This window comes from Podarcis liolepis (assembly GCF_965112155.1).
Source record: "Podarcis liolepis genome assembly, chromosome: 3".
In the NCBI taxonomy this organism is placed as follows: domain Eukaryota; kingdom Metazoa; phylum Chordata; class Lepidosauria; order Squamata; family Lacertidae; genus Podarcis; species Podarcis liolepis.
Genome location: NC_139557.1, coordinates 91,700,171 through 91,764,745, shown reverse-complemented (window position 1 = coordinate 91,764,745; position 64,575 = coordinate 91,700,171). Strand labels below are relative to the sequence as shown.

At 44.7% G+C, this 64,575-nt stretch overlaps 1 protein-coding gene across 1 annotated transcript; it reads left to right on the top strand.

Moving 5' to 3' along the window:
• The first annotated feature begins 6,398 nt into the window (after positions 1-6,398).
• Positions 6,399-61,197, top strand: LOC310703640 (calpain-14-like). The gene is made up of 22 exons (XM_083496083.1): positions 6,399-6,591; positions 20,424-20,776; positions 21,344-21,413; positions 22,217-22,338; positions 22,893-23,029; positions 23,991-24,198; positions 26,353-26,418; positions 28,588-28,673; positions 29,898-29,972; positions 38,289-38,452; positions 38,564-38,727; positions 39,703-39,714; positions 43,617-43,819; positions 45,173-45,209; positions 45,906-45,962; positions 46,474-46,531; positions 50,660-50,724; positions 52,982-53,050; positions 54,549-54,627; positions 57,771-57,887; positions 58,325-58,380; positions 59,340-61,197. Exons 2-22 carry the CDS (start codon positions 20,531-20,533, stop codon positions 59,364-59,366), a joined length of 2,118 nt encoding a protein of 705 aa, XP_083352209.1. The 5' UTR covers positions 6,399-6,591; positions 20,424-20,530; the 3' UTR covers positions 59,367-61,197.
• The last annotated feature ends 3,378 nt before the right edge of the window (positions 61,198-64,575 follow it).

Genomic DNA, 64,575 nt, shown 5'->3' with positions numbered 1-64,575 from the left:
TTGTTCCAACAGGCTTTGGGGAACTGTCTGCTTTTAATGAAAAGGCTAGTGCCTGGCTGTTCTTCTTGCAATTATCTGTTATGTTTTTTTATACATTATAGATAGATAAAATCCTATCAATCTTTAACTGTTTTAATGATTGTTTTCCTGTATGTTTTGGCTGTTTTTATGTTTTTATTTGTAAGTTGCCTTGAGTCCCTGTCAGGGAAAAAGGTGAGGCATAAGTAAATATATAAATTCAGGGTTTATTTGTTTTTTAAACCAGAACTTGCTGGAACTCAGTTCTGGCACCTCTCAGGTGGGCGCCATTGCCATTCTAAGTGAACGAGGGAGGCGTTCATGGTGAATTCCGCCACCTCTTTTTCTAGAAAAATAGCACTGTATATAATTATTATTATTCAGCTGGAGGCAGTAATATCAGTTCCTGGAAACCACAGAGTGTTCAGGGACTGCTTTGCATATCTGGAGTTCTCTGCCATGGATTCGGCGATTTTTTGGGGGAACAGTCTGCTGTATAAAATGTTGAATTGTTTTCTAGCATTTAAAACTATTTTCTGTAATGTTTCCAGAATGCTTTCTATACTTAATTTCTTAGTGGCATTCTGCATTTCATTGACGTGTGTTGTACATGTGGCTGGGATCACTGTCGTGAGTAATGCAGTTTTAGTCCTTGCTTTGTTTTTGTGACATACGTGGGAGAATGGATTGTGCAAGGACAAGGTGAGCAAAGTGTTTGCCCCAGACTGTTACTAATTTTCGTTGTGCCTTGGTCCAAATGCATAGGCTCTGACCCCTTTGCAGCTCTACGCACAAAACTTTATCCGTTGGCCCTGCTGGGCCTCACTCCAGGTCAGGGAAGAAACTTCGCATTTAAAGGCAAAGTTACCTTTTCTGAATTCTGCAATGCGCTTCTCCTGCCAAGTAGTGTATATAAAAAAATACGCATATGCCAGGAGGAAGTGTGCAAATTAATGCATATATGATTGAAAATAACATTCAAAAACACATTTCTTTAAGGAAAATTGCTTTGGAAAAAAGGTGTATATTAGAACAAATTCCATACAAAAATATATTAGGAAAAAATTATTCTGCTAGCACAAGGACTTTTAGCTGCACAACGGAACTTCCTTGCTCTCTTTTCTTCCTGCATGTCCCATAATGCCCCAGAGCATTAGAGGAAATCCTGGAACAGATTTAGGGTTCATGGGGAGGCACGCAAGGAAAGAAAAGGGTGGAGTAGTTCTATGGTGCAGCTGAATGGCTTTGTGATAGGGTTGCCATAATTCACAAAGTTGTTTTTCCTAATCTGGACACAAAAGTCCTGTGCGTTTGGACCAAGGCACAATGAACTATTTTTGGAGCAAAGTTGTTGCACTTTTTTTAGATTTGCCCAAATTTGTTGAGCTTTCTGGACAAAATCACAAAAAAAGAAATCTTTGAAAATCGCCAAAAATGACAGTGCCAACAATATGTCTGGATTTTCCTGGACGTTTTGTTTTTTTTAAGCAATTTCTGCCTGGACACTGTTTCTGGACATATATATGGCAAGCCTACTTGTGATAGCCATACTTAATGGAAAAAAATAAAATGCTGAGAAACCGAAATGGAGGGATTCACCCACCCCTCCTGCTGGGTGCGTAACTCTGCCTTATGACCCTCGCTGGGCTCTACCCCCAGAGCCACCCAAGTCCCTCAGTAGGTGGTAACTGAGTGATTCTTGCTATTTTTCTCCTTTCACAACATTCTGTCTCTATATTATTCACCTGTACGTGTTTTTCAGCATGTTTCGTACTGTACTGTGCTTATATTAATAGACAGCCTTTGGTATCTATTATTTATTGAAGGCATTTATATATTACTTTATTATTTGCATTTCCTAGCCATGCACATAAAACAGTCTACAGAAGATGGATGGGACAGTAAAACAATAAAAAATGATCATAAAACCAAGCACGACCTTGACAATGTCTGCTGGACTATGAGCCTGAAGTTCAAGGAAGGGACCTGTCTAACCCCAATTAGGGGGAAGTTCCACAGGTTTGGGCCCATGACACTGATTGCACAGCTTCCATTAGTTAGAAGTCATGTATCTGAACCATGGGGGGCTACCAACTAGTGTTAGAAACAGAAATGAAATATAGGAGCTAAATGGCACCTTAAACCTAGGTTATGGGTACAACAAAGGAATGTCTAGGCATGTTTTTTAATAACAAGAATACAAAGCTGAAAGTAAATGAACTTCAGCTAAAATATTACGTTCATTTTTCACAGGGTCTAGTCCTTCCGCGGCCCAACCCACTAATATTCTTAAGAGGGGCTCTTCTCCAGTCTTCAAAGAGTAGCTGGAAGCGGGGAGACAGAAAAAAGGTCCTCCTTTCCTTCCACTCTGCAGTCTTAATCTGAAATCTTAGGCACAGTACTACACCCAGAGCTCAGAAACTGCTCATGCTAATGAAATTCCCTGTCGCATAATGCACCTAGAACAATGGGAGTTTCGAACATTGCTACCAACAGAAAGTCCCCCACAAATCTCAGTAATTTGGCAGGAATATAAGAGATCGGGTGGTCCTTAAGATATCCTGGACCCATGTTGCTTGTTGTTTAGTCGTGTCCGACTCTTCGTGACCCCATGGACGAGAGCACACCAGGCACTCCTGTCTTCCACTGCCTCCCGCAGTTTGGTCAAACCCATGTTTGTAGCTTCGAGAACACTGTCCAACCATCTCATCCTCTCTCGTCCCCTTCTCCTTGTGCCCTCCATCTTTCCCAACATCAGGGTCTTTTCCAGGGAGTCTTCTCTTCTCATGAGGTGGCCAAAGTATTGGAGCCTCAGCTTCAGTATCTGTTCTTCCAGTGAGCACTCAGGGCTGATTTCCTTAAGAATGTTGCTTAGGGCTAGTAAATTAATACAAGAAGATTGAACATGGCCTAGTAACATATGGGCAGCCAGTGCCAACTTTTGAGTACCAGAGTTATGTGGGGGGTGGTTACGTACCGATCAATGCTCTAAATGCAGCCTTTTACAGGAGCTGGACTGAACCAGGTGCAAGGATAGCCTTCATAGAGTGTGTCGCAATAACCAAGTCTTGAGGTCACCACTGTATGACTCAGTGCAGCTAGGCTATCCCTGTCTTTGTTGCACTAGCCATAGCTGGTAAAATCCACCCCTAGCCACTGAGACTACCTGAGCCTCAAGTGACAAAGTGGACCCCAAAATTATACACCTGTTGTTTCAGAGGGAGATCAACTTCATCTAGGACAAGCAGAGGATCAATCTCCTGGACACTGGAGGAACCCACCCACGGCACCTCCATCTCCCCAGGGTTCAAGCTCAGCTTACTAGGTCTTATCCGTTCCACAACTGCATCCAGATGTCATTCCTGACCATGCTCAGCCTCACCTGACTCAGATATTATGGAGAAATAGAGCTGGACATCATCAGCGTATCTCCTCATAAACCACAATGTCTCCTAACACAGACAGTGAGGTTTATGCAGAAGTGTATTCCCTCCAAACCTGAGAGTGACTAGCTGCTTACTCATTATCTGCTTGAAGAAAGAGACTCGCTACCTTTACCAGTGCCTCAAAATTAGTCACCTAAGAGGAAGTAGATAAATTTTATAAAAATATTTTCTTGTGTTTGTAATAGTAAATTTGGTTTAATGTCTACAAACTTGGCATGTTAATAGGGTTGCCGTGTTTTGAAGAGCAGAAAAAAAGAACACGGCGACTCCATTCAAAGCAAATAAATGCAAATTGTCTCAAATTCTACCCCTGAAAAAGATGACGTGTGCTGGAAAAAGAGGACACATAGCAAAAAAATTAAATATTATTCCTACTACTACTGTATTTCTACATATCATTTTTGGGCAAGCTTTCACAAGGCCGCTTACGATACATATAAAAATTTAAAGCAATGTAGCAATGATTTTTTTAAAATACAGCATCCAATAAAACTGTATTTCAGGGATGGGAAAAGTAATTAAATCAACAAAAAGCCTGGCAGAATAAGGCAAGTGAGAGAACTATGCAAAGTTCTTGGGATGGTATATTGGACCCAGCACTGAAAGAGCCCTCTCCCTGGTACTATTACTACTACTACTACTACTACTACTACTACTACTACTACTAATTTATTATTTATACCCCGCCCATCTGCCTGAGTTTCCCCAGACACTCAGGGTGGCTCCCAATCAAAATAGTACAGCGTTACATATTAAAAACTTCCCTGAACAGGGCTGCCTTAAGATGTCTTCTGAATGTCAGGTAGTTGTTTATCTCTTTGACATCTGATGGGAGGGCGTTCCACAGGGCGGGCGCCACTACCAAGAAGGCCCTCTGCCTGGTTCCCTGTAGCCTCACTTCTCGCAATGAGGGAACCGCCAGAAGGCCCTCCGCGCTGGATACCAATCTGATTGCTCTTAATGGGAGCTAGAGCAGCCTTTCCCAACTTTGGGTCCTCAGATATTGTTGGACTACAGTTCCTATCACCCTGACCATTGGGTCATGCTTGATGGGGGCTGTAAATCAGCTGGTTAGAGTGTGGTGCTGATAACGCCAAGGTTGCAGGTTCAATTCCTGTATGGGACAGCTGCATATCCCTGCGTTGCAGGGGTTTGGACTAGATGATATTCGGGATCCCTTCCAACTCTGTGGTACTATGACCCATAGTTTGGGGAAGGATAGGACACCTGAAGCCAGTTGTAGGACCCATGTAGTTTTCCATGGGCTGTAGTCAGTGCAATGAAACCAATTAAATTTAACCAAATGAATTCAGCAAGAGAAGCTATTTGTTTTACTTGACCAACGATTTTTTGGAAATGCTGGAACCTCAGTTTTCCATTTGCAACTTATTCTTACCCGCTGCAAGATTTCTCTCTCCACACAGAGTAGTGTAAACCCCCTCCCCCAAAGTAATGCATATTAAACAAAATGTCTAAGAAGAATTAAAAGAGGATTAAAGAAGAACTTTATTTGGGAATCAGGGTTGTCAACTCCAAATACCCTAAATGCAAACAAATGAAAAGTGGATTCAGGACATTTCCATCAGAAAGTAGGCTGGTGAAGATTAAGGATGGCCATATGGAACAGAAAAAGGGTCTCCTGCCCCGTAAATAGTAGTGCAGAAGAAAGAATTCCAGGAGGTGTCATTTGCATTATAAATTACATATGCTGAAATTCCTTCTATACAGCTACTGAAGGTGCAAGAGACCTGCTGTCCTTTACATCTGGGCTATGGAGATTTCATTAAAAAAGAATAAGGAAAGGAGGAAATGTTCCAGCCAACAGCAGTTCCAGCATAGATGAGAAGCCTTACAAAGGCATATTTCTGTGTGATCTAAATAGATAGATCAAAGTAATTGGTAGCCATATTGCCCTCACAGAAGTAAGGAGCAACAGCAGCAGCACTGATTTTATTGCACTGATTAAACTGCAGAATGAGAATGCAGTAATCCCCTACACGGAAAGCATTTGGGGCTTTTTAGTTTAGAGAAAAAGCAAGCAGGAGGTGATACAAGTTTATAAAATTCTACATGGCATGGAGAGAGTAGAAAGAGAAAAGTCCCGTCCTCCCCAATTCGAGAACATCCACTGTAGCTGAATGTTGGAAGATTCAGGATAGATAAAGTACAGTGGTACCTCGGGTTAAGTACTTAATTCGTTCTGGAGGTCCGTTCTTAACCTGAAACTGTTCTTAACCTGAGACACCACTTTAGCTAATGGGGCCTCCTGCTGCTGCCGCGCCACCGGAGCATGATTTCTGTTCTCACCCTGAAGCAAAGTTCTTAACCTGAAGCACTATTTCTGGGTTAGCGGAGTCTGTAACCTGAAGCGTATGTAACCTGAAGCGTATGTAACCCCAGGTACCACTGCAATAACAATTTCTTTACACAGTGCAGGATGCTTCAAAGGAGAACTGGGCAGATTCACGGAGGATGATCCTATCAATGCCTAGCCATGATGGAGACTTTGCTTGGCCTCCATGGTTGGAAGTTGTATATTTCTGAATACCACGTTCGTATTTTTATGTGCAGGGTCTTGGCCTCAGCTGATGCGCAGATACGTGGCAACTGTCACAACCTAGCTGACTTCCTCGCATGAAAACCAAACTCTAGTTTTTTGTGTACTAGTCCCAAGTTAAATAAGCCCATCCATCATGCTGTGGCAGGAGGCGTTTCTGTCCACAGAGTCACCTGTTTACACTTTAAGGTTTGGAGAGAAAAACAAGCCATAAACAGAGAAGGAAGTGCTCTTTCTTTTGGGCAACAGCTGTGTCATTTTCTGTCAAGCTGCCAGGTCCTTCCAGGTAAGTCATGTGATTGACGTCGAAAATGCCTACTGTTGCAACACTTTCAGCAAACCCATTCTGTTAACATTTACCTTCCTTGAACTTTTGCTTGGTAGGTGGAGATTACCTGTTAGATTTGCATAACCAGGATGTATGTACACATAAATGTTTAGATGAGAGAAATCGTCGGAGCTTTACTGCCAGTTAGGCCGAAAGATAAGGTGCTACTTGAGACTGAGACTGCTACTCTGCTAGGATTTATTACTAATCTCTTGTGAACAGAAGAAAATACTTGGAATAAGGTAAGATGTTTCAATGTTCTTTTGTGCTACAGAAACCAGAAGTCTAGAAATTGGAGCTGCGTTGCTTTTGATAGTTTAGATTTAAAGATGCCTAGGGCCCAATCCACAGCCCAGTGGAACTGAAATGGTTAAATTTAAACAGATTACTGTCCAATTGAAGTTGCCCATCAGCTTAATCCAGAAACCTATTTGATCACCGGGTATACATTTCCATCCTATTATCATTATTGGCATCTTAAATGCCAATTATATTTTATTACATACAGTCTGGTGGCTGGCTTCCTGGGCTTTTATACTAAACAAAGTGATGGAAAAACTTGCTGGGATCCCCAATCTCTTTAAAATTTGGCAAATCAATGAGATGTGTGTTTCTGTTGAGAGATGGTCAGGACGAAACACTGGAGGAAGTGGATTTAACGCTTTCCCCTGCAGCTATTTGGAAAAACTATATATCCACGTAAGCTCCCCTAATGGAACAAATACCTTGCGGGAAAGTAAGTATTATGGGGGAAGGCTGGGCATGGATTTCCTTTGTCTCAAAATTTGGCCCCTAGCTTGGGTATGAAGGATGTAAGCAGCTTCCAACCTGTGTTTAGATCTCATTTGATTGACAGATCTTGTATATCCTTGTATATTTCCCTAATTTGTTTTAATGACAGATATGCTGCATACTTTCTTCATTTGATTATCTAGTTTAATTTGGTTTGCAGCGTTCTCCCTGGTATTCAGATCATAGCTGTCAACTTTTCCCTTTTCTTGCGAGGAAGCCTATTCGGAATAAGGGAATTTCCCTTAAAAAAAGGGAAACATTGACAGCTATGATTCTGGCCCTTCTTGATTTTGTAACTGTGCTGGATCATGTCATTTGTTTTTACATGTGACTGTTGTATATTTTACACCTGCCCTCCCCACCCCCCAAACCCACTACTCAACATAGTGTTTTTTTAACAGTGCAGTCTTAGTGAACAGAATAACAAAATGTTTGAAATGGCCGGATTAATGTTAGGGGGTTTCTTTCAGAAATTATTTTGTATGTAGAATATCCAAGAAATGAAACAAAATGACACTGACATGTAAAGCTTCTACTTTCAGTTCTTGCATTATTTCAGTAGCTGTTACATTTGTGTTTCACTGGCAGTTTCCTATTGGGGAGGGGTAGGTCTGAGTGTAAAGAAAAGTTGTTATAAGGACAAAGTAAGTGAAGTGAGTGGAAAAGAGAGGACATATTTACCACCTCAGAAATTAGATAGGAGAATGTCTTTAACTGCACAGTGTAGTGGTATCTTGAGTTAAAACTTAATTAATAATAATAATAATAATAATTTTTATTTATATCCCGCCCTCCCCAGCTGAGCCGGGCTCAGGGCGGCTAACAACAATCAAATAAACAGTCAAATAATCACACATTCTAAAAATATTTCATTATAAAAATTAATTAAAATCAAATTGATGGCAACCGATTAAGCAAAATTCTGTGCAGGTTGCCAGAGGAGGGAGTCAGGCTGCGCCCTGACCAAAGGCTTGGCGGAACAGCTCTGTCTTGCAGGCCCTGCGGAAAGATGTCAGGTCCCGCAGGGCCCTAGTCTCTTGTGACAGAGCGTTCCACCAGATTGGAGCCGCAGCCGAGAAGGCCCTGGCTCTAGTTGAGGCCAGCCTAACCTCTCTGTGGCCTGGGACCTTCAGGATGTTTTTATTTGCAGACCGTAGGTTTCTCTGTGGGGCATACCACATTCATTCTGGAGGTCCATTTTGAACCTGAAACTGTTCTTAACCTGAGGTACCACTTTAGCTAATGGGGCCTCCTGCTGCCACCACACCACCGCCTCACAATTTCTGTTATCATCCTCAGGTAAAATTCTTAACCTGAGGTACTATTTCTGCGTTAGCGGAGTCTGTAACCTGAAGCGTCTGTAACCCGAGGTACCACTGTAACTGCTTTAAAAATGTTTTTAATAGTAGCTACTTTTATATGTTTTTAATTGCAATTAGTTTTAGAATATTTTAACTGTTTTAGAATGCTTTTGATGTCTTTGTTTTTAAATTGTGCATCTGTTTGCTGCACTGGGCTCCTTGGGGAGGAAGGGTGTGGTATTAATAATAATAGTAATAATAATAATAATTAATCTGTTATAACATGGAATTCTAAGGCCTGGGGGCATTTACTTACTTACTTACTTAAGCAATTTATATACCTCTTAGCCACAATAGTCTCAAAGCAGTTTAGAAGGATACAATACAGATTGTTTTTGCTTTCTTTGTGTTTAAGTTGTGCATTTGTTTGCCACCCTGGGCTCCTTGTAGAGGAAAGGTGGGGTTTAAGTTCAATTATAAATAAATGAATAAATAACCTGTTACAATAGCCTATATGGGATCTGAAGGCCTGGAGACATTTGTTTGTTTACTTAAACAATTTACATTGCTATCTACAATAGTCTCCAAGCAGTTCAGAAGGACGCAACACAAAAACAGTTTTAGTATCATCATTTATTCAATTTATTTTAAGCTTCCTGCTGCAAACGGAATCTTACGTAAACAAACAGATCATGACAAAATATCAAACAGATACAAATACTCTAAGGGCTGACATTTAAGGCAGCATACTTTACAGAAATACAAGATATTATTTTCTTGAACATTATAAAAGAAAATATTTGTGAAAGATAGTTCTTGGAGCACCCCACAATTGCCTAACCTTGACTCCCATAGGTTCAGGTCAGGGGTCACAAGCAAGAGACTTCAGCCAGGTGATAACAGGCAAAACAGCGGCCTGTAGGCCTGATCTTTATTGCTGCAACAAGACTTTCCACTACCACAAAGACGAAGCAGCCAGAAGCCCTGATCAATCATTACATCAGGTTTTTAAAAGTTTCCCAAATCTTCCCATAATGCATTTCCAGAAGCATCTTCAAGATATCATAGATATGTCACAGAACAGGTGTGGTCTCAGGTAGAACCTGAGATCCAGGCATGCCCCTGTCAATCAAATACAGCAGGGGTCGGCAAGGTTTATTTTGCCTGGTCCGGTTCACTCCAGTGGAGATCCTTCCGTGGGCCGTATTGCGTGCACCTGCTCACACGCGCACCTGCGATTTCCGGCATCTGCACAGACACGATTTTTGGCATCTGTGCATGCACAAACGCAATTTCCGGCACCGTGGAAGAGAGTCCTCACGCTACACTGCGTTGGTTTAGCGCAGCAGGTGGGGATTTGCTGAGTGGGTGGCTTGGTTTGGGAGCGGCTCATGGGCCAGTTAAACGAACCCTGTGGGCCACTTGTGGCCCCTGGGCCTGAGGTTGCCTACCCCTGAAATACAGTCTTTCACATTTACTCCATCACAGTACAAAGGAAAGTATTTACAGTTGCTTGGTCCCTGAGTCAAGTCAAATGCACCCCTTTGTCTTGTCTGGTCTTCATCCCACTATGGGATGGGTATGCATTGTGGCTGAGATGGTAATCTGTCTGACACTCTTGGGGCAGGATCAGGGCCAGATTTAGGTTTGATGAGGCCCTCAGCTACTGAAGGTAATGGGGCCCTTTACCGTATATGTCCAACAAATTCTCACTGTTTTTTGCGTTGAATATATGCTATGCAGTGGTACCTTGGGTTAAGTACTTAATTCGTTCCGGAGGTCCATTCTTAACCTGAAACTGTTCTTAACCTGAAACACCACTTCAGCTAATGGGGCCTCCTGCTGCTGCTGCGCTGCCGGAGCACGATCTCTGTTCTCATCCTGAAGCAAAGTTCTAAACCTGAAGCACTATTTCTGGGTTAGCAGAGTCTGTAACCTGAAGCGTATGTAACCTGAAGTGTATGTAACCCGAGGTACCACTGTATGGTAATTTATGGAACTAATAGGTATCTAAAGCCATTTGCATATGTTGCCACGTAATTAGTCCATGTAGAATGTAGGCACCCTATATATAGAAATTAGTAAACCAGTGATATTTTAGGGAGCAGGCTAGCAGGCGGGGCCCATTACTTACATTATAGGAGCCTACACAACACAAACCACTTTCTGTATGTAGGTTTTATTTCATTTGTTTTTTATCTTATATTTTGCAAATGTACATCCAGTTTTCCCCCTTTATTTTTTGGGGGGCTCCGAAGAGAGTGGGGCCCTAAGCTATAGCTTGTTTAGCTTATACGTATATCCTGCTGCAGGATATCACCTGTTATGACTCCTTGGTGAGCCCCTGGGACATGACTGTACATCTCAGGGATTATGGTGGGTTCACTCACCCCTCACCTTATACCTCACTTCCCTGGGCCCTAAATGCCATTGGAATTGAGAAGATTGATACGAGTGATTTCTTAAGAATTTCTAAATTTTCCCATTGAGCCAGTACGCAGCTAGATTTATCAGCTACATTTGGTATTGACACTTTCCCTGCTTTCCTCTGTTGGAGACCTGGGGCTCAGCTGGGACTCTGGACTCCTTCAAACTGGGCTGAGCTTACCTTGCAGATGCAGTGCTTGTGCAGATATATTGCTGTTCATTTTCTTGCCATTAGGGGCTGCCATAGGGGTTCTGGAGTTTCTGATTAGGCAGGCCCTTTGTAAATGGAGTTTTGAACCTAAATGAATGAGGTTTTGGTAATGTGCAGCAAAGACCCCTTATCCTTGCCTCGTGGTGAGGCAAGGCTCGGGGGCGGGGGGGCGGGGCGGGCAGTCTCTCAGCCAGCGGCGTAGCGTGGGTTGTCAGCACCCGGGGCAAGGCAAGTAATTTGCACCCCCTAACCCGGGCAAGGCAAGTAATTTGCACCCCCTAACCCCTAACCTGCCGCTGCTGCCAGCTTCTTCTTGTTGCTGCCTGGTCTGGTCTGGTGTGGTTCTCTCCCGTGCTCAGCGCTGCGCTGGGCGGCTGCTGCACTGTCCCTCCCCCAGATAGTCCCTCGCTCTCTCTCTCCGTACCGCACGCCTGGCACCCACCCCCTCCACAGTGGGCGGCGAACCAGCGGCTTGGATCGGATTCGCACAGCCAGCACTGCAGTGAGAGAGAGTGAGCGAGCCAGGTAGGGGCAGAGAGCTGCGAGTGCAAGCGCCCCCCCAGATGTTGCGCCCGGTGCGGCCGGCCCCCCCTGCACCCCCCACGCTATGCCACTGCTCTCAGCCTCTCTCATCCAATTTCCCTGTAACATATTACAAATGAAAACCAAATGCAAAAAAATGATTAAAAAATCCAACATTATTAATGACTCAGAAAAAGGAAGAAAGAAACAGACGTTGCACGCACATTCCTCTCGACAAAAAGTTCTTTTCTTATTATGAGCCATTTTCATTTTGACCGAAAGCTGGTGTAGAAATCTTTTAAAAATGCATTTATTTGACAACACCATAAATCTGGCTGCTCTATCAAACAAAAGCAAGTCGAAGAGAAAGCTTTATCCTGAGGCCTAGGGGTGCAAGAGGCAACTGAGTACTCTAATAATGTTATTTTTTGTTTGTAGCGTATTCCCTTAACACCCAGACCTGGCTATTGTCAAGAGACAAGAATGCTGGGTGAAATGGCGCTACTGGCCTGACCATTTAAGGTTATCCTGCCTTTTGGTTTCTGGCTTCCGGGGAAGCTGCTATTGTGCCACAACAATAAATTTAGCTCATTGACAACAGCAATAAATCTGTCCCAAATTGTTTGACTTGCTTAATCAGTAGCCCAGTTTCATGAAGCTACGGTGCTGTCACACAATGTTGTATATTTGATGCAGAGTTGCCTCCCAAATAGTCAGTATTTCATTATATCCTGTGAGGCATTTTTACAGTCTGACGTCTAACTTGTTTTCATTCTATGTCACAATAAATCATGGCTCCTTAGGATTCTCTCATCTGCCACACTTCTCAACCCTCCCGCTACATGGATATTTGCCCAACAGAGACATACAGTACAGCTAACATACAGTTAAAACTCTCTGTTCTCAAAAACAAAGAAAGATTGTTTGTCACAATAATTTATTTATTTTTAAAGGAACAAGTCTTTTTATTATTTGTATTTTGTCATGTGCAAATAACATGAAATGTTCTCATCTCACTTATCTACCTGGCTGGCTTTTATTTATTTCATTAATAATAACAATAATAATAATAATACTGTTATTATTTATATGCCGCCCATCTGACTGGGTTGCCCTAGCCACTCTGGGTGGCTCCCACCAAAATATTAAAAACACAAAAAACATCAACATCAATTTTTACATTGTTTTTAAGATATGTCCAAGGCATTTGGATTTTAAAGCTAGAAGATAAAAATCAAATCAAATCCAGAAAACAGATTTTTAGCTGTTACAGGCAGCCCTGTATTGGGACATTTTTAATGTTTGATATTTTATTATGTTTTTCTGTGTATTGGAAGCTGCCCAGAGTGGCTGGGGCAACCCAGTCAGATGGGTGAGGTTTAAATAAAAAATATTAGAGGGATGGGAAACCTGTGACCCTCCAACTCCCATCAGTCCCAGCCAGCATGGCCAATGATCAAAGATGATGGGAGTTGTAATCCATCAATATCTGAAGGACCACGTCCCTGGGTTAAATAGTGTAATCCTATGCATATCTACGCAGAAGTAAGAGCTACTGAATTCAGTGGGACTTACTCCTAGTTAAGCAGGTGCATGATCACAGCCAAAGTCTGAAAGTCTCCCTGGAAGAAGAACTAGGACAAAGAACCTTGTTTGGCATTATTTGGATCCAGTGAAGTAGTAGTAGTAGTAGTAGTAGTAGTAATAATAATAATAATAATAATAATAATAATAATAATAATAATATGTCTCCCATCTGACTGGGTTGCCCCTGCTACTCTGGGTGACTTCCAGCAGCACAGCAAAACATCAAATATTAAAAATATCTATAGTTTTTAATGAACATCTATAGTTAGTTTCATTCTGGGCCCACATATATTGGTTCATTAGAATGGACCAGTTTTTCTTCCCATATACAACTTGGCTTGTTTGATTAGAGATTGGCTTTGCCCCTCATTCCACATTTCAACTAGGAAATATGTGGGAACTAGGAAATAGTTTTCTGGGTTAGTGGCACGGGATATGATGGCATAGTTGCTGTCACTTGGTCAGCTTGCTTGAATCATCCTCACTGACTCTATGGTTTACATTCAGTGTGGCAAATTCACAGTGTGGCACAGATGTGGCTTCCCTGAAGTTGCTCCAGTGACGTTTGAATAACAGATTGCTTTTAGAATCCTAGGAGCCATAATTGAATAATAATAATAATAATAATAATAATAATAATAATAATAATAATAGGGCTCAGCACTAGGTTTTGGGAAACCCTTTGTCATGCTATTGGATTGTCTTCTGCTAAAGCGGACATGGAGAACCCCAGAGTTCCTCACAGGCCACACCCCTCCTCATCGGCTCCGCTTCAAATCCTTGGCCGAAATGCATCCTCAAACTCTGGTGACTCTCGCTTGTCTGAATGGATGAGAGAGGGAGCTGTGCAAGTGTGTAGAAATTTTGCAAAGGTAAAACATTATATTCATAACTTCAACCCTTTTTGCCTCTGGCCCCATCTACCACTGTCATGTGATCTCCAGAAGGCCCTTGGTGGCTCATACTCAACACATGTAGGCAGAGGTTCTTACGCCGGAGTAAAAAAGGGATCTTTATTCAGAGGGTAACAGTGGACAGGTTGGGCAGTGGAATCAAGAGTCACAATTCAGGAGCTCAGGGATCAGGCAAGATGTTTAGGACTGGACAGAAGCCACTAAGGTTCCTCAATAATTTTCACACCCTACCCACCAAACATTTAAAAACGAGGCATGAGGTACTTAACTTGTGAGATTCACTTGCTTTGCGAGAATGTTGGGATTTCAGGGCAGGTAGATTCAAAGGTGTAACAAGGTCAGGTGGTATCTGGTGCGAATTTTTTTTGTCACCCCCCCCCCACACATTGTAATTTTTGGGAACGTTGCCCAGAGTTTTTAAGGGAGGGTACCTAGCATCCCCGGCGGGCAGATTTTCGCGATTGGTGCAGGCATCGTCATGACACCCGGGGCGGACTGCACCCCCCTTGTGATGCCCCTGGGTAGATCTGCTCCCACCTATGGAGAGCAATGTCTAGTTCTAGGAAACAAATTTGCCCCTCTCTTGAGACCAGGCCCCCCAGCTGTCTCAATTTGATCAGGACATCCCACAATTACAGAAGCCATCCCAGCTTCTGTAATTCTGATTGGATCTCAGAATGTCCCACTTTTGGGTCTGCCGCGAGTCAGCTGATTGGCTGCCGCGAGAGCTCAGGACCAAAAAAGAAGCAACCCAATTATGACCAGCAGGATGTTGGAGGGTATGTGAGACTCTGTTAGAAGGTGGGGATGGGGGTGATGGCATCCCTGCTCCCCATTCTGAAGTGGCTGAAGTCGAGGCACACTGCAGAGAGCCTCCCTCTTCTCTCTTTTTTTTTTAAATAAATTTTTATTAAGGTTTCACAAATTTTCAAACAAACACAAAAACACAAATAAACACAACACAAATAACAAGCATAATTTCAAATCCTTATTTTCTTACCATCTTTCCCTGACTTCCCCACACCTCCCCTTCTTGTATTCCAATTCCAATAGTTAACTCAGCAAGTTCTTATCCCCAACATTTGCCTTATTATTTTTATATTCAATTCATCTTGATTATCCCATTTTAACTTATAGCCCTCAATTTAAACAATTTCTTTACACCTTTTTTCCTAAAGTCGACCCAAACTCCCCTCCACGAAATTCCCAATTTTTATAATAATTACCAAACGAAATAAAAAAGAAAGATAACATATAATTATACACCCTTTGGATTCCCAAACTCTTACCCCCCCCCTTCCCGGTTTCGATCCCCAAAGAAAAATGTCCATCAGTCTATCAACTCTCAGCCTAGAGATCTTACGTCTGAGGCCCTCAAGTCTCTCTCAGTCCCTCTCTGCCGGTTTTTTTGATAGTCCTTTATGTTGAAGATCAAGTCTCGGAGAAGCTCTGTCCCAATAGGGTCTATGTTTCTTCCAACCAGACCTCCATATTCAAGAGTGGAGCCTGGATCTTGTTTCTTGTTCCTTTTAAGTCCAAATGTCCCAAATGTCCCAAAAGCTCCAACTTTCACCTTGATCAGATTTGTAATCCATAGGTCGTCAGATCTCCCCATGGGGAGATCCCTCCATTCTTCATTCTCTGATTCAAACCAAATTCTCATCATCCAGGTCTTGTTTTTCTTTATATCCATCTTAGCAGGCCTCTGGCTCTCCTTTATCGTCTGCGGCATTTCAGCTCCTCCTTCCCTCTCCTCTGAAACAACACATATCTCTTCTTGTTCAGCTGCGAAGGTTTCTTGATTCAAGTCCTTGACAGATTCAACAAGTTTGTTTACTTTTAAATTCAAAGTTGTAGCATTTGTAGCCAAAGCTTCACTCTGACCTTGTAACTTTCCCAAGAGAAAAAACATTCTGTCCAGCTCGGCCTGTATTTTTCCACCTGCAGCCATTGTAGTGTCTCAGAACCCCCTCTAGAGGGATTCTGGTTACTTAGTATTCTTTCCAACTCCAGTCCAACAGTCAAATTAATTTGTTTCTATTCTTCTTTGTTTCCAACTATTTATAGTCAATTTGTAACAAGAATAACCAGCAAAGATAACAGAAACCAAATTTTCTTCTTTTTTCCCCCTTCCAACTTTGACAGCTAATTTGACAGCTGTCAAACTCCTTATGTCTCCTCAACAGGCTCTCTCGCGGATCACTCCCGGGTCCTGGGGGGTTGCAGCTCAGCTCTTAAAAACGACTCTTATCCTCCAGCAAATTTACTTATACTGCCAAGTCGTGAAATTAATAACTTTGAAGAGAAGGACGTTCTCTCGACCTTAGTTATCGAATTCTTGCTTTAATTTGTCTACAGGAGGGGGAGACGGACTTCCTTTTAGCACTTCCCCCGATCGTGCCCAATTCAGAGAAAAATGAGATTTTTAGTTCCAATTTCTGTACTACTCACGGGTTGTTGCTTTTTAAATTCCAAATGTTCAAAGAAAGAAGTCAGCGCTCTCTGGCCATGGCATGCGGCTTCGCTCCGTAGGAGAAGCGGTCTACTCCCAGCACCACGCCACTCCCCGTCTCCCGCTCCGCAGCCTTTAAAAAGGCTCCCTCGTGAGAGCCTCCCTCTTCTCACCCCAGTTCCCACTGATATTTGGCATCAATGTGAAAGAGATGTGCATGTGTCCAGATGTATTTGGCCCCTTTACCTTGATGCCCAATATTTAGACAACAGGGGGAAATGTAGGGGCATCTGGTCCTGTTTCCTGCGCCCATGTTCATGAATTCAAACAGTCTGCATCTGTATTGGAATTGTTTTGGGATGGTTTAATTGCTTCACTGCTTGTGTGTTTGCCACCTTGGTCTCCTTTGGGAGAAAGGGTGCGATATAAAATTGAATAGTAAGAATAGTGAGATACACTGCCCTCTGGAAGTTATTTTAAGTTGCCCATAGAATGTGAACCAACACAGGACTTTAACCCAGCCAGTGTGGTGTAGTGGTTAAGAGCGGTGGACTCGTAATCTGGTGAACCGGGTTCGCTTCCCTGCTCCTCCACATGCAGCTGCTGCATGACCTTGGGCTAGTCACACCTCTCTGAAGTCTCTCAGCCCCACTCACCTCACAGAGTGTTTGTTGTGGGGGAGGAAGGGAAAGGAGATTGTTAGCCGCTTTGAGACTCCTTCGGGTAGTGATAAAGCGGGATATCAAATCCAAACTCCTCCTTCCTTCTCTGGTCCAAGGCCAATATCTTTTCTATATACTTCCTAAGTATTAAAAGGGTGATATTTACTATTAGTCATAACCCTCTGTACATAATTACAGTGCACAATAACTATCATGTATGTGACAGTTTTACAGATGCGCAAAGGGACACACTGTGATGATTATGATCAAGTCCAAACAAGAAGCACTTCTTTTTAATGAGGACTGGGTTCTTTCCAAGTGTTGTAAAATGATATACTCACCCATTAAATTTATTAGAAACATCCATTTAAAAAATGGTTTTAGTCTTGATAATTTCTGGCAAAAGCCAGACTCTTCAGGTCAAAAATGAAATGGCACATAACATGACCCCTACATGTACAGCTGCTGTTAGTAATGCAAAAATCTATTTATAATGCATTTGGGGAGGGGAAAAATAATAACAATAATAATGTAGATTTCTTACCTACCCTTCACTACTGTGGTCCCAGGCTGGGTTACAACAATTAAAATCCTTGGGGTTACAACAGGATTCATAGAATCATAGAGTTGGAGGTGACCATGAGAGTCATCTAGTCCAATCTTTTTGCTCAATATGGGGCTCAAACCCACAACCCTAAGATTCTGAGTCTCATGCTCTACCAGCTGAGCTATCCCAGGAACTGATACTTGGGATTAACATAGTCAAGAGTTTGGGGACGCCGGTGGGAGTTTGGAACTAAGTATTATAACATCCAGCAGCTAAAGTAGAACACATGCTTAATAAATAAAAGCACCGGTCTTCTTCACTTTGCTTTTCCTTAAAAAGATTCAACTTCTTGGCTATATTTTATGGAAAAGTTGAATCTTTTTAAGGATTAGCAGTCACTTTCTATTTATTTATGATTTACAGAACTGTAATTTTTGTGGGGATGTTCTTGATTTGTGTGCAAGTTTTTGCTTGTTGTACAGATGCCCTTTACTCAGTAACAGCCACACTCCCTCCCCATACTGACCTCTATAGGCTCCTGCCAGTTTAGGGCCGTTAGCTTGTTCTGCTCACTGCAATATAATTGTGGGGTGGGTTGGGAACTGGGCTAGTAATACCTATGATTTAACCAAACGTGATCTCAGCAGCACCTGCCAGCCAGCAGTTTAAAAGTACTCCTTGTACAGCCTAGAATTTTCTTCAGGATATCCTTATTTTATTAATGTTCAACATCATTGGAGGTACTTATTTCCCTGGCAGGGCATGGGCGGGTAATTTATCCTTACAACAACCCAGCAGGGTAGGCAATGGTGACAGGCCCAAGATCATGCTGTGGGCTGAGTAAGAACTTGAACTGAGGTTCTCCCCCCTGTCCTAGGCTGGATCTAGACACATCAAAGAAGCGTTTCGGTTAAATGTGCTGTAAACTCATACAGGGAAATCCGGTTGGGAAAGACGGGACTCCACAGTGCCATCTGGTGTCACGGTGTTATATTGCATGTAAAAAGGTAGAGAGACCCCTGACCTTTAGGCCCAGTTGTGGATGTCTCTAGGGTTGCGGCACTCATCTCGCTTTATTGGCCGAGGCAGCCAGCGTACAGCTTCCGGGTCATGTGGCCAGCAGGACTAAGCCGCTTCTGGCGAACCAGAGCAGTGCACAGAAACGCCGTCTTAAAAAGGTAAAGGGACCCCTGACCATTAGGTCCAGTCGTGGCCGACTCTGGGGTTGCGGCGCTCATCTCGCTTTATTGGCTGAGGGAGCTGGCCTTTGTCCGCAAACAGGTTCCAGGTCATGTGGCCAGCATAACTAAGCTGCTTCTGGCGAACCAGAGCAGCGCACAGAAAGACCGTTTACCTTCCCGCTGGAGCGGTACCTATTTATCTACTTGCACTTTGATGTGCTCTCGAACTGTTAGGTTGGCAGGAGCTGGGACTGAGCAACAGGAGCTCACCCCGTTGTGGGGATTCGAACCGCCAACCTTCTGATCGGCAAGTCATATACAATGCATATAAAACACTTTTTCTTTACCAATCTAGCTGAGTCCCTAGTCCAACACTCTTAACTACTATGCTGCACTGCTTTGTTCTCTGGAAAGTAAATATACCTCTTGCTTTTTAAATTTCATACCTAGGTTGTGATGGTTGGAAAGAGACAGTTTGCAGTTCAGGTCATGATGGCTCTGCTCTGCCTCCACGGTCAGAGGCAGTAAAGCTTCTGAATGCCAGTTGTTAGAAGCCAAAGGAGGAGAGAATCAGGTCCTACTTGCAGGTTTCGCACAGGCATCTGGTTGGCCACTATGAGAACACGATGCTGGACTAGATGGGCCATTGAGATGTCTGATTTGTCCACAGTGACACAGTTACATCCCATGTGGATTACTGCAACGTACTCTACGTGGAACCGCTTTTGAAAAGTGCTCAGAAACTTTCACTGGCTCAAAGAGCAGCAGCCAGATTGTTGACCGGGGCTGGTTAGAGTGAGCTTGTTACAACAGCTCCGCTAGCTAGTTTCCGGGCACAAGCCAAAGTGTTGTTTATAACCTATTATGTCCAAGCGATCTGAAAACCCATATTCACTCGTATGAAACTCTCTGTGTTTTGAGATCTTCACGGGGGGCCCTTCTCTCAGACCCGCCACCCTCACAGGTGAGGACATGGGAGAGGGCCTTCTCGGTGGCGGCTCCCACAATTTGGAACTCCCTCCCTAGAGAAGATAGACTGGTTCCCTCCTTGCTGTTGTTCTGCTGGAAAGGCAAAGACTTTCTTATAGCAACAGGCTTTGGAGAACTGACTGGTTTTAATGAAAGGGCTGGTGCTGTGCTATTTTTATTATAATTATCTGTATGTTTTTTAGCAGATGAGAGAGAGAGAGAGTTAATTCTATCAGTGTTTAATTGTTTTTTAATGGCTGCTTCCGGACCCCAGCAGTGTTTTTAGCTGTTCTTATTTTTATCTTAATAATATTATGATTATTCCTATGAGGATCGCTTACACTGCTAAACCACTCAGTGGTTCTGTATACTTATGAATTAAGTTCATCTTTCTGCAAATCCAGCTAGCTTCTAAGACGTATCATCGAAAAATAACTTAGTTTAATCATTAATGTGCTATCCTGTACATTTTTAATTCACTTGCTGACTTTTTACATTATTTCCCATAGGTGCACATTGCATTGAGGAAGACTTTCATCTTCAGGAGGAAGCTAGAACGAAATATCCCAGTCCCTGTAGGGACAAATCCTGTCAGGTTCCCCTGTCCACCTCTGCCATGGCTCTTTTGCCTTTCCTGCACCCATGGAGGAAGAAGAGTCGTCGTCAGTGGCCAACGTGCGAAATCGGAGCCGCTCAGAAGCCCAGCAGTCTTAGCCAGCAGAATTACCAAACTTTGCTGGAGGAATGCTTGAAGAAAGGATGCCTGTTTGAGGACGAGTTCTTCCCAGCCGATATTAGGTCCATTGGAAAGGGACCATTGCTCCAGAAACTACCTCAGAGGTTGCTGTGGAAAAGACCACTGGTAAGTGATGGAAATTTCCGAAAAGGGTTGGTTTGGAGAGCTGCATGCCACATTCTCAGAGGGATTGGATGGATGGCCTGTGGCTCATGGGTAGAACATATGCTTTGTGCATAGAAAGCGTGAATCAGGCTGCATTTGACAACACCTAAGACACACAGGGATGGGTAAGCAAACAGTAGCAATTTCTGCTCTTGTTTCTGTTGGAATTCTCTGACATACCTACTTTGCACACAAAGGGAGCACTTTGTACAAAACTGCCATTAGGCCACAGGGTGTTATTCTCACAGTGGTTTCACAGGCCTTGTTTTCCATTGAATGGCATACAGCTGTTCAAAATTGGGATGCTCGGTTTTTGGTCCTGAGCTCTCATGGAAGGCAACTGACTCATGCAAGGGCACTGGACAAAAAATATGGGACATTTTGGCATCCAATCAGAAGCCAGGATGGCTTCTGTAATTCTGGGACAACCAGCTCAAATTGGGAAGGTTGAGGGGTATGGCATGAATGTATGAAAGCTTCTGGCTTGGCATTTCCTTATAAGACTGCTATTTTCTTTTAACCTTTCAGGAACTGCATAGGACCCCAGTGTTTTACGCTTCGAACAAAAAAAGGCTTGCTCTGTGCCAAGGAGTGATAGGTAAGGACCTTTGTCTGAGTGTCACTTTGGTGCACAAGTATCTCCTGGAATCCTAAATCCTCTTACACGAAAAGATCTGCTTCCAGACAAATATGCACTGGATTACTTCTCGGGTTTTCTGCTGTATTTTGTACAATATTGCCCCATTCTCAGGCAGACCCCTCCCCCAGCCCTCCTACCTGAGACACCAGATTGAACATCAGACCTTGATTCATAAGCAGCTAGACAGAACCAGCAGAGCTAATCCAACAATATAATTTCTACATTTGTTGTTTTTTGTTTATATTTTACGCATGATGGAATAAAATGAATTTAAGGGGGAAACCCTTCACTCATGCCCTGTTGGGTTCCAGGCCAAACATTTCAACACGGATATTTGCATGGATGGAAATTGTGCGGCGGCAGAATAAAATTTTAGGTACTGGCACATAATTCCAAAGTGCTCTGTTTCATGGAAGGTTTGCTCCCTAATCTAATTTTAAGTTCAATAAAGAAGTGGCAACATCACCCTTGAATGTGAAATCAGGTCTACATAATAAGGCAGGCACCAAAACAAGCCTGTTCTAAATTATCCAGTTACATGCTAACGATATAGTTAATAAGTATTCAAACTTACATTGCTTAAGTCCTCTGAAATAGGTTTGTATTTTATTCTGGTTTTATACTTGCTTTTAATGTTTGCATAGCTATGTAAGTTGCTTTGGGTCACTCCTTATGAAATTAAAAAAGATGAATAAATGCTAATAATGATGTTAATAATGCTGTTTACATGCAGTTATTTTATGTTGTCGTGTTTTGAATAGAGGACTGCTGGTTTCTGGCTGCCGTGGAAGCGTTATCATTTCACCCAGATATCTTGTCTCGGGTCGTGCCCATGAACCAAAGCTTTGAGAGGAAGAAGTATGCTGGGATATTCCATTTCAAGGTAAGCATCACCCTCGGCAAAGCTGATACAGCAAAGGTCTCCTAAGGTGCTTTCAGGTTTCGCTGTTTTCAAGCAGGATCCAACCCATGCTGTCCAATTCGGGTTGTGTAATCACTTTCATAGGTATTCTGAGCATTCAAAGGCAAAAACCACCTTTGTCAGATGCAGCGCCTTGTGTTTGAATTTGAGCTATCCATTGTGGCCATTCGATGAAGTTCAGTGCTCCTGTTTGAAGCCGACGCCCTTGCCGCGTTTCCAAACCCACGCCCTGGTGGCGCAGCTGGGGCTTGTATGATCCAAGCTCTTCTGCTCTTGTTTTGCTCTTTTTGTCTCTGGTCTACTTCTCTCAGTCATCCATCTATCACGCTGAAGCAGTAGGTCAGAAAAATCTCCTCATGTTCTCCTAAAGCACCAGCTGATGGGTCGATGATGACTAAGCGTGAAGGCATGTCAGGGCTATAGCTGAGTCATGGCTTCAGTCCTCTCTTTAAGAATGGTCTCTTAGAAACGTGATCACCTGCTGAAGAAGATTCATGCCCTCTTTTCTTTCCCAGTTCTGGCATTTTGGCGAATGGGTTGATGTGGTAGTCGATGACCGACTGCCAGTGAACGAAGCCGGACAGCTTGTTTTTCTCAGTTCCGTTTATAAGAACCTGTACTGGGGAGCTCTTCTGGAAAAGGCTTATGCCAAGTAAGTGGGCCTTCCTGCATTCCACATTGAATCTTGCTATGAAATGGGGTCCATATACAGTGGTACCTCTGGATGCGAACGGGATCCGTTCCGGAGTCCCTTTGCATCCTGAAGCGAACGCAACCTGTGCTGGTTGCGATTCACTGCTTTCACGCATGCGCGTGACATCATTTTGAGCGTCTGCGCATGCGCGAGCGGCGAAACCCAGAAGTAAAGCACTCCGTTATTTCTGGGTCACTGAAAACGCTCAACCCGAAGAACATTAACCTGAGGTATGACCCTCTCTCTCTCTCTCTGTTTGTATATGTGTGTGTGTGTGTGTGTGTGTGTGTGTGTGTGTATATATATATATATATATGTTTTCGTAGATTTTCACGGGTACAGGAATGCAGGTTTTGGTGTCCTCGGGTGTCTTCCCGTGTAAAAGTTGGGGTGTCTGAAGATGACGAGTGAGACCTCGTCGAAACGTCGCCTAGACACCCCAACTTTTACACGGGAAGACACCCGAGGACACCAAAACCTGCATATATATATATATATATATATAAAACCTGTTCATCCTTGTCTCATCCCTTCGTAACTCGATTGTAGGGATGGGCAACCTTTTCAAACTCGAGGACTGCATTCCTCTCTAGGCAACCTCCCAAGGGCCACAGGCATAAAGGTGGGCGGGGCCAGCATGAAAAGTGGGCGGAACAAGTAATGCGAATTTTACCTTTGTACAGTAGGCTAGTTTGCACACCCACCCATCCACTCTCTCTATCTTCCATCCAGATAAGCAGCAAGCATGGTCAGTGTTCAAGGATGCATTCCATCCAGGCATAAACACTCAAGGAGGGCCGCATAGGGGGCGTGGAGGGCCATACTTGGCCCCTGGGTCTAAGGTTCCCCATCTCTGCCCTATTGCAATAATCAATAGAGTGTCATATATCTATAATGCTTGGCATATTTTTATTGACAGGCTGTGTGGCTCTTATGAAGACCTGCAGATTGGGCAAGTGTCAGAAGCTCTGGTGGACTTCACAGGTGGAGTTACTATGACGATCAAGCTGTCTGAAGCTCCGCCTGACCTCTGGGATATCATGACAAGAGCAAACTACAGCAGATCTCTGATGGGTTGCCAGACACAGCCAGCCAGGAGAGTGGCAGATAAGGAATGCAGCGTCCAGGTCAGTTTATGTGGGGAGAGGTGTTTCTGAGGTGCTGGAGCCACATAAGGCTTTTATAAATCAAAACCATTACTCTGAATTGGGCCCAGAAACTATGTGGTGGTTAATACAGTTACACCAAGATCGGTATTAAAGGTTCACCTATAGGGTGAAAAATACGGTAATTTGTTCCAGAGGTCCGTACTTAACCTGAAACTGTTCTTAACCTGAAGCACCACTTTAGCTAATGGGGCCTCCTGCTGCCGCCATGCCGCCGGAGCATGATTTCTGTTCTCATCCTGAAGCAAAGTTCTTAACCTGAAGCACTATTTCAGGGTTAGTGGAGTCTGTAACCTGAAGCGTATGTAACCTGAAGCATATGTAACTCGAGGTACCACTGTATCTTCAAAGGCAGCCGCATGTATAACACATTATATTAATCCAACCTAGAGTTTACCCAGTGAGCTTCTATGCCAAGCAGGGATACGAACCCATCTGTCCTGGGCCAAAATCAATGTACTACGCTGGGTTTTGTGTTGTTGATATCAAAATGGGAAACAGATTTGGCCCTTTCCCAGAAATAATTCCCTCCTATACACATTACTACTGTGATTTTCCTTGCATAAGACGCCCCCATGTATAAGACACCCCCTCTTTTGGGGACTCTAAATAGAGAAAATGGGGGGAGATTGCCCAGACTTGTTGGGCTTTTGGGGGGGTTGCCAAAAATCACTCTCCTGCAGGAACGCAACAGCCAATCGAACGCACATCGGCGAAGCCACCAATCGCTTGCCAAAAGCAAGCACCGATCGCCCGCCCAATTGCCGCAGCAGCCAATAGCCAGTGGACCTTGCAGCACCCACCAATCACCCGCAAAAACGCCACGAACAATATCCTGCTTGCGGCAGCCACCAATCCCCCGTCCCACCTCTCCACTATCCGTGTATAAGACGACCCCAAGTTTTTAGCACAATATTTTAATAAAATAACCTAGTCTTATACATGGAAAAATACGGTAAATCCCCCCTAATATAGAAAATGGCTCTACCGATTCTTAATTGCTATTGTCCTAATATAGTATACACAAACTCTCTTTTGCAACCATTTTTTTGTACGCCTTCTCTTAACCCAATTCAATTAGTCAGTTCTATCATATGATCAGTTCCATCATACTAGCCATATGTCACGCCATACTTAGCAGCAAATCAATGGAAGGTGGAGAAGGGCGTTTCTGATTCTGGTGTATCATCAGTTTCACTGCTGTTAACAGATGGATTGCCATTTAGTATACTGAAGGTACTCCAATATCGCTACTGGTTTCTAGAAATATTTTGATGAGTCTACTAAAACAGATTCCCCAAAAGCTTTCAGCATTGGGCAGTCCCACATAAGATGATAGATATTTGCTTTCGGGAATATGTCTTGCAGAAGCACCCAACGCTATTTCACTTAAATATGCAGCTTCCCTTTTGACCCTGAGTTTTTCACGTTGGCAAAAGGAAGTGTCTCTCCATAGCAAGCACCATCTTGTAAACCTCTATTTCTGTGCCTCAACTCGATAATCTGTAGTTTTTCTTTCCTGAATACTTTTCTTTATATGGAAGGTGAGTCACCCCCTAATGTCAAAATAGACAAAGCAGGACGTTTGCTGAGGTGTTTAGTGCAAACTGTGAGTGGCATTTACAGTAAACCCAATGGAAACTACTCCTGTTTACTCACTTTAGTTTTCTGCGCTCTCTCTCTCTCTCTCTCTCTCTCTCTCTCTCTCACCATATATTGAGTAGCATAAAAATGGTCACCAATAATGGTCACCATAATACAGTGGTACCTCGGGTTACATACGCTTCAGGTTACATACACTTCAGGTTACAGACTCCGCTAACCCGGAAATAGTACCTTTGATTAAGAACTTTGCTTCAGGATGAGAACAGAAATCGTGCTCCGGCAGTGTGGCAGCAGCGGGAGGCCCCATTAGCTAAAGTGGTGCTTCAGGTTAAGAACAGTTTCAGGTTAAGAACGGACCTCCGGAATGAATTAAGTACTTAACCCGAGGTACCACTGTATCAGAGACTAGAGATGTGATCAAATTTCTGCAGTGTTTTGCAAATGGGCCCAACAGGGTTGGCGCTTCCTGGTTTACAGCATAGCTAAATGTTTTTATGCCCTTCTCTCCAGAAAAGAAACGTCCTGTCAAATGGATTAGTGTCTGGCCATGCCTACACTGTGACTGGCATTCGAAAAGTAAGTTCCATCTTTTTTTGTAGTTTCAGCTATGGTTTTATAATCTTCATCATCATCATCAACAACAACAGCAACAACAACAACATTATTTTAGGTTGAAGCCTATTCTCCCACTGCTTCATGCCAAGGCAATGCCCATAACCAGTCCTTTTTTTCCTGGGGGTATACATACCCCTAAACATTTTGTGAATTGAAGTTTGGCCTCATCGAGGGGCAGTATTTTAATATGAGTAGGAACATGAAAGTACTCCTAGACATATTTTTTTTTAGAAAACAAGCACTGCCTGTAACATTTTGCAGCCGTAGGTGAAATTGAACAATGGCACCCTGGATGGATCTGGAAACCCCTGAGTCTTGTGGCATCCTCTGATAGTCCTTCAAACTGGGCACTTTAAAGTAGGACACAGGGCCACCCTAACCACAAGGGTGGTCCTCGGTCCTCAGGGGTAGCAGGTATATGGCAGAGGTGACAGCTCAGGGTGTGTGGGGGCGGGGAGAAAGTCTGAATGGTGCAGCTGCGCTGTCTGAACATGAATGCCACTGATCTTAGATCAGCCTTCCCCAGCCAGCCCTCCAGACGATTTGGCCTCCAGCTCTCAACATTTGGAGGGCACCAGGTCGGGGCAGGCTGATCCACAGTCTCATAGTACCTTGGACAAAAGCAGGGCTGTAGGGTACATTTGACATACACTTCTGCCCTTGCATTGAATATTATCAGGCCTTATTGAAGATGATGAGCGCATCAGAATGGTTTCTTTCTCCACGAGCTGTGCTTCCTTTTAATGGCATGAATAAAACATAGAGGATAATAGCTGGGCCCATGTGTAAATCAAAGGCTGTAATTGATTCATGAGGCTCTGCTGACAGAGAGGCTCACATGTGCATGCTAAGCGGAGCCGGGTTTAAAGCTGAAAGCAGGTCTGTGGAAAGGGGAAGGTTGAGGAGTTCGGTGTTTTCTTCCATAAAATGCATCAGAAGGTGACCTGTCTCTGGTCTATGCACCTTTTAACTCTTGCCACTTGTGTGTTTAACCCCAGTTGGGGAAATGCTGATAAAATCCCCTGCTTTTAATTATCAATCATGTACAAACCAATGTTCTTTTTACGGCAGGGGTGGGGAACTTGTGGCCCCCATGCGCTGTTGAACTGTAATGCCCATCATCCCTAACCATTGTTAAATACCCCCACCCCCATTAAGCAAGCCACCCCAGAGGAATGAGTCTGGCTGTGTGCATTAGCAATCATTTTGTTGCGTAGCATTGAGTTTTGTGTTGTTTTCTTGCACAGTGTCGATTTTTCACTCCACGTTGGTAGTTTGAAATGTCCAGCGTATATTGTTTCACCTTGGGCGCCCTGTTTGAGCTCTTTCGGGAGAGGGGCAGAGGGAGTAAGACCATCTTTTTATTACTCAATCTCTCAGCAGCTTTTGATAGCCTTGGCTATGGTACCCTCCTGGATTCCCTGTATGGAATAGGCATTGGAGGCACTGTATTGCAGTGGTACCTTTACTACCTGCATGGTCCAGTCCAGAAAGCTGTATTAGGGGAGTTCTCTTTGACTCCCTGGCAATTGTTCTATTTTCTCTCCAGTGCACCTCCACTGAGAACGGTCACTGGGATTTTTTGAGCAAGGCATCTCCCTATGTTCCTTTTGTCAGTGTGATTCTGACCAAAGGTCAGAAGAATACAGTGGTGCCTCGCAAGACGAAATTAATCCGTTCCGCGAGTCTCTTTGCCTAGCGGTTTTTTTGTCTTGCGAAGCAACCCTATTAGCGGCTTAGCGGCTTAGCGCTATTAGCGGTTTAGCAGCTATTAAAGGCTTAGCGGCTAAAAGGCTATTAGCGGCTTAGAAAAAGGGGGGGGAGCGAAAAAAATCGCAAGACTCGCAAGACTTTTTCGTTTTGCGAAGCAAGCCCATAGGGAAATTTGTCTTGCGAAGCGCATCGAAAAACGGAAAACCCTTTCGTCTAGCGGGTTTTTCGTCTGGCGAGGCATTCGTCTTGCGGGGCACCACTGTAGGCACTGCCTTGGAGGGACCAGGTTGCTGAGCACCTCATAGGCCAAAATTGGCTCCTTAAATTGTACCTGCAATGTTTTTATGTGTCACCAGAGCAGCTGGGAAAGGAGGTTATAACCCCAGTTAAGGCAATCTGTTTTTTGTTTCTGTACAGGTGACTTGCAAACATGGACCGGAGAATTTAGTGAGACTGAGAAATCCCTGGGGAAAAGTTGAATGGAAAGGAGATTGGAGTGACAGGTGAGTTTCTGAGCAAAAAAAAAAAAAAGTTATGGTTTATAGAGATGAACCCACAGTGCCACCTGCAGGCAGATACTGATCCCAACAACTGCATGAGATGTGAATATGGTGCTGTCACACTGAGAAGGGCAAGCCAAGTGGACGGAGTTGAGCTTATTTATTTTATTTCGACAATTTATTTACCCCTTAATTACAGTTGCCTGTAAGACTTGTACAGGAGGCTCAATTCAATAAAATAAAAAATGAGTTAAAACTATACAAAAAAAATAATCCTGACTATTGAAGGGAAGCACCATAGCTTGGTAGTAGGGTGCCCGCTTTGCATGCAGAAGGTCAAAGGTTCAAATTTCGGCATCTACAGGTAGGACTGGAAATGTTCCTTGCCTGAAATCCTGGGGAACCACTGCCGTTCTCTGTGAGCAGTATTGAGCTAGATGGGTAAGGTAAGGTAAACTGAGCTAGATAGACCAAGGACCTGACGCCGTATAAGACATCTTCCCACCTTCTCTAGCATCATTATTTTTGGGGGTGGCGGTCACAGTTTGCACCCCCTCTCCTGCAAGAAGGGTGCCAAGTCCAGGGCATTCTGGAGGCTGCAAAATGGTTGCTGATGTTGATGATTGCGGCGTCAGCAAAATAAAACTGAAAAAACGCAGGGGAGAAGAAAGCGTTGTGCAGAGGCGGAGCAAGCGGATTGGGCGCCTGGGGTGGCACGCGTGCCGTGCGCCCAGGGGCGGGGCCACCTGCCAGCGTGGTGGGGTGAGCTGGGGCAGGACGCTTTGTGGGGCCTCTGAAGAGTCTGCCTGCCTCCTCCCACTCAGCCGCCCTATGGCTGGGGGGGAGGCGGTGGGCGGACCATTTGTGGCAGCATGGAGCCTGCGGGTGCCCAAGCCACTGAGTCACTCCCAGGAGAGACGCGTGGCTCGGGCGCACTGCAGACCCCATGCTGAGTGCCACCCCAGGCATTTTGTCACCCCTCTCAGGGCGGACCACCCACACCACACACCCCTTCCTCTGATGGTGAGGTCCATCCCTGACCAACGGCTGGATAATTTCTTCTCCCCACTGCAGAAATTTGGTCACATCTCTAGTCCCTGATATTGGTGACCGTAATATTAAATAAATGCCCATGAAGAGCAGGCAAGGCAGAACACTGGCCTATTCTGCAACAAAGCCGAGTGGGTTCCTGTTTTAAACAAAGCTCTTTTCTTCCTGTCCCTTTAGCTCTGGGAAATGGGAGCAGCTCAGCCCAAAGGAGAAGTTTTTGCTGCGGAAGAATGATGATGATGGAGAATTCTGGTACTTTAATGAAATTACCTCGTTGCTTCTCTCCCCTCTGCTCCCAGTGCAGGGTTTCTCAAATGCCTATAGAATGACTGCTCAGCAAATTGTCCCATGACCAGTGCTTTTTTTTCCTGGGGGCATGCAGGGATATGCATATCCCTAAACATTTTGTGAATCAAACGGGAGAAGAAATAATTTTTTTAAAAAAACAATTAGTTTCTTCTCTAGCACAGTGAATCGTCAGTTCTGTTGCTACCCCCGATGGCAGCCTTTTGTCCATTTACTGTATTTATTTTTCCCAATTTGAACCATAAAATGGTGATTTTCTTGAGTCAAAATGAGAATACCCCTAAACATTTTTTATAGAAAAAAAGCACTGCCCATGACCCTCCCTGCCTCTCCCCTGTTAGTAGGTCAGATATCCATATGGCATAGTTTTAAGCTTAAAGAGACCACTGTGGATATCTATGAGATTTTCTTCTCTGTCGTGTATTTAGGACCGAAAAAAATACTTCTTAAAAACCTTAATTTCTGCTCGCTGAGGGAAAAAAGAGATGGCATGCCACATTCACACCAGTTTCTGGGAATTGCAGGTGGGTTGAGTTCCGCTTGTGAGATTCCCAATGGCATCTGGGAAGATGCTGGGCTAGGCGGGCCTTTGAACTTATCCAACAGGACTTTTCTCAAGTTCTTATGTTCACTGCCAGCGCATTCACTCCTTTGCGGCTAAAACACTTGCCTTTGAAAAGGGAAGCATTCTTTCCCCCCCGGAATTGGCCAGTTAGTTGCTGCTCACAAGCACAACTTCTAATGATGATGTCCGCCCTGCATCATTTATCACCAGCACCTTAATATTGGAGCTATGCCCTAATCCCTTCGAACATAGACACTCCATCTGGCTATATGGCATTGTCTCTAATGAGTCCAGTTTGCTGTGATATTTTAAATAGGTGTACCTCTAGTGAGCGGCTTTTTGTAATACAAGTCGGGCCTGCAACACAATGTTGCAGCATAGAGTGCTCCCTCTTCAGGATTCTCTCCCCTCTCTGATATTCTTCTTTTTATATCCTAGCAGTTATTCAGCATTTCCTGGACCCTGAACACTCTTGGTCCTCACTGCGTTTTCTTTTCTGGGGACCGGGGTTCTTAAGCTCCCAAGTTCTGCCAATATACTTAGGTGTTTTGGCTACATAAGCAATGACAATCACATCCTGTGCAACTGAAATAGAGGGAGGGAACGATAATAACTGTGATGGGATGATTAGCTGCTTGTGTGTAAAATCGTGGTCCCTCAGAGTTTGTGCAACTCCACAAACCTCTGTGTGTGACAGAGCTCCTCAGACATGTCTGCCCTAGTCACTTGCAGATTCCGACAGTGGTTGTTTTCGGAAGCGCTTCCAGCATAGGAGCTCCTTAACGGAAACACGTCTCCTGGACTCACGACGTGACAGCTTCCGCCGAGGAAAGGGTCTCCCTATGGGAGCTTCTGACACCTCCCCACTGTTCTCGCTGGACGTGTCCCGGACCCCTCCCTCTTGCTCGCTTTCCCTCAGAGATCCTTCCCCTTCCCTGCTAGTTCCTGCTTTAGCTGCTGCGTCTCTCTCCGCATTCATGAGACCTTCCTCCAGAGACCCATCTCTCCCCCTGCTGGTCCCTGCTTTCGCTGCTGAGTCCCTCCCAGCCTCCAGGAGCCCTCTCCCCACCTGTTCCTCCGATGGCAGTTCCCTGACATCCACCTCCCCTCCAGGACCCCCTTCACCCCCGCCCATTCCCTCTCCTCTGGGCGGTGAGGAGGTAAAACCCCGAAAAGAATCCTCTTCATCTTCAGACGTCTCGAACATTTCCCTCCATCGGTCCCCGTTCCGGCTCGCTGAATCCTCCTCCTCCTCGGAATCTGTGAACCCCTCCAACTCTTCTTCTTCGTCGGTGGTGGCAAAGTATTCCCTCCGGAACCTCGCCACTGGCTGAGGTTTACGTGGGAACCTCTGATGAAACGTTTCTATTAAAACCTCGTCATTAACATCCTCTGCCATGACCCAGGTGTTTTCCGACTCCGGTTCCCCTTCCCACGTTACCAAATACTCTACTTGATCCCCCTTCCACCGGGAATCGAGAATCTCCGCTACATGGTAGCTGTGTTCCCTTTCCTCCATTGCTGGTCCCCGAGTGACCCTCCCTTCTCTGTCCCCTTTATACGGTGACAGCAACGACCTGTGGAAAACTGGATGCAGCTTCATGTGGTTCGGTAACCGGAGTCTGAAAGCCACTGGGTTGACCTGTTGCGTGACTTCAAATGGGCCCAGTCTTTTGGGTCTTAACTTCTTACAACCCCCTTTGAATGGTAACCCTTGGGTAGACAGCCACACCTGGTCCCCCACCCTAATGGTTTCACCTTCTCTTCTGTTTTTGTCTGCTTGCCTCTTATATTCCTCCTTGGCCCTGTCTAAGTTAAGTTGGAGCTGACGATGGATCGCTTCCATTTCTTCTACGAACTGTTCGGCAGCTGGAACGCTCCAGTTCTCCCCTTCCCCCCCTGGGAAAGCTCGGGGATGACACCCGTAATTAGCCAAAAAGGGGCTCATTCCCCTGGACACGTTCTCCGCATTGTTGTAGGCAAATTCTGCCAACGCCAGCTTCTCCACCCAATCATTCTCTCTGTCATTCACATAACACCTCAAATATTGCTGGAGGATGCCATTGGCTCTTTCCGCCTGCCCGTTGGTTTCAGGATGCCGGGCAGTCGAAAAATTGACCTCTACATGCAGTAAGCTCATGAGCTTCCTCCAGAACCTGGAAGTAAATTGTTTCCCTCGGTCTGAAACCACCCTCAAGGGGGCGCCATGCAACCTAAACACATTTTCTACAAACAATTTAGCGGTTTCTTCTGCCGTGACAGCATGTGAGCAGGCTATAAAGTGGGCCATTTTGGTTAACAGGTCTACCACAACCATGATGGCTGTTTTCCCTCTGGACCTTGGCAGATCAGTCATGAAATCTATTGCGACTGCTTCCCATGGTCTTTCAGGTGTGGGTAGCGGTTCTAATAACCCTGCCGGTGCCCGCCTCTCCCCCTTGGCTCGCTGGCATTGGTCACACCCTCTCACATACTCCCGCACATCTTCCCTGACCTTGGGCCACCAAAATTCCCTGGTGACCAGCCACATGGTTTTGTGTTGCCCAAAATGCCCTGCTGTGGGGCTATCGTGCAGTTGCTTGAGTACCTTCTCCCTCAAATCACCTTCAGGTATATATAACGCTCCCTTGTAATACAACGCCCCGTTTCTCTCCTCAAAACCCCCGGGTTTGTCTCCCTCCCTCCTGAGACCCCTGAGTTTGTCCTGGGCGTATTCATCATGCACCGTTCCCTCTACCAGTTCCCTTTGCCCCACCAATGCCGCCCCACACACCCAGCGGTCCTCTGGAATGACATGTCTTTCTTCGGGCACTCCCTCCCCCTCCAAATATTCAGGTTTGCGTGAGAGAGCGTCCGCCCTAACGTTCTCTGGGCCTGGCACGTAACAAATCTCAAAGTTAAATTTGGAGAACTCCTGGGCCCATCTCAACTGCCGTTGGTTGAGCACTCGCGCCGTTCTCCAATACTCTAGGTTCTTATGGTCAGTGCACACTTGCACCTTCTGTTGTGCACCAATCAGCAGGTGCCTCCATCTCCGGAAAGCCTCATGAATAGCCAGAAGTTCTCGGTCGTACACCGTGTAGTTCCTCTCGGATTTGTTCAGCTTTCGCGAAAAAAAGGCACACGGTCTCCACTCTGACTCCTCCTTCCCCGGCTGCAGAAGAAGCACCGCCCCTATGGCTCTGTCTGATGCGTCTGTTTCGACTCTCAGCTTCTTTTGTAAATCCACATGCAGAAGTTGTCCTTCAGAGGCGAAGGCCCTTTTCAGTTCCTCAAACGCTCGCTCTGCCTCCTCAGTCCAAACAAATTTCTTCTTACTGCTGAGACAGTCCGTAATGGGCGCCGTCAGGTGTGCAAAGTTTCGGATGAACTTACGATAAAAGTTCCCAAACCCTAGGAACCTCTGCACATCCTTCTTGGTTTTGGGTGTTTTCCATTCCAGCACTGCCTGGACCTTGCCGGGATCCATAGCCAATCCCTTGTCTGACAGGCGGTACCCCAGGAATTCCACCTCCTTGGTATGAAACTGACACTTCTCCAGTTTCACCCACAGCCTGTTGGCTTGCAGCCTGCTCAACACTTCTCTGACGTCTCTCACATGCTGCTCCTCATTCTCAGAATACACCAACACGTCATCTAGGAAGGCCACACAATTCTTGTAAAGCAAAGGCCCCAGTACGTGGTTCATAAACGATTGAAAGCACGCCGAGCCTGCTTGTAAGCCAAAAGGCATAACGAGATATTCAAATGCCCCCAAAGGGGTGAACATGGTGGTTTTCCATTCATCCCCTTTCCTTATACGTATCAGGTTGTACGCCCCCCTTAGGTCCAGCTTTGTAAAAATCTTTCCCTTCCGCACCCTGGTCAAAATGTCGTCAATCCTGGGCATAGGGAAAGCCACGGGTTCTGACACTGCATTTAACCCCCTGAAGTCACACACCAGTCTCGGCTTGTCCGTGTGTTTTTTATCCACAAAAAACACTGGGCTACCTCCCACGGCTTTGGACTCTCTGATGAAGCCTCTCTTCAGGTTCTTGTCAATGAACTCTCTTAGCTCCTGCATTTCTCTGTCTGACATGGCATACAACTTGCCTACAGGAAGCTGTGCTCCAGGGAGTAAATTGATTTGACAGTCAAAGGGCCTATGCGGGGGCAGTTGGTCAGCTTCCTTCTCGCTGAACACGTCGCTGAGATCTGCGTATTGTGGTGGTACCTTCACCTTCTCCATTACTTCCGTCCCTGCTAGGGTGGCTTGGGCTCCTGCTGAACCCTTTTCCCCTTTGCAGTGTTCTAAGCAATGTGCTGAACCAAAGGAAACCACTCTCTGATGCCAGCCCACCAGCGGATCATGTAACGCTAGCCAGCTCATCCCCAAAATAATAGGAGCTCCTCCCAAGGTGGCCACATTAAACGCTATCAGTTCTGTGTGCCTTGCCACCCTCATTATCATTGGGACGGTCTGCAAGCTGACTTCTCCTCCCAACAACTCCCTGCCATCGATCGTGGTCACCTGCAGGGGGTTGCTTAAAGGGATCGTCTGTATCTGGTGTTCAGCAGCAAACTCTTTGCTCATAAAATTGCAGGAGCTGCCTGAGTCCAACAGCGCCTTTATCTTTAGGGGGTGTCCATTTTGCAGCTCTAGCGACACTTCAATCACTAGAGCAGGTTGAGGAGCTTCTGGCATGGGCACTTTCACTGCTGTTCGGCCTGGCTGCTGTGCCCCGACTGTGGCAACCAGGCGTTGGCTTTTACCTGCTCTGGTTTTCCCTCCTCTCTTCCCTCAACAGCTCCCACCATCCCTTGCCATTCCTTCCTCTGGGGGCAGACTCTGGCAAAGTGACCTGGCTGTTGGCAGAGATAGCATTTCCGGGCGGCTTTTCCCTCCTTCTTTCCCCCCTCACTGGGCTTTGAAACTGCGCGCGCGCGCGCTGTTCCGATTTCCATCGGCTCTGCCGGTGGGAAAGTTGTCTCTGGAATGTCTGGAATGCGGCACTCTTTCCAACGTTCCCCCTTCCCTTCCCGCCTCTCCAAAGCTCTCGCCTCCTGGCGCGCTCCTATGGTCAGCGCTGATTTGGTCAGCTGATCCATAGAATCCGCCCTGGGACCCCGGGAGAGTTCGTCTTTCACAGCCGAAGCTAAGCCTTCTTCAAATAGCATTTGAATGGGTGCCGCCGATAAGTCCCACCCCAATCTGTGAACCAGCATGGTGAACTCAGTCCAGTACTCACGGACAGATCGGCTTCCCTGCTTGCAAGCCATTAGCTGTCTGCGCACCACTCCCTCCTCAATATCGCTGGAGAACATGAGATCCATTGCACGAAAGAACTTCATGGTGTCCTTTAGCACGTCATTGTGCGTTGCCATCAGGGGTCGAACCCAGTCCCTCGCCCCCCTCTCAAGGTGCCCAATCACGAAAGCCACTCGCGATTCCTCATCAGGGAATTCATCAAACTGCACATTGAGAGCATATTGCATCTCTGTCCTAAAGGCATGGTAGTCCTTGGGGTCCCCCCCAAACTTCTGCACCAATCCTGGTACCTTTCTGTTGAACTGGGTGGCTCTCCCCTTCTTGTCTGCATCCTGAGCCCTTCTCTCCTCAAGCCTCGCCGTCTGCAGCGCCAGTTGGATTTCCAACGCTCGGTACCTTTCTTCCAAGCTTGGACCCGCTCCAACTCCTGCCTCCCCGGTTCTGGCTGGGTCGCTCATGATGCCTTCTCCTGCACAGGCAGCTTACAAAGACTGTCGGAATGCTGTGATGGGATGATTAGCTGCTTGTGTGTAAAATCGTGGTCCCTCAGAGTTTGTGCAACTCCACAAACCTCTGTGTGTGACAGAGCTCCTCAGACATGTCTGCCCTAGTCACTTGCAGATTCCGACAGTGGTTGTTTTCGGAAGCGCTTCCAGCATAGGAGCTCCTTAACGGAAACACGTCTCCTGGACTCACGACGTGACAGCTTCCGCCGAGGAAAGGGTCTCCCTATGGGAGCTTCTGACACCTCCCCACTGTTCTCGCTGGACGTGTCCCGGACCCCTCCCTCTTGCTCGCTTTCCCTCAGAGATCCTTCCCCTTCCCTGCTAGTTCCTGCTTTAGCTGCTGCGTCTCTCTCCGCATTCATGAGACCTTCCTCCAGAGACCCATCTCTCCCCCTGCTGGTCCCTGCTTTCGCTGCTGAGTCCCTCCCAGCCTCCAGGAGCCCTCTCCCCACCTGTTCCTCCGATGGCAGTTCCCTGACAATAACAAAGGGTGTGTTTGTTTGTTTGTGTGTGAGTGAGTGCAGTGCTACTGTTTTATTCGAAACGTACACATTTTTGCATGCCATTTTCCCTAACGTAACACATTTTTGTATGTTATTTTCACCAATATCACCATTCTTTAATGCACACTTCCCCCCTGATATGTATACATTTTTGTAAACATTGGTTGCAGAAGTACGTCGCAAAATTCAGATAAGTGCAAGTTTTGAGGGATAGCAGTGTTTCGCTTCACATATTGTTTCGGAAAGTGTGAATTTGATCATTCCACCTGGGACTGCAAATTGAAATTAATTTCTTCTCCAACCCTGCCTGGTATAGAATGCAGTTGGACTTGTGTTGCTTCAACCTATTCCGATTTTAAAACTCCCTCAAAAGTGAGATTAAGCTTTGTTTAAAAGGCTGCATTGTGAAGTCTGAAAATCCACATTTTCCCAAATGAGCACATGTGCACACCCACAACCGCACATCAAAGGAGGATACAAGTGATCCAGTTTCTCATGTTACACCATTTTGCCACTAGGTGACAGTGTTAACACACAGTGCCATTCCTCCTCTTTTTGGGCTCCCAAAAAACCTCTCTGCTAAGAATTATTTGCGGTTGTCTTGTCTGCTTCTCCTCCTCATAGTGCTGCTGCTTATTGGTAATTACTAAACGTAAGCCAAGGCAAAACATGTATCCTCTGCAAGCGCTCTTGTCCTATAATGTGTTGTCAGCAGTCACACGCTTCGGCAAATCCAGTGTGAGAAATGGGAACCTGCGGACCTGTATGCGCATGATGAGAAATGGGTGCACGTCAGAGGCAAAACGCATCCGTTCTACGGTCAGGGATTTAATTTTGAAAGCAGCACTGGAGAGCCTTTCTGAGATAAAGGGCTACATTCCCTTCTGGGTCACATGCTGAGGGTGGGTGGAGCCAAAGGAAAAAGTGGGTGGAGCAGTGAGCGTGGGTTTTACAGTCGGCTGCTTTCTATGTATGCTCACACACACCCTCTCCACCCAGACAAGCAGGAGGCACTATCAGAGTTCAAGGACACAGGCTAGGCCAAACGGGAAGGACAAGCGGAGCTAGTGAGTGGTGAGGCCTTGAGGAGAAGGGGTGTGGCTTGTGAAGAGTCCAGAGGGCCAGATAGACCTCAGGGGCCACATTTGGTCTCTTGTCCTGAGCTTTGCCACCTCTATTCTGAAGAACAGGAGCTAGGAAACAAGGAAGCTGCCTGATACTGTGTCAGATCATGTGCCATCTAGCTCAGAACGACCAATGGCTCTCCAGTATTTCAGACAGGAGCATTATCTGGAGTTGCCAGGGATTCAACTCGGGACAGAAAACCTGACAGCAGCCTTAAGCCTTAAAGAAAAACAGAAGATGCGTTAGCTTCAATGTCAGTCCTAAGCCAGGATGGACATTTGATTCCGTGTCTTTGTTGTTGTTCTTTTCTCACAGGATGTCTCTGCAAGATTTTAAAACCCATTTTGTGGGCCTGATGATCTGTAAACTGACTCCTGATCTCCTGAGTAAGGAATTAGGGAAGAAGTGGACGTGCTCGACGCAGGTCGGCAAATGGGTCAAAGGAAGCACAGCGGGGGGCAGGATGAAGGCGCACAAAGGTGAGGTGCCCCTTGGGGAACGTTACTTTTGAAAATAATTTGCTGGCATAATGAGCTAAGCACCTGCTCTTCTGAGCTAGAGGCTCACATGTTTGCATCTCTCACCTCCAGCTGCATTTTGGAGGAATCCCCAGTACTTGCTGAGAGTTCTGCAAGGCAACGGGAGCAAAACGTCCCGTTACTCCTGCAGCGTGTTGGTGTCTCTGATCCAAAAGCGCAACGACCATCACCGGAATCGGATGCCTCATCTCCACATAGGCCTCTCCGTCTATAAGGTTGGTGGAATCTTGTTGCTTTCCTGCTGAAATTGTCATTGGACTCCATCTCCCATCACCCCCAGAAAGCACGGCTGACGGTCAGGGAATGATGGGAGTTGTAGTGTAGCAAAATCTGGAGGGCACGGCATTGACTAAACCTGCCCTAAGCTGTTTCTCCAAAGCCCCTTGCAAGAAAATAAGAAGTTTCTTCCTAGCAGGTACAGATTTCTAATGTGAACAGAGAGGGACCCTGACCTACCAAGGGAGGCTGTGAATCAGAGGTAGGAAACAAGGAAAAGAACTGGACAAGTCAACATCCCATGTAGGGACAAATGATGCCCTCCATTCTAGTTCTGAGCAAGGCTCTCTTCTGCTTCAAGACTCCCCTGTGAGGAACCTGTGGCCCTACACATGGTATTGGACTATTACAGGTTCCATCACTCCTGACTGTTGGCCAAGCTGACTGGGTCTGATGGAAGTTGGAGACCAAGCACATCTGGAGGACCACAGGTTCTCCACTCCTCTACCTTCAATAGATAGATGTCTAGAACAGCCTTACTCAACCTTGGGTCCCCAGATGTTGTTGGACTACCACTCCCATCATCCCTAGCTAATCAGGGATGATGGGCATTGTAGTCCACTAACATCTGGGGAACCAATGCTGAGAAAGGCTGGTCTAGGAATATCATCAAGTGTAGCTGCTGAAGCAAGTCAGGATTTCTGCCCCCCACTCCCCCTAGGGCTTTTGACATTGTCTCCACCACCACCACCTCTGAACCCCACCAGGAGTCAGAGTCCATCCTGTGGCTGTTCTGGACTTCAGCAACCTTACCTCCCCAAGGTGCCTAGTATATGGGATAAGTTTTAAAATAGGGAGTTCAGTGCTTTAGTGTCTGGTGGCCCTTTTGACTGATTCAATCAACTGTAACTTTCAGTTGTAAATTTTACTTGGAATTCTCTGGCTGATACATATTCTTCTTTCTTTTTTCCTAGGTGGGCCAGGAGGTACGTATATAGCCCCGTGTTGCTTATTCCCATTTTGGCTGTGCATTCTTGCATATGCTTCCTTCCTGCACTTTCCCCTGAGACAGAGTAGGTAAAAACAGATGCAACTTCTGTGTGCCGAAATTCTGATCTGAGTGCAATCTCAGTTGGGCTGGATTCAAAATCTTTTAAGGTGGAAACAGTTGGATATTTGAAATGGTGTTTGTGCCCAAATACTGAAATGTGTTGTTTGCAAGTAGCTGCATCTTCCTCTCTCTCTACACATGTTGAGACACATGCACCCATTGCTAGGAATCATATGTGTGCAGAGAGCCTTTGCATTCAGGTCCTGCTTGGAAGCTTCCCTGGGGCATCTGGTTTTCCACTGGCTGGATTAAATGGCTCTTTGGCTTGAACGAGCAGGGCTCTTCTTTGTCTGTTCTTATGAGGTGCTATGGGCCTTGTTACGATATAGAAGCAATGCGGCCGCGAGCAGCTGGTAGCTTGAAAGCAAAACATAATGGGAATGTTGGGACTGTTCCGTGGGAACAGAGGGCCAGTCTATTCACAGTGCGAAGCACCGGAATTAGCTCAGAGTCTAATATGAGCTGTACAGGAAGTACAGGAGGAGGAGTTTGTCTCTCTGCTGTTGGAGTTTGAAGAGAGCAGACGTGTTTCTCTGTAACGCTGCAAAGACAGAAATAAAGGCATGTAAATACATTTCTGTCTATCTCTTTCCCCTGCCTGGGGGGCAGGGAAGAGTGGTGTGTTCTTCTCACGTTTGAGGAGGATCGCCGATCGTGACCTAGCCTGGATCCTGCTCGGGAATGCAGACAGGGAGGTCAACAGGAGATCAAGCCGGGTGCCTGGAGAGTGGCCAGTTTCTCCTGATTGAGGCAAGATTTCCTGACAGGCCTTGCATTGACTTTGTGCAAGTGGGAAATGCCTGCAAGCTGCACAAAGTGTGCAGCCCTGATACATTTCACATTTTGGTGCCTTTGCGCCTTCCACCCTGGCTGGAGGTTCATGTTCAGCCATGCCAGCTTACAAGCATGGGAATCGGATTTGCACCACGATCCTAACCATCTCTGCTGGGAAGTTACAACTGCCGAAATCCTGTGTTCAGGGTATTGGAAAATCCCAAAACCTTGATGCTTTGTATTCTGCAGAACTTGGAATTTCTGTTCGTATGTGAGTGTTTGGACATGGCTTTCCAAACTCCCTTCAAAGCTAGTGTGTCCCATTTTCTTTTCCACCTATTTTAGAGAAGCTTCTTAAGGCATTAAAAAAAAAAAAGATTGTTAATGCCGTCGCGACTCAATGCATTTCAAGATAATGCATTTTTATGGCTTAATTAAGCATTAATGGTGGTGTGTTCCTGAGCTATGCCCAGAAGCAGTAGACAGGGCTGAGTGAGAAATGGTTTTATTATATTTCCTTTTTAAGCCCCAGAAAGTATAAATCCCTAGGGGAATTCGCCCACTTTTTTTTTTAGCTCATTCTTTGGCATTATTTGCAGATGCCACTAAATCGATGCTATCATTTCTTTTTGTCCATTGCATACAGTTAAATGATGTTCCCAAGTGCCTTCGTCTCAGATATTTTTGTTACACCGCCATCAAATTCAAGTAGATGTTATGTCAGGGAAAGAGCTGCCTATGAAGGCGTTTTTACCAGGACATAAAACCAAGGATTGGCAACACACTGGCTATATGATGCTGTGCACTTGAGCCATGTGATGTGCATGGAAGATGGGAACAAAGCAGTGGCATGATTAACCTGCATGGGGACTAGAGATGGGTTGATGCTGGTATATCCTTTGCTACCTTGGCCTGGGTCCATTTGCATCAAACTATCAGCTGAGACGCTTCCTCTGATTTTAGCAATGTCAGGACAATAGGACCAGGTCATCAGAGAAACTGTGAATCTGGCCTACGCCAGGGGAAGCTAGCATGGTGTCCTCCTGATGTTTTTGAATTCCAAACTCCCCCATCAGCCCTAGCCAGCATGGCCAATGGTCATGGATGTTGGGAGTTGTAGTCCAACCGTAGCCAGAGGACGCCATGTTAGCTACCTCTGGCCAAAGCTTTTGCCCAGGCCCAGATGGCCCAAACCATGTTGGGTGGGAAAATCCTGCATTGCAGGGGTTGGACAAGATGACTCTGGTGGTCACTTCCAACTCTACAGTTCTATGATTCTATGATTTCATGACCCACATATTTGGCTCTGTATGGTCTCAGATACGCTGTGGTTTGAAAGCCCAGCCTGTCTACCTACTGTCATGCTGTGAAACCAGTCTGGCTTCTACCCAATGGCGCCAGAGGCTCAGGATCAACAGACTGGTTGAGCCCACTTGAATGCAGCAGCAAAGCCAAAGTTGTTTGTCTCTTGTCTGGAGGTTTGGACCAATTGGGAGATAACACTTTTACATCCAGGCTCATTGAAGATCAGAGCTGGAGTCTGCTTGGAAGTAAATTCCAGACTTGTATTGAGCACCAAGATTAATATAGTGAAGTACAAAACCAAGAGCAGTTTTAACATTGGAAATACAATGAATCACTGCATTGACTGAGGCATAAAAGCCTTGCATTTAATATATGATGCATTCAAAGGGGCAACCCCACCCTCTTAGGAGATGACAGATTGCTGCATTAGCAGGAGAGAAATACAACCAAAGAGAGAGCAAAAGTCTTTCTGCAACTGCTCTTGTGGGCAGCAAAGTCCGCCAGAGAGCAAAATGTCAGAGCCATTTTGAGGAATGGCCAAATCAGGAAGGCACCAGAGTTCTTAGCCAATGCAGTTATTGACCGTCTCCATGTCCGGCATTCTCTCATTCAGTCGCTAGTAATGGGAGATGCCTATTAACAGTGCAATTTTGCCTTCATCATCATGCCATAATGGGATGATGGGGTTGTCAAAAAGAGACCACGGTTGTAATTCTATTCTAAGCCTACTTGCGGAGAAGTAAGCCCCACTGAAATCAATGGGGCTATTTTTCTGAGCAAAATTGGTTGCTTGCATTCTTGGGTTTTAGGACAACATGCACAAGGGGTATGCACCGATTTAGGAAATATTTGGACCACTCTGATGATTCTGTGTTGCCTGGGTATAATTTTTCTGATAAAGGCATTCTGTAGAATTATCATTGGTTCCCCACTTTTTCCATTCTATGTGCAGGATGTGTGCCCAATAATTTATTTTAGTATAGATTTTAATGGCCTTTGTATGCCACCTCATATTGCAAAGAGCAGCTTACAAGAAAAGTAAAAACTATTTTAGTACCTTGAAATGTGAAATCAAATGCTACATAAATATAACAAAAGAGGCTCACAAAATTGAATGTAGATTGAAAAATGGAGAGACCCTATTTAAAAGGCCTGGAGGAACAGAATAGTCTCTGCCTGGCGTTGAAAAGACCACAAGGATGGCACCAAGAGAGCCCCCCAGGGAAGGGTATTTCATAACCAGGGTGCCACAACTGAAAAGGCCCTCTCCCTGGCAACCACCTGCTTCACTTTATTGGTGGACACACCCAGAGCAGGGCATGTGAAGTGGGTCTTAAGGAACATGGAACAGGAAGTAGCTTCACAGGATCTGAGTGCTGGGAGGAAAAAAGTATTTGTTGTTGTTATCATGTTTCGGGCAAAATATTAGCATGTAATTTAGACAAATTCAAGCACCCATTGTTTTCAGGGTTGCCTCTGCTCTTTCATTTCCTTCTAAGTAACATGGATGTGGTTTCTGATGACACATTTAGCATCATATCCATTTTGTGCCTTCGAAAATGGATGCTACCCCACCCTACTTTTCATATAAATATTAGCTCGTTCCTCTCCATGGGACTCTTTACATGACTTAAAATAATAATAATCCCCAAACAGTGTAAGCTTTTTGTAAGTTTCTCTCTCTCTCTTTCTTCTCAGTACCATGACCTTAATAGAAAACTGCCGGCTGCCTTCTTTGTCTGGAACATGCCCCTGAATAGGGTAGTCTTTGTAAATGACCGTGAAGTGACTCAGAATTTCCGGCTCCCACCAGGGGCCTATGTCATTGTCCCAGCCACTGCAGAACCCAACCAGGAATCAAACTTCATTCTGCGGGTCTTCTCCAGGAAGCACAGCCTTCAGTAAGTCCTCCGGTCTTGCTTTGCTACAATCATTAAGGGGCAGGGAGTGTGTAATTTTGCCAGAGGGAAAGGCTGGTGGTGGGTGCTCCCTGGTGGGAGATATGTAGTTTGCCCTACCTTTTCATGGCCATTGGTCAGGGATGATGGGAATCGTAGTCGAGCAACTCCCTGTGGAAGACCGCAGGCTTCTGAATCCTGGTCTATACCACTGTGAACTGTGACGACAACAACAACAACAACAATTTAATATTTAATGCTGTATTGTTTTTATATCGATTGGGAGCCACTCAGAGTGGTTGGGGAAGCTCAGCCAGATGGGTGGGGTATTATTATTATTATTATTATTATTATTATTATTATTATTATTACAACAATGTCATAGTAATAGTTGGTCCCTATTTGTGGAATGCTCTCCCCAGGGAGGCTTGCTTGGCACCCTCATTATACACCTTTAGGTGCCAGGCAAAAAACATTCCTCTTCAACCAGGCCTTTGGCTGATGGACCTCCAATGTTGTGGAAGGCGGGTTCTAGGTTTGTTTTTGTTCCTATTTTTATTAGGAAAAATATGCATTTTGTGTTTTTTACATGGTGATTTTATGTTGTGAACTGCCCTGAGATCTACGAATAAGGGACGGTATACAAATTTAATTAATTAATTAATAATAAAAATAAAAATCCATTATTAATCACTGTTCATTCTTTTATGAATTAGTTACCCACTCTTCACTGCAAGGTCCCAGGGTGGGGTGCATACATATTAAATAACATGAAAGCAGAACTTAAAATCATAATTAAGCAACACAAAGATTACTACAGTGCAGAAATGTGGTGTGGGAGTGGAGGCAGGGGCAGTGGGCACATAGCTTAATCTAAAATGACTCATTTGCGCTAAGAAAATCCCATGGCATCTTGTCTTACTGGCAAAAAGAGTTCAAGACTATTGCCAGGGCTTTCATTCCCAGCCACCAGTTGTCTGGCAACACCAGTTGCAATGGACCATCAATGAAGCTCAGAGACCTCTGTGTGCTACATTCTTCAACTTTGGGTCCCTAGAGGTTGTTGGATTACAACTCCCATCATCCCCTTGCTAAGCTGGCTGGACATGATGGGAGTTGTAGTCCAGCAGCAGCTAAGAGCTCAAGGCTGCAGAACAGCTACAGGCCTGTCAACTCCGTAAAAGCAGATGGCTTCACAGTTGTACCAACACTGGCTGAAGCAGCAATGTCTGTGGGGAGAGCTTGATCCAGAAGAAGCATTGTGTGGGACAAAAGAAACATTTTCGCCTTCCCTCCCCCTCTCACTTTGTTGCACTATCTACACCTCTCATTGTACTTGTTAAAATTTGATTTCAGTGAATTGGGTGGTGATTCCAGCTGTGTCCTTTCAAAGGTGAGTTGAAGAACTGCTACACCGCTTGACTTGCTTCTCTCCTCTATTCCTCTGTGCTGACCTGCGATCCTCAGCAGAGCCTCCAGGGTGGGGGAACCAATCAGTTGAGTACGGTGGGCTAAGCTTGCAAATGGACTTTCATTGCTGGCCAGCTTCACTTTGAGGCCTGAATGGTAGGATGTAGATCTGGAAATATATAGGCGATCCCTGCTGTGTGCTTTTAAAAGGGGAGAAGAGGTGTAACTCACTTTGTTTTTTAATGTTCTAACAGCACCACAAGAGTATGTTGATGTCGTAACTTATGGGAAATGAATACACTCCCTTTGAATGAACCCTAGCAGCTGGCATTTATCATATCAAGTGAAAAGACATAAGCCAAGTGGATGCTCATTCTCACGGCATCTTGGGAACGGCAGTTACTGAGTGGGGGCTCTGACCTCAAAAGCCAAACTCAAGAGTCTCGTGGCTGCAAGTGTCTGTCCTTTCCCGTGTAAACTCTTGCAAATTGGCATGCAGAATTGGACTGCAGAAAGTCAATTTTTCTAGGATAAGTTTGACTGTCAGCTGTTCTCTTGCCACTAAACCTCTATTGGTCTATTGGCCTGCTGATCCACTGCAATCCATTACCTAGATCTTGAGCTACCGCCTTTCCATCCTGCTTCTGTTCTGATTTGTTGTTGTTGTTGTTGTCTGCAGGAAATAGTTGATGAACATGAAGATTGGGAAGATTTCTTCACTAAGTACTTTGATCAAGTAAGTCTGCCTATAGGGTCCGCCAGAGGAAATAACCAAACTGCCCTGTTCGTGTTAGTTTCTGTGGAAAAAAATTGTAGGAGAGGGAGGGAGGGAGAAACCTACATTCTGGAAAGCATGCTGATGAAAGCGCATCAGACAGTGCCTATAGAACAACCCCGCCACTATGGTTTGACTTGATTTGTATATATTTTCAAACATATATCAGCTCATCACCACTTGAAGGAAGGAAGGAAATTGAGACAAAATAATAAAGCCAGTTGCAAGGTTCACATGCAGGTAGAGATTCCCACGATAAGCTTTTAAGTATGAACATCCCTCTCTGATGACCATAGGCACTGCTGATATCTTATGAAAATGCCTTGACTTTCACAGATGATCTGTGACTGCAGCTTCAAAACTCAGTTTTCTATGTGATACCTCTATTAAAAATTATGGTCTTTTGAATGCGTAGAACTTGAAATATGCAAAGCTTGGGTTTTTCTATAATATCTTGTCTCTCTTGCTTTAGTATCCTGAGATTAATGCAATGCAGCTGCTGAGGATTTTGAACAATGTGGCTTGGACGAGTAAGTATGATCTGGACTGCGGAATGCAGCATCACGTATGTACATGGACCCAAGTGCAGAATGGCAGTGAGGGTTTTCATTATGTAGCTCAGTCTCCACAAGTGTTGGGTACATTTCTCATTAGGCTCTGCAGATGGTATTGTGTCAACCTCTATTAATCGTGTTTAAATGATAACATTTTCATACTCTTAATTATAGCAGCTCTACCACTTTTACTTTCTGGGGCTCAGTTGCTTGGGAATAAAAGTCAAAGAAGTCTTTGCTCTCATGTTCTGCTGGTGTGCTTCAGTAATAATAATAATAATAATAATTTATTATTTCTACCCCGCCCATCTGGCTGGGTTTCCCCAGCCACTCTGGGTGGCTCCCAACAGAATATTAGAAACACAATAAAACATCAAACATTTTAAACTTCCCTAAACAGGGCAGCTTTCAGATGCCTTCTAAAAGTCAGATAGTTGTTTATTTCCTTGACATCTGATGGGAGGGCATTCCACAGGGCGAGTGCCGCTACCGAAAAGGCCCTCTACCTCGCTCCCTGTAGCTTCACTTCTCGTGGTGAGGGAACAGCCAGAAGGCCCTCGGAGCTGGGCCTCAATGTCCAGGTTGAATGATGGGGCTGGAGACGCTCCTTCAGGTATACTGGGCCAAGGCCATTTAAAGGTCAGCACCAACACTTGTAGTAATCTGATGGGCCACCGAAACCCAAGATGTAGCAATGGCTGTCAATGTGGAAGAAGAGTGCTGTGGTGCTCAGGTCCTGTCTGCGGGCTTCTCACAGGAAACTGGTTACCCTCTGTGAGATCAAGATGTTGGATCGTTGCATCGGCGATGTGATCCATCAGGAGCCTAGGACCAGGGGCAGGCTTTTAGGGTTGTGCCCTTAGGTGTACTCCTAAGGGAATTTCCAGAAACAGAATATCTCATCTGGCTGAGGATGCAGCAGTGACTGGGGGGGGGGGGGGAGAAGAAGATGCAACAGAGAAAGTGACTTTCTCCAAGCTAGACCTCACAGAAGAGGTGGCTTTGCAGGGCTGGAAGCCGGATGCTAGTAGCTAGAAGAGAGTGAAACAGACATCAAGAACGCAGCAGTATGAGGGAGTTGGAGGGGCATCGCCACCCTCCTGCTGGTGGTGATATGGTTGCTGGGGTGGGCATGGGGCAAGGCACTGGTGAGGTTGTGGTTTTGCCCTGCCAATCCCAATGGACACCAGCCTCCACTTGTTAGAATTATTGTAGTTCCCTTACGGTTGTATCAAAGAACTTTGAAAGCAGGCATATCCTTAGGCAGTGACTTATCATCCTCTCCATTAAGTATGAGTCAGGGTACTGATCATCAGAGCCCTTCATGACACACCCCTGTGACTTTGGTCTTGAGCCTGGGGCACAGCTTGAATTCCCAAGCTGTGAGAGCAGAGAACTATCTTCAGGTGCCACAAATTCTCCATTAACAGAGCTATCCTTCCTTACTATTTAGCCTTTCCTCTTTGATGTCTTCTTGTGTCATATTTCCTCTGGCATTCCTCTTCTCTCATGTTCCCTATGGCAATTTCTCCTTCCATAATCAATTCTTTCTTTTTATTTTACTTATTTATAAGATTCCTTTCCTGCTCTCCATCAAATATGATCTTAGGGTGGGCAGCAAGTTCAAATATAATGAAAATAGAACCACAAAATGCAACTGAAACAAAAACAAACAGGCATAGTTCCAGGAAAAAACAAAACTTAGCTGCATTATTTTTGTTGAATGCATTTCCAAACTATGTATATACTAGGCATTGTTAGTTGTTACCATTTCTTTTCACTATTCCCATCTCTGCCCAGCTCCTTCCCTCACCCAGTCCTGTTTTCCTGCCATGGGAAGCCTTCTTGACTGACTCCCTCTCAGTTCAAGATAGTGCAAACAAACCAACAAACCGGCCCCTCCTGCCATATTTTATTTAGGAAGGCTTTTGGTTCTGTAGCATATTTAGATTTCTTTATTGTTCACTCTTTCCTGTGAATGTTTGTGCCATTCATATTTTATTAAGCGTACCCTAAGAACATGGGGCAGACGAATCCTAGGGTGGACTGCCAAGGTGTGGAGGGGCACATCCTGCTGCACATCCTTGCTGCTGCAACATCATGTTTGGGGGACCCCCTGCTGGCTGTTGCCGGTGGGAACACCCCTGCCAAGAGTGTTTCCTCCGTAATAGTGGGGCCTCCGTAACAGTGGAACCCTCTGTTGGTTGAGGTTAGCAGGTAGAGATGTCTGCTGGATCCTAACCCCCACCAACAGCATGAATAGAGGTTGGCGACTGCAGACTTAGGTTAAGAAAAGGTAAAGGACGCCTGACAGTTAAGTCCAGTTGTGAACGACTCTGGGGTTGCGGCGCTCATCTCGCTTTACTGGCTGAAGGAGCCAGCGTTTGCCTGCAGACAGTTTTTCCAGGTCATGTGGCCAGCATGACTAAGCCGCTTCTGGCGAAACTAGAGCAGCTCATGGAAACACCGTTTACCTTCCCGTCAGAGCGGTACCTATTTATCTACTTGCACTTTGACGTGCTTTCGAACTGCTAGGTTGGCAGGAGCTGGGACTGAGCAATGAGAGCTCCCCCCGTTGTGGGGATTCGAACCACCGACCTTCCATTTGGCAAGCCCTAGGCTTAGACCACAGTGCCACCCGCATCCCTTAGACTTAGGTTAGCATCTCATAAAAATAATGAGCACCGTGAATAGCTTAAGGGCAGCCTGATTCCTTATATCCCTAGCCAATCACTGAGCTCTTGGGGGGAGTCTTTGTTGATGGTCCCCTTATGGCTAAGATGCACGTCTCATATCTGCTAGAAATCGTGCATTCAGTGTTGCAGGACCAAACCGGCAGAACTCCACCCCAACTGAGATTAGACTGGCACCCTCCTTGCTGAACATCAGGTGCCTGGCAAATACTTTTTTCTTCCACCAGGCATTTTGTGTTTGATTCCATGATGAATTTTTGTATTACTTATTCTCTACATGGTTTATTGTGATGTACCCTGCTTAGAAATGCTAACTATTAAGCACTATGTAAATGCCTCTCGATAAGTGAATGGCAGATATGGGTTCCAAGAAAGCCCAGTCCTATTTTTCCTGTGGGCTGCTCTACCTCCAGATACTCACAGCTTACAGACTGAGCGTAGCCAATAAACAAGGTAGACGATTCCTAATTTATAAATGGATAAGATCTGAAACTGTTGACGCTAATGAGATAAAAGCTCTTGTGGCACAGGTTCAGAGTAAACAGAAAGCAAAACAGAACCTTTGTCTCTATTCAGGGTTTTGGCTTCTTTTAGGACTGAGGGTGAGATGGCTATTTTATCTGTGCTTGAGTATCTTTCCAAAGTAACCCATCAGGCACCAGGAAATCTATAAGGAAACTAACCAGGCTGTGCTGCTCATCTTTTATTCTTCATAGGCAATCAATTTTAAGGCTTTCATTTCCAAACTTTACAGTGCATGATTCAGATTTAATAAACAGGGCTATAATGAGATTAAAACATTGTCGGTTTCTGTAGAGAAGGGATCGGTGAGTTATGAGCCTGTTGCCTGCTCCATGGAAGTCTGCAGGCAATCTATAATCATGATTTGCAACAAGATTAGACTCCCTTTCTGTTCCATTTCTTGTCATTCGCTTATCGCTAACCGAGGCTTGGCTCTGTGTTTTTAACTCAGTCTCCTAAGACAGGCAGAGGACACAAAACTTGTCAGATTTATCCCTGGTTGTCGTCTATTGCTGCTAGTCGAGCTACACAAGGGACAAATCAAGCAGAAAAAGGCAAAGACAGACTTTTCCCAAGGTCAATCAGACACAGCTGCCTGTGCACATTTCCTTGGGATTGCATGTCATTGAAACTGGCAGACTTGAGCCATGCCCAAATACAAAGGCATAGGCTGGTTTCTGTTCTTGCTGACATCTACTGTAACAGTCTGTACCAGAACTTTTGTGTCTATCTCTCCTGCTGAAGGCAGTTGCATGTGAGCATGCTGGTGATGCACTCTGTTCCAAAGAGGGCTACCATTACCCCTTGGGACCCGGATATTATTTTCCTGCTTGTGGATTTGCTTTGTCTCCCTATTTTCATTCAATTATACTTTTCCCCCTCTTTCCAGAGCTTCAGAACCATGGCCTGAGATTTAGCCTGGATGCCTGCCGGGGTATATTGGCCCTCTTAGATGTATCCTGCCTTCTTGGTTTATTATATTATATTTTTTCCAGTGTATATCTTTATTGATTTAAAATAAATATATTTATGGGAAAACAGACAAAGAAACAAACAGACATACAGTCAAACAAACAAACAATAGAAAATCAGACAACAACCACAATATTTGAAACAACAAAATTAATATAACTAACATCCTTTATACTCTGGATACTGGAAGCAATTATAAAACTTATAAAGAAAAGAACTAAAAATGACTTCCAATTAATCTCACTGTACTTTATCAATTACCTTATACCTTATTTCTTATATAGTTTCTTTTACCCTCCCTACGACCTTATATTTATACAATACAAGGATCAGTAGAATTCTGCCAAGATGTTTCCTTTTATACCATAGTTTTTAAAGTATTCTTTAAAGATTCTCCAATCCTTATAGACTTTTTTGGGGGGGGTTGGCCTCTTATCCTTCTTGTTGTCTTCTTGGTTTAACTGTAGCTGTGCTTTGGTGTTTGCCTGAACACACAAATGTCTATCTGTGGATGAGGGGCAGGGGGCAGCTGACATGTTCCAGTGCCTGTTGCCCCACCTGCTCAATCCCTGACTCTTCCCATATTGAGCTGTGAATGTCTGCAGGAAGCTTTTACCTGTTTTTAGTTGAACCAGACTGGGGACCCTGACAAAGCAGGGGCGGGGGGAAATCTTGCAAGATGTTCCAGTTCTGTTCAAGCAAAAATGGCCTGCGGACCTTCTATGCTCAACGTGGGAAGGTTAGGGACTGAGAAACAGGGTGAATTAAAGGGTGATGTCATGGATAGATAGGGTTTGCATGTCCTATGCTCCTGTTTTTGTCCAGGAACTCAGATTTAGTCTTTATAAGGGCAACTTTCAGCACAATTCTAACTGTGTCTATTCAGAAGTAAGTTCTGTTGAATTCAATGGGGTTTACAAATGGACAAATCTGAGTTCATGTTCATGTGTGGGTATAACCCATGTGTGGGTTATACCCACACATGAATACCTGATTCAGTCGGCCAGATAGCCAAATAATTGACCAATGTTTCGGCACTGAAGAAGGGGATTGCTTTCTTTTGACAGTTTCCAAATATGGAATAGTTAAATATTCAACTCCTTTGAATTGTAGGGAAGTAGAGAAATAGTAAGGAGAAGGGCAGTGTGTGCAGGCAGAGTCCATAGGACTTTCTGGGAGATCTCCCATCCAGGTGCTGAGCAAAATAGACCAGCATAGTGTCAGTGAGATTGCTGGATCATGTCTCTCTGGACCAGACCCTGAGACCAGGGAGTGACTGTCTCCTTGCTCCTGAGCAGTAGTGTCTGAGTTTTTGACATTTGTTTTACTCTTCCCACCTTGTCCCTGTTTAATAGAATGTAGGCCTGCAGGTAGGGTGTCTTGTTTTAATTTCATGTAAGCTGCTCTGGGAGCCTTTTTGGCTGAACAGCAAGGTACGAATGCTATAAAATGAATGAATGAATGAATGGTGGATGGTGAGTTGTTATAGTCTGGGTGGTTTTGCTCACCTGGCTTCCTCACACCATTGCCTGCTATTGCCCCTAAGTCTCATTCCCATTTCCTCCTATTGAACATCCTATTGAACATTCCCATTTCCTCCTATTAAAGCTACAGACCTTGGAAAGATTGGTAGCCTAGGAATGGGGTAAGGAGAGAAGGCAAGACTCCTTCTGAGATCTCCAAAGTATGCCAGGCAACCCGGCTGAGACCTTAGGAAGGATGTCTGGTGGAGGCCAGGATGTCTCTCTTTGTAACCAAAGCTGTGATCCCAACCCTGGGAGTAAACCCCATTGTACTCAACAGAACTTACTTCTGAATAGACACAGTTAGAATTGTGCTGAAAGTTGCCCTTATAAAGACTAAATCTGAGTAAACAGTGTATGTGCTTGTTTTAACTCTCATGAATACACAGTCCATAGTTTGCTTTGTGCTGTCTTTGAAGTTAATGAGAAAATGCTCATTGATTTTAGGAAAAGGAAGAGTAGCCCCTGGGGCAAGGTTCAAAGACCTCTTGAAATCAATAACGTAGCTTTGACTTTGGTTGCATTAGGCGCTAGGTCACATTTTTAGTAGAAGTACAAAAATCGAGAAATTCCCCCGGTGGCTTCTCTACTTTTAATCCAAAGTCATTGACTTTGCTGCTCTCAGGTTGGTCTAATCAGAACTTTTCCAGGTTCACTCATTCTTCCCCAGCAACAAACTTCATTTGAATATTGTACACCTTGACCACACGATTCAGTTTAATAACACCGGCACCTTGAGCATTCAAGAATTCAGATGCCTATGGAAGAAGCTGCTTCAGTACCAGGTAAGAAATGTGTGTGTGTGTGTGTGTGTGTGTGTGTGTGTGTGTGCGCGCGCGCCAATATGACGATTGAGTGGGTGGAGATTCTATGGATAAGAACCTCATTACTTTCTCACCATTTTTTGAAGCTCCTCTAGTACTGGAGTTGAGAGGGAGGCAATAGGGGCAATTGCCTCCTTCCTCTCCCAGTTCTACTGCTGGTGCTGGCATAGGGAGGAGGGGTGGGGAAAGGGCATGTACCACTGCCCCTCTGAGGAGGCTGAGCCACCCCCTCTTTAAAATACCAGGGTGGCACCAGGTGGAAACCATACTGGGCAGATAGGCATTGCGACCTGCCTCCTCAGCCTCAAAGCTGTGCTTTTTTTGGAGATCCCTGGGGTCCTATAATTGCCAGTGATGGAAAAAAGAATTTCTGATAGGTGAGCAGGCAAGGATGCTGTGTGTCCCCCCACCAGGCGTCTACTAGGTCACAAGCAACTAATAAAGGTTAAGCTTAACCTGGTGTCAGGTTCTTCCCAACCCAACCACTTTTTTACAATATTAAAAATACTGCCTAACGGGGTGTGGACAGAATTCTACCCTGGCTGCCAGAGGTTTTTGTGGCATCCAGAAAAAAAGTTTTTTTTAAAAGAGCTGCTGTCAAGCAGGCAACATTTGGGGAGGGGGGGGGGAGAGAGAGAGAGAGAGAGAGAGAAAAGAAAGGAAAGAACCCACTGCTAGCCACCACAGCCAGCTTAAGCGCCTTCTCCCCCTGCCCAAATCTTTCATGCAACAGTCCTGCTCACAAGCCAGAAAAAAGCAACATAGAACCACCTATTTGCCACCTGCAGATGGGAGTGGCAAAGATAGGAGTGCCATTTTGAAGTTCAAAGCTAGTCCAAATATTTCAACAGGAAACTAAACCCTGCAGCCTACATAAATTAAGCAAACAGGCACAATCTTTCTTGTTGTGCATAATTTAGTCTATTGTTTTGCACTGTTTTATTCTGCTTCTTCTAGGCATGGGCAGGAACAGGGCAATGTTTTGGCCTCTGTCCTGCCTTGAAATTGCTCCCTCCCCATTGAAGGATGGGAAGCTAAAGGTGGGCTAGGAACTTGAGCTGCATCAAACCTTAACCAGATGCTCTGTCACTGAGCTACGACCTCTCCCACCTCTCTCTCTCTCTCTCTCTCTCTGCTTGTGTGTGTGTGTGTAGTTCTGTTCTTAGCTTGCGTCCAGATGGGCAGAAAGGTAGCCAGACAGACACAGAGAGGCAGATATATTTCCGATGGTCCTATCAATTCTCCATCTGCAGCAAAATGGATAACTCTGTTGTTTTGCTTTTCAGGCTAGGCAGTCTGCCAGCATTGTCTGCTTCCCTCAGGTGGCCTCAGGACCTCTGCACCCTTTGCATTGAATGAAGAAAGGGGTGGCAGTGGTGCAGGTGTAGCCAGCTGAGGGGTGAATGGGTTGGTGTGCCCTGCTTACTTAGTTATCTTCCTCTTTAATTTTTTGTGACAGGCAGTTTTCCAGAAAAATGATATTCAGCAAACAGGAACCTTGGATCAAGTAGAGCTGCAGGCATCTGTGCAAGAATTAGGTGAGGAAAAAGGAAGAGTTTTGTTTTTGTAGCATTCAAGCTTGCAGAAGTCCCCCAGGCATTTGGTTGGCTTCTGTGAGCTGGTCTTGTGTTCTTTGGTCCTTATGGGATCCAGTCTGACTTTCTTCCAGAAAGAGCTGCAGAGATGAGGACCCTGTGACTCTCCAAGTAGAGCTCCCATCAGCTCCAAGCCCATGTGGCCAATGATCAAGGATGAGTTGTAGTCTAGCGACATCTAAGGGCACCACATTGGCCCTTTCCCCTGCTGTAAGATATGCTGGGCATGTGCTGAAACCTCCTGTGCTGGACTGATGCTATGATATAGATTACATAGCCTTCTTAGGTCAGTGATGGAGAACCTGTGGTCCTCCAGATCTTGTTGGGCTTGCATCTCCCAACAGCCCCAGCCAGCATCCCAATGGCGATGGAAGCTGCAGTCCAACAACATCCTCTAAAGGCAAATTTGAGCAAGAAAACATTTGAGCCAGAAACACAGTTTTCAGCATTGTCCTATCATCAGGTTATCTGTTTGGTTGCAGGTTGCTCTGAGTTGCCTAGGGCAAGATAAAGTGGCTAGCAGATTTAATAAATAATAATTATCCCTGATAAGGGCTTGGAATCCACCTCTTTCTACCAGCTTCACTCATGGGATTCCCATTTATCCATAGAGTGGTGTCCTAATTAATCTGATGTCCCACTACTCACATTTGTTATGTGTCAGTCAAATACAGTGGTACCTCGGGTTAAGTACTTAATTCGTTCCGGAGGTCCGTTCTTAACCTGAAATTGTTCTTAACCTGAAACACCACTTTAGCTAATGGGGCCTCCTGTTGCCGCCACACCGCCGGAGCACGGTTTCTGTTGTCATCCTGAAGCAAAGTTCTTAACCTGAGGTACTATTTCTGCGTTAGTGGAGTCTGTAACCAGAAGCGTATGTAACCCGAGGTTCCACTGTAGTTAGTATATAACCCAATGCAAGCAGCACGGATCTGTTTTGCCAGATCTCTGAATCGTCACACATTTTAGATCAGACCAGATAAACTGCACGCTCAAAGAACACAGTAGCAGATTCATTAACCTACACTGCTCAGACCTGTTTTTTGAAATGTAAGTTGTTTGTCCCACTAGATTTTTCTCGAAATGAGCTGAATTGAATCTGAGGATTAATTTTCAGCCACAAACTTTTGGCTCTTCAATAATTACACTTGATTCAAAAATGGCTGTAAGGTAAATGGCGGCAAGGTGCGGGGAAAACAGCTTTGTTAAATGAGATTAGTACAGTTCACAGTGACACTGGAGCTGGAGCTTAATTAACTTAATTTAGCTTGAAACTAACATATAGAAAGCACTATAAAAGTTACACTTCAAAACTGTATACGAAAAGAAATGAAATTAGAATTCATTACAATTCACTTGCTACACCGTATGACAACAATAAGCCAATCATCACCGGAAGCATAATGCAATTAAAAATACAGCATTTTGAACATCAAATTAACAAACTTTGTGTGATTAAATTAAGAAATGCATTATTAATTGATTTGGTGCGCTTCCGTCGCATATTCCATTGCTCTTCATGTAACAGATGCTTAAATCCCAGTGATTCTCAGCACTTTACTTTCATGTGCTTCATGGCAGTAATTTCTTAATTGATGGCATGCAAATTTCTGTGTGGTTCTGGTGAAGGGAGGGATGGCTTCCTGAATGAAGCACAGTTGTCTTCCAGCATCATCACTGCCACCATTTCCACTGTCTTCATATGTAAGGCCAGTGTGGTTAGTGTCAGCCTCTGACCAGCAAGAACCAGGTTAAAATCCCCACTCTGCCACAAAACTTATTGGGTGATTCTAGCCTGTCGCTATATTTTAGCCTCTCCTACCCCACTGAGTTGTTTTAAGGGATTCAAGATTGAATAATATCAATGCATTAAATAATATAACTAGGACTAGTCACAATCAAGTCCAACTTTCAGTGCCTGGGTTCTGTCAAGGTGCTGTCAGCGGCTCCCGGCTGGTTGCCCAGGAAAGTATAAAGACAAGGAAAAGTTTCTTACCGTCCATTTTTATGTCACTCTTTACAGAGAGGCTGTAGAACCCAGCCTCTTGGATAATGGCCTTGTCCTGAATAAATCTCCACCCCTCATCTCTCCCACTTCCTCATTCGTCATTCTCATTGTTTCTTCTATGGGTGCTGCTACGTGCCCTCTGTCTTTGGGCTCTTTGCTCTCCTACTTTTAAGGCTTGCTGGGTTCTGGGAGATGGAAGTTGGGAACACTTTCTAATAACAATGTGTCAGCTGGGTGTTGTTCCGGCTCTCCCATGATTTCCCAGCTTTCCCCCTCATCTGCCTCTGAGCTGCTATCTCCCTCAAATGCCTGTTGTAAATCTATATTGTCTTCCTCTTCCTCCTCCGTGGAAGGGTCAGGATGGGGAGAGGCGGTCTCCACTATTCCCCCTCTGCCGAGTCCCTGACAGGTTCACACCCCTCTGATTAAAAGCAGCATGGTGTTTGAAATATACTCAGAGTCACAAAGTGATTTCATGCTCTTTATTCAGCTCATAGTGGTGAGGAGGAATGAATGAAAGTCCCCTCAAAGTATCTGCTTTATATACATTATTTACACAATGGACTGCACATGATTGGCTAATTCTGGAATTCTACTGTAAGTGAATCAGGTTGTGGATTCACTTATATCTGGAGCATGATTGGGTGGTTCCTGCCAACCAATCATACTGCTGCATTGTTCTAGGACCAATCAGACTGCTGCAATTTGGATCCTATTGTTCTAGGACCAATCAGACTGCTGCATTCTGAATCCTATTGTTCTAGGACCAATCAGACTGCTGCAATTTGGATCCTATTGTTCTAGGACCAATCAGACTGCTTCAGTTTGGATCCTAGTCAACTCAGTACATAACAGTGTTTTTGTAGCCGTAAGAATAAATGAGCAGTTTAGCCACAATAGGTGCTAAACGTCCAGCAGCTTTCTCACCAAATGTGACTTAAGTGTTCTTCACTGGGGGGACAGGTGGATAAAATTAAATATATGAAAAGCTGTCCAGAACTGTTTGCACTGTGACTGCATGTGGAAAATCTGAACAGTAAGCCTAAATGTCTTTGGGGGTTTTCTTATCTTACTAAAGGAATCTCCCTCAGCAATGAACTCTGCAAGCTGCTGGCCATGCGATATGGGAACCCTGGTCTGAACATCACCTTTGAGAGCTTTGCCTGCTTCATGCTGCGTGTGGAACTCATGATGGGTGAGGAGGCAGATGACTATTTCTCTCATGCGGGACTCCAAGCAAAATTGGGTTTCAGTCGCAAGTCCTCTGTCTGTAACATAATGACTGTCTTTGGACATTAAGGAGAGAGCAACACTGTGCATTTAAAGCACATTCAACACACTTTCAAAGCACATGACTTTCCCCAAAGAATCCTGGGATCTTTAGTTTCTTAAGGGTGCTGAGAATTGTAGCTTGGTGAAGGGGAAACCACAGCTCCCATTATTATTTGGTGGAAAACATGCACTTTAAATAGATGGTGTGGATCTGCCCTAAGATAAACAATAGCTTACTAGAATGAGCCCAGATGAGCTATGGGCTCTCACACATCCTCTATTCTTCTCAAGCATGACTATAAGAAGCATTCCTTTCCTGGGAATCATCATATCAGTTTCCCTCATTTCTTCCTTTTGCAGAGGCCTTTCACAATACGAGTAAAGATGGCAAAGGAATATATCTTCAAGAGTCTGAGGTAAGGACACACACCTTTTCCCCCAGCTGTAGTACAGCGCCATCTGTTATGCAGAACAAGGTCTTCTGTTTAATATCCCAACCAATGGAGCACCTCATTGGTTGTATAACTCTCAAGTGATTGCAGTGATTGACAGGATAATGAAACCCTTGGGTCAAGAGCTCTTCCAGGAGCTTGGCTTCCTAGGTTCATCTGTGGGGATGGAGGGTAATTTTATACAGTCCACATTATAAAGCAAACCAGATTAGTCTGTAGCTCCAGAACTTCCAAGTAAACCAGAAAGCAGTTAATAAGTGGATTGCATACTTCTCTGAATTTTGCAGTGTGCTAAAATGTATCTATTACATGAAAAATGCAAAGCACAACAACAACAACCCCAAACCACCCTTCCTATTTTAGGGGAAAATTTGCATATTTTAGGTACAATTTAAATGCAGATTTTTTTGTTTATTTCTTATAAAAATCTGCAATGAATGGAACAAACTTATTTCTGAATATGTACAAAACCGTCAGAACAGAAATAAGTTGATTCATTTGATCTAGAGACAGTTACTGAATGGTTGAGCTCAGAAGGGACTACACTGACTACTCTGAACTACACCAGGCACGCCATATCTGGGAACGATAGCAAAGTCTGGGCCACAAGACCAGAGCTGCTCCTGCCACACAGGTCTTCGTGAAGTTGGCTGGGTTAATGGCAGAATTAGCATAAGAGGAGGCTTTGATGGAGTTGCCCTTCTTCCTTGCTGATGGCAGTGGTGGTTCTGCCTGTCTTGGTCTTGATGGACCAATAGATAGATCTGCCCTAGGGGCGCCCACCTCCATGGACCAGGTCCTGTGAAGGAACCAATAGCAATGACTAGGTCAGGTATAACAGGAGACCATTTCATAGGCTAGCCCCTAGCGCAGTAGAGCAGGATAAAACCATTTTTAATGCATTTCTCCTTGGTATTCGCTAGTGGATGATGATGACTCTCTATTCATGAAGTAAAGCAAAGGAGAAGAGTTGAGCCAAGCTACCTGGCCCCTTCACAAGGACAGAAGTGACATCCTTTTATCTGTATATGGGGGACATTTTGAGTCCAGCTTTGTGACTCTTGTGGGATTTTGGAAGAGTTTCATTCACTGGGAGCAGCTCCACTGATGTCTCTTGGGATTGCTTGTGGGTGCAGCATGGACAATGGCCAGAAATCATAAGGTCATGCTTCTAGCATATTGACTGAGGCTTCTTTAAAAAGCACTTCCCTAAGAAGAAGAAAAAGAAAACCTGAGTTACTGATCAAGCACCTGCGTGACAATGAAGACTATGGCGTTAAGTCATGCATCATTTCAATTTGTTGAGGAGTATCTGCTGTTAAACCAGGATGGAATAGTTATATGGCTGCAGTGAGGAACAGTGAGCAAGTGAACAAATACGCAGTGGCCTAAAGGGCCTTGCAGCAGCTCATTTCCAAAATGCGCTTGCCTGAGTTGTAAGATTGGCTGTGGAAGCACTGCTCGCCATCTCATCGTGGCAGCTCAGACAGGCAAGTTACAAGAAACAGGGCCTTTTCAGTAGTGGCCCCAAAACTTTGGAATACCTGGTAGAGATCTCCCTGGGCTCTTTATAAGTGTCTTTTTAGGTATCTGTTTCAACAAGCTTTGAATATCTGATTAATCTCACGGGCTGCTACTTTTAAAATGATATGGTTACTGTTGCTAAAACACTGTTTTCGGGTTGTTGTTTTTTAAAATGAATTTTTGTTATATTTATAATTTTGCTTATTCTTGTATTTATTATTTTGTAAGCCATTTTGAGAGCTTGTAATAGAAAAGTTGGGATAAAAATGAAGAACATTTATACTGACAGTCCTTCGGATTGTCTGCAAAGGTTAGGGTTCACATGTCCTTTTAGGTCATTATGGAGTGCCTTCTCCAGGCATCCCACAATGCCTCATCCTCCCTTTGTTTCCAAGCTTGGCTTTGAACATTGGGCAGCACTCCCCAAATTACTTTCTTCTCCATTTGCATTTCCATTTGGGGCTGGAGTAAGTAGCTGGCCTACTTACTCCAGCCCCAGTACAGTGTATTTATTTATTTATTTATTGCTATTTTTAATTACTCATTGTAAGTTTATCGGAAAGGGTAGGATAATGAAAAGAGGCATGCAAGAATCTGTGCAGTCCTTTGGGATTTGGCAGAGATGGTCACAAGAACTTTAGTTTGCCCCTTTCTGTTGCTTCCTGACGAGCAAAACACTGTTATCCTATATTTTTCAGCTGAAGTCAGTGATAAAATTGCTATTCAGTTGCCACTGCCTGCACATGTTGCTTTCAGAGCAGAATCAGGGCCTAAACTTTAATAGCCAAGAAAACCCATGACTATAAAAGAGGAAAATCCTTCACAGAAAGTGGCTAAAATGCAGCTCTCAGTGGCTTCACTGGGTTTGGGATTTCACGCTGCAAAACTTTTATCATTATAATAATAATAAATACAGTTTGTAATGTATTGCACAGGTTATGAAGGAAGCTATGAGATACATGGGTTTGAGCCCCATGTTGGACAAAAGATTCTTGCATTGCAGGACTAGATGACACTCGTGGTCCCTTCCAACTCTACAATTTATATGAGTCTCTGATTCTATGGAAATGGCTATAGCCAAGTACATATGTTCCATTGTGCTCCAATCATTATATGTATCTGATTTTTGTACACGCTTGTGCATTGCCTCCTTTTAACACAACTACGTGTAATTGCAGCATTATTGTGTGACTATTCATGCACCCTGAAGAATCCTCTGCTGATTATTCAATAAAGTTTTTATAACGCTAAGTAGCACTGAGATGTGTGAAAAGAGGTCTTTGTGAACTCATTGTATGCCTTAACTCATACAATGCAAACTCTGTTCTGTGGATCGCAAGGAAAGTGTTCTTGCCATGGTGCTTTCCTTGACATTTTTGAAAATTTTATATATCTAGCAGAGAAACACTTCCAGGATTCTGAAGATATGACTCCTGTTTTCTGTGTGCATGGTGGGAAACAACACACAATCTATCTTGGGGGAAGGGATGCATTCATTTATATTGAGAGGTACTTCTACACCATCACACTTTTCACTGGGTGCATTAGCAGAAAGAATTACAAGGACATCACTGTGTAGCTGGAGACCTGGATGAGAAGTCTTTCATGGAGACAGAAGAACAATGTAGAAAACAGAGCATACAAAACAATGAATAGAGAAGGTAGGCCGATATGGCAATTAATAATATAAAAATCAGGAATAATTCAAGAATCTAGCCCCCAAGTTCTCAGAATACAAAAGAGTTCACCTTGTATGTATAATACAACTGGAGGCATAATAAAATGCATATGGAATTTGGAAGGCTCTTATATCCTTTTGCATGAGGTCGATTTTTCGGCAACTTCAGTGATCTACAACTTTTGGATTTATTTATTTAGATGTTCTTTGCATGGCCACTATTGGATGATAGGAATCTAGCAACATCTAGAGGGCCACAGGTCCTAAAGTGCTGGTCTAGGACTTGGGAGACCAGAGTTCTATTCCCCATTCAGCTATGAAGCTCGCAGGTGACATTGGGCCAGGCATTGTCTCTCAGCTTAACCTGCCTCACAGAATGGTTGTGCGAAAATGGGGAAGAAGAAAGCCGTGCACTTTATGCCCCTTGCTGGAAAGGGGGACGATCAATTAATAATAATAAAATGAATAAATTAAAAGTGGCTTTTTAGAAAACCCAGCTCTTGTCACTAGCGCTTATTCAGACAAACTTCTGGACTGGGTCCTTTCCACAAATAGCGAGGATTGGGCCTGTTACATCTACGTCCCTGAAGCTCAGCACTGACACTCCACAGGGATGTGTGCTAAGTCCATACCTGTATTCGTTGTATACATATGATTGCATTTCATCTGACCCATCTACTGCAATTATTAAGTTTGCTGATGACACCACCATAATGGGTTTAATTACAGGCAGAGACAAATCTGTGTACAGGGGGGAGGTTCAAAAGGTATCCACATGGTACTCAGAGAACAATCTGCACCTAAACATTGGCAAGACAAAGGAGATGGTGTTGGACTTTCAGAGGAAGAGAGGGGAGCTAGCCCCGTTGTATCGCAGGGTGGGCTGTGTGGAGAGAGTCTCTTCCTTTAAATTCCTGGGAGTCCATCTTAATGAAGACCTTACTTGGAAGGTCAATACAGCCCAGGTAGTTATGAGGGCCCAACAGAGACTTCATTTCCTTAGGGTCTTGCGAAAGAACAATGTTAGACAGCAACTGATGATTTCCTTCTATCGGTCCACAATAGAAAGTGTTCTCTCATACGATGTGGTACGCTGGTTTGACAGCCATGGACAGAAAGTCCCTACAGAGGGTGGTGAAGACAGCACATGATATCATGGGCTGTCCCCTGAGTCCGCTAGATGTTATCGCAGGAGAACATTGCCTCAGAAGAGCGAGGAACATTCTCAGGGATGACTCACACCCTGGCCAGAACCTTTTTAATCTCCTGCCCTCGGGCAGGAGATACAGAAGCATGATAAGCCACACCAACAGGTTAAAGAATGAATTGATTTTAGAATGTATTTCCATTAACTGATTGTGATTTTATGTAAACTGTGTTATTTTTACTGGTGTTAGCTGCTCTGAGCCCGGCTTTGGCTGGGGAGGAGAGGTTATAAATAAAATGTATTATTATTATTATTATTATTATTATTATTATTATTATTATTATTATAAATAACAGTTTCTACCCGTGGGCCGTGAGGCTGCTGAATGGAAGACAGACGTTTGGGGTTGGTGGTCGTAGGACAACACACATAGTGTAACAAGGACAGAGAGATGGGGGGGGCTCATTTAATCTCACTGTAAACAAGTGGTACAGTGACAATAAAGTATTTCTATCAGAGATATCTGCCCCCACCCTGCCAGATATGCCATGATTAGAGAAAGGCTGATTTTCCTAGCGAGTAGCTTTTTGCAGAAGGAAATGCTAGAAAACGACGGGCTCCCTCCGCTTTGGCTCCCTGCTGCGTCTCACACTGGATTGCACCTGAAAAGGAACCTTGCCAAGCTTGAAGTTCAATTTATCAGCACAGTCAAGATTGATTTATTACACCACCAATGCTGAGGAAATGAATGTCTCCATTCTATTCCCATCCAATCCCAGCAGATCTTTGTTTTCCTCAGGTCACCTGTGTAATGTAAGACGCTGACGTTCCTCAGATAAAGCAGGGAGCGGCGGAGGAGGAGGGGGACTTCTGCAAAATACAAATTAACTGCCTGCATCCAGCAAATACATTACCAAAAATTAATGCTGGCTGGAATGTGAAGCGGAGCCCAATGAGGCAACTGCAGCTGGGCAGGGGTGGGGTGGGGAGCAGAATATGGCAACTACTTTAAAGGGCAGTATTTGAATTAAAGCCAACATGAACATCTACATTTTGGCATTTTGTTCACAAAGGCCTTTGACCCTTGTCATCTGGTTTGTTATCACGAGTCTGTATAAATATGCTCTTAGTTCAGCTGGCTGTTTTCAAAATCAGATTTTTTAAATATTATTGGTATTGTCATTTGACTGTTGCTATGTTTTGAGATATCTAATACTGTCATTAGCTACCTATTTATTTATTTAGGTGATTTATAGACTGCATTTTTGGCAAAAACCATTGCCAAAAGGGCACGTTCAGACGTGGAGAAAATTGCATTCATTTTCCTGATTTTAATTTCAGTGCTTTTGCCACATTTTCTACTTTTACTTTCACACTACAATACCTGTTGTGGACTTGTGGCTTTTCAACCAGTACACCATCATGTTGCGCTAAATTTACTCCCATTGGTGAGGGTGTGGTGTGATACAGCAACACACGTCATTGCACACCATGGCTACTTCCTCACCTTTTCCACACATCCAGGCCTCTCTGTTCCCACACCATTCCCCCATGAAAACAGCAGGAAAGAACTGCATGCTGGTATACGGCCCCAATTCCCATCACTTAACTCCTGCGATTTTCCAGGTTACAGACGTTGCAAATGGATTCCCCACCCCCAACCCCCAGAATCAAATAATATGGAAATGAGTGCTAAATAAGCACCATATTCCACTAGTTTTCCAGAAGTGGCTTTTACATGGTGTAAAAGCTGAAATATATTGTGGAAGTTAGAGAAATTGGGAAATGCAGTAAACTGCTGTGTGAATGC

Coding starts and splice junctions, on each gene's coding strand:
- LOC310703640 (XM_083496083.1), top strand. CDS start 20,531: ATGGCTCTTTTGCCTTTCCTGCACCCATGGAGGAAGAAGAGTCGTCGT. Junction 45,210..45,905: donor CCAGCTGTGTCCTTTCAAAG/GTGAGTTGAAGA, acceptor TGTTGTCTGCAG/GAAATAGTTGATGAACATGA. Junction 50,725..52,981: donor GTATATTGGCCCTCTTAGAT/GTATCCTGCCTT, acceptor CACACGATTCAG/TTTAATAACACCGGCACCTT.